Genomic DNA, 60,948 nt, shown 5'->3' with positions numbered 1-60,948 from the left:
AATTTCATTCTTGGCTTAAAAGTTTGCGAAAACCCTCTTTAAACCATTCACCCCCCCCCCCTTCTAGTTTAAAGCGATACATTCTTACATGGTATACATGACACCCCCACTTGGCCTCTCTCTTCCTTCTCCCCAGCATGTTTGCAAGCTTCAACGGTCTTTGTATGGCCTTCGTCAAGCTGGTCGCCAATGGTACGCTAAGCTTTCTACTTTTCTTTTATCAAATAATTACTCTATTTCTGTTGTTGATCACTCTCTTTTTCTTATATATAATAACGATAAACTCACTGTTATTCTTGTTTATGTTGATGATTTGGTCTTAATTGGCGATGACACTGAGGAAATCAATACAATTACTGCATCCCTTCACTATCACTTCAAGATAAAAAAATTTAGGTAATCTCACTTACTTTTTGGGACTGGAAATTGCTCGCAACAGTTCTGGTCTTCATTTAAGTCAACGCAAATATAATCTTGATCTTTTTCACGAAACTGGCATGCTTGACTCTGCACCTGTGGTCACTCCTATGACTCATACCTTCCGTCTCTCTCCCAATCAAGGCTCCCCTCTTGATGCTGATGCAACTTCCCAATACAAAAGACTCCTTGGGCGTCTAATCTACTTAACCAACACGCGATGCTATCCACAATTTAAGCCAATTCATTCCTGCACCCACAACTCATCATCAACAAGTTGTCTCACGTCTTTTGCGTTACCTCAAGGGCACCCCTGGTGAAGGACTATATTTTTCTCATACTAGCTCACTTCACCTCAGTTTTAGTGACTCTGACTGGGCAACATGTCCTACCACACACAAATCTGTCACTGGTTATTCCATCTACTTAGGAGACTCTCTAATATCATGGAAATCAAAGAAAAGCCAACTATCTCCCGCAGCTCCTCCGAAGCCGAGTATAGAGCGTTTGCCACCACCACATGTGAGCTACAATGGTTGTCTTACCTCCTTCAGGATTTGCATCTTCCTCTCTCCCAGCCTGCAACCCTATACTGTGACAACAAATCTACCCTTCAAATAGCATCCAATCAAGTCTTTCATGAACGCACCAAGCACATCGAAATTGATAGTCACCTAGTTCGTGAAAAACTTAACTCTGGTCTCCTCAAACTGTTGCCCATTACTTCTTCCATGCAAGTTGCTAACATATTCACCAAGCCCCTTGCTTCCGCACAGTTCTCTACTCTCAAATCCAAGTTGGGCCTGACAAATATCTACTCCCCAGCTTGAGGGGGGGTGTTAACATATTTAGTTTTTATGTTTTAAGTTGTTGGGCTTTGTTTGTTTGAACCAACTTTCCTTTTCTGTTTCAGTTATGTCTTAGTCTTTTTCTTATATATACACCATATATTTTACTCTCTAATACACAAGTAAATAAGAATTTCTTTTGTATTTTCTTTTCTATACTTTTCTCCCTTTTATGCTTAAGTCATTGTCTCTTTTTTATTTGCAATTAGGTTCATCAGAACCTCCCTTTCTCTATTGCGATTTCGTGTGATTACATGCACTTCATTTGATACACCACATCAGACAAAGAATATTCATCTTCATTAACTGTAATAGAAATAAGTCTTATTTTAAAATACTACTTCCAGTCTTTCAAACAATAGAAATCTTGATTCATTAACGATTTTACTATTAAATAAATTTTTATTAAAAACTTAGAAATTGTTCATCACTAATTAGTACTTACTTGTGCTTTTTTCTTGTATTAATGTTATTGGAATTTGTTAAGTTTATTCCTCTTATTCCTTTTGTAATTAAAAAGGAGAATCTTCTTATTAATTTTATAGATAAATATAATTAAAAAGTTAAATACTATAATAATCGTTTAAAAGTATTATAGTAAAAAGTGTTTGAGGATAATTATTATTTATTATATGTAGTTTTTTAAAAATAAAGTTAATAAAATGAATTAACACATCCATCGTTGTGGATGAGGCATCTGCTGATGACACCATAAGAAGGAAAAGGATTAGGGTTTGCAGGATTCTTGTTTTGGTTTGGAAGCTGGATTGGCCAATCAGAACTGGTGGGATGAGGCCACCACCCATTTGCTTTGACATCATCAAACATCTTCAATAACTCACCTTTCGAATGCTTTGAAGGCTTCTCAATCTCAACGCTGAAGCCTCCATCATCGCTAGTACTGCACATCTTGGCCATAAGAGAGACACCGTGAGAATAATCTGTAGAGAAAACATAGTGTTTTACAGTTGTCATGTAAGGAAGCACTTTATCATCATCGTGTGTCCTTGCTCTTGACAACACCACAAGACCCTTTCGGTCAGTGTGAGTTCCGTATAAGTAGGATGAGGCCTTGAGGACCCCACCTTGCGCCATAGGAGTTTTGCACACCGGAAGACGCAGCATGCTTGCACTTCCGGTAACATGAGCATCTCCTAAGAGAAGACCTTCTTTAACACTCACGTCTAACTTAAATTTAAAGTAGTCGTTTGGGTAGGTTAATGCGTGGTCGTGGATTGAGATGGTTAACTCTTGATTCTGGTTGTAATCGGCGTTGGTTTTCAACAACTGGAGTTCACAGGTGCTTCTGAAGGAGTTGTACTGAGCAGTCCAAATGTTGAAAGCTTCAGGGCCTCTTCCGAACTTGGTCTTGTGAAGGAAAACCAGAGGAATAAAACATATCACTGTCCTTAGAAGGTAGCGTCTATCTTCCGTTGTGGTTACTTTTGGATAAGGTTTGTTTTGACTACACATTAATTAAAAAAGCTCCCCCTCCCTAATGGAGAGGAGAGGCCGCACGGAGAGAGGACGAAGAAACGGTACTGCACAAGACTACATAACTTTCTTCTTCTCGAATTTCCCAAGTGAGCTTGGAGAACTCGATATGTTCAAGATCTTTCAGAAATGGGCCAGAGTGAAAGAGGTCTTTATCCCACGAAGACTTAACAAATGGGGACGGAGGTTTGGGTTTGTGAGCTTCTTTGGTGTTAGAAATGCAGGGCAGTTGGAGAAAGAGCTGGATCAGGTGTACATAGGGAGTAGGAAACTCTACATTAACACTCCAAAATATAAGAGAACTTACTCTGAATCACGCAGACTGGACACGAAGGTCTCGAGGGTTATCCACGCAGAAAAACAATCGGAACAAAGGAAGCGATATCAGAATGTAGTTGAGCCTAGCAGAAAACAGAGTAGTCAGGAGACCTGGGTGGAGAAGAAGGGGAGAAGATCCTATGTTGAAGCTGTGACGGGAGAACACTCGGAACAATGGAAGGGTCCGAGCATCAAAACCCATTTCTCTGTTTTTCCGTGGATGGAAAGAAGTGCTATTGGGAAGCTCCGAGACGCTATGGATAATGACAGATTGGGGGAGGAAGTAGTGAAAGGGGGAATGAGTATGCTTACATTGAGGGCCATGGGGGACAACCTCATAATGCTTACCCCGAGAGAAAGGGAGAGTATGGAGGAGATTATTAAACAAAATGGTGAATGGTTTGACAATGTTTTTGCCAGCATAATGCCTTGGACGGTATCTAGCAGATCGAGTCATAGAATAGTATGGATAAGATGTTATGGTCTACCGCTGCATATTGGAATAGGGACTGCTTTGCCAAGTTGATCGGAATTGTGAACCCTTCGGCTTCACTTATATCCATTGACAAGGTGACTGAATCGTGGGAGATGTTGGCATATGCACGGCTCCAAGTTCGTATTTTGAAAGTTGATAGTACGAGATTAGCAAAATGTGTGCAAATTAATAAGCAGCTATGCAATATTCTTATTGAGGAGGAGATACCAATGTGTTGTGAAGATAGTTATAAGTTTAAAAGTGCCCAGTCAGAATCATCAGACAGCGTTTCCTCCTCAGAAACTTATGTAGAAGAAACAGATTTTACAGCCAATAATGGTTTGGAGGAGCACCGGCCGTGGGAGGGGGAGAACCACTGGTCAATCGGGGCGAAAGAAGGATGGGAGACAAAGGAAGAAGATGAACAGTGTTCGCAAACGACAAAGCCGCTAACGCCAATCACTAGGGGCTACACTGAGGAAAATATCACATGTCAGGGGAAAAGTTACACAGCTATAATGAATGTAGCAAGGAAGGAGCAAAAGGTGTCTGAAGATGTTGACTTCTACCTTTCTGAAGGTGTCTGTGGCGCCGTCCTACGTAGTGCCCCTACAAAAGCTGAGGTGGCAAGACTTGAGATTGACATAGAATGTGGTACTAACTTAAAAGAAGCCAACGTAGGGTTGGGCTGTGCAAGGGAGATGAAGGCCCATTGTATCCCAACCCAAATAGAAGCGGAACAGAGTGGGTCTGCGAAATGGTCAATAGAAGTGGCTAGTGGTGGTAGGGGTGCCAACGGTAATATAGGTAAAACTGGGGAAAGCCTTGTAAGAGGCCCGATGAGTAAGGAAAATCATGGTTCAAGTCAGCATCTTTATGGAGGTAGCCCAATGGGAGCAGCCATGCTTGAGAATGGATCGCCGAAAATCATGAAGAAAGGGAAAGGTGTGGAGCAAGAGGAAGGGACTCAAGAAGATGACGGAACAGAAGGAGATACATGGTTGTGTGCATCCGCTATAAAATTTACAGGAAAGGGGGGACTAAAGGCAAGAAGTATGTCTAATTCTCCTTTACGAAGGAGAAAGAAGAAAATTTTGTTTAAACTAGGGGATTCGGTACCCAATCTGAGACGGTCAACAAGGATTAATGCGAGACTTCAGAAGGCTGGTGCAAAACTGGTTCGTGGGAACCGTGTTTCGATGGAATCAATCTCTGATAAGGACATCAATCTGTGCAACTCCCGTTGGTGCTCCTATCGTGCTGCGGATGATCCTATCAACCTGTGGGAATCTGGAAAGCGGTGTGGGATAGCATGCCGAGGAGATGAAGATGAAGTCATTAATGAATATGAGAGAATGGAAGCAAGGGATGAAGAGGTGGTGAACTGCAACAAGAAGGGGATGTAAAAGGTGATTAATGTTAATTGTGAATTTCAATATTAGAGGTATGGGGGGGAGCATCAAAACAAGTTATTTGAGACGTATCATACGGTGTTGATGACTTTTTACGGCAAGTGCACCGCGTTTGTCAAAAGTAATAATTGTCCCTAAGGACGGATATCGATCCCACAAGGAACAGTGAATTATCGAGTACAATAATCGCTAAATATAAAAACAGAACAATTAAAAGAGTTTTGAATTAATTGTGTTGGCACTAATCAATAAGAAAACAAACAAAGAATTAGTTGTTTCAATTGGAAAAATAAGGATTAGTTTCATCTCTCTCACTCCCAATTGGAAAAATAAGTTGTGGCACTAATCGATATTTTGATTAGCATGTCAATATTAAGTTCTTTGATTGAAATTGATGCCCGTATAAAAATCATTTATATCGATTCCTCGCATATAAAATCCTTAAGAATGTCCCCTAATTATCGATCCCTCGCATAATTATAAGAACAACTTAGAACGAAGCTCAGACGTTTAATAGCAATTAACATTTCAAGTCTATTCCTAGCACTCAAATATGTTAAGTATTGTTGTTTAGGTCTAAACCCTAAAAATACCTCCCGGTCAGATTTAAGATTCTCAATTTGTCACGGAAAATTAAAAGTAAAACAACAATACCAATAATCAATCAAGAACTGAATATTAATATATAAAATATCACCTCAATACATAAGAGTTTGAGCAGATTACTCCCAATCCCAAAGGGTAGAATTAGCCACGCATACTTCTATCACCTTCCATTCTCCCAATTGGGTTACAATTCACTCTATGGTGTTTTCCTCTCAATCTGGCACCCTAAGGTTGAGCCTCTAGCCCTCTATTTATCCTAGTTTTCTAGGGTTAGGTTGTTTATTGTGTCGTGCTAACGGGCTAAATGATAAAACATAAAAAAGGCCTAATCTTTCTTTGCATCTTTTTCCATTCTGGGACCTTCTATCTTTATCTTTTTAGCTCAAATCATTCATCTTTAATCCAAATCTTCAATCTTCCTTAGAAATCTGCAATTAACACCAAATTTGGGAATAAAATACTCTTATTCAAATAAAGATCATAAAAAATGTAAAAAGGTATAAATTCATAAATTAGGGATTATTTTATATGAAAATTAGCAATAAATCCTCATAAGTGCCTATATTTTAATATGAAATATTACTGAAATTAGACACTTATCAGGTGTGAAGGAGAAGAATTTGTCTCTATTCAAGAAACTAAATCGAAAATGTTTTCTGATGCTAAGTGCTTTTCTTTGTGGGGGAATAACAATATTGGGTGGTTACATTATGAAGGTGATAACGGAAGTGGTAGCATTCTGTCAATGTGGCATAAAGAGGCCTTCAGTTATGATAGTCATGTCAGGGGAAAGGGGTTCATTGTGGTGTTTGGTTATTATTCAAAAACCAACATAAGATGTGTAGTGGTAAATGTGTATGCTGCATGTAATCTGAGTGATAAGAGGTTACTTTGGGAGGAGTTGTCTAATATTAAAGCGTCTTCACAGGATATGGTATGGTGTATGTGTGGTGATTTTAATGCCATTAGAAGACGAGGTGAAAGGAAAGGAAGTAAGGATAGGGTTGACCAATCAAGTGAGATGGATGGGTTTAACAGGTTCATTGATACAAACCTGCTGCTTGATATACCTATTGTGGGTAAAAAATTCACATGGTTCAAATCTAATGGCTCGGCGAAAAGCAGACTGGATAGGGTGCTTGTTACGGAAGAGTGGTTGGATCATTGGCCTATGAGCAAACATTATGTTCAACAAAGGGAAGTATCTGAATATTGTGCTATTGTGGTCAAATCTATGGCTAAAGATTGGGGGCCTAAGCCTTTCCGAACAATCGATGCCTGGATGTTGGAAAAAGGTTTTAGTGAGATGTTAAAGGAAAAATGGTCCTCTTACGATGTTCAGGGGTGTGAATTCGTTAAGTGTAAAGAGAAGTTGAAGCGGATGAAGGGTGATCTAAAAGCATGGAATAAGGATGTCTTTGGTAATATTCATTCCAAGAAGAGGGAGATATTGCAGGCAATTGCGAATTTTGATAACCAAGATTGTCTCAGTAACCTTACGGAAAGTGATAGGGCTAAGAGGTGTGAGTTGATTGGTTGTCTGAGGGATATTGACAAGAAGCTGGAGTCTGTCATGTGTCTAAAGGCTAGAGTAAACTGGCTTAAGTATGGGGACTCATGTACTAAGTTCTACTACTCAACTCTGAGGTGGAGACGTTTGAGGAATGAAGTAAAAGGTGTGGAGGTAGGGGATCAATGGTGTGAAGAACCTAGTACAGTTCGCCTGGAAGCCAAGAAGATCTTTGAGAAGAGGTTTAAAGCAACTAAAGATTTTGGAGTACGTCTTGATGGGGTTGAGTTTAAATCCCTCTCAGAGGAAGACAATGCGAGTCTGATAGCTAGTTTTACTGAGGAAGAAATAAGGAATGCAGTGTGGCAGTGCGAAGGCACAAAGAGTCCAGGCCCTGATGGGTTCAATTTTAATTTCCTTAAGAAAAGTTGGGATTTCATTAAAGAAGACATTGTGGCAGCGGTGTGTCTTTTTCAGGAGAAAGGGTGTATACCGAAGGGCTGTAACGCCTCTTTCATAGCTTTTATTCCTAAAGTAAGGGATCCGTTCACTTTCGAGCAATATAGGCCAATATCTCTGGTGGGAGCTGTATATAAGATCATAGCAAAGGTGATGGCGGAAAGGATTAAGAAAGTGCTATCGGCTGTTATCGATGAAAGTCAGTCGGCTTTCTTAAAGAACAGAGGAATTCTTGACAGTGTCCTTTTGGCCAATGAAACGGTGGAGGATCTAAAGAGGGGAGGGAGGAGCGATATGTGTTTAAAAGTGGACTTTGAAAAAGCGTATGATTCAGTAAGATGGGAGTTCCTGTATGATATGCTACAGAGGTTGGGGTTCCACAAGAGGTGGATTATGTGGGTTCAGGGGTGTATGGAAAGTGCAACGGTGTCTGTACTCGTAAATGGGAGTCCTACGGAAGAATTTAAACCATCAAGGGGGCTAAGGCAGGGTGACCCTTTAGCTCCATTTCTCTTTTTAGTGGTTGCCGAAGGCATGGCAAGGCTAGTAAGGCAAGCTGTGAAGGCTGATTTATTAAAGGGCCTTAAGATCGGAGAAAGGAGGTTGAATTGAGTCTTCTCCAGTTTGCAGATGACACCTTGTTCCTATGTGAGAATTCTTATGCCAATATAGTCACTCTCAAGGCTATCCTTAGGGGATTTGAGCTGGCATCTGGCCTGAAGATCAATTTCCATAAGTCAAAGATAGCTGATATCAATGTCCCCCAGCGTGATTTGGAGTGTTACGCAAAGACTCTGAATTGTGATCAAATGGGAATCCCGTTTACTTATTTGGGATTAGAAGTGGGGGGTAATCCAAGGAAGAAGAAGCTTTGGGAGCCGGTTCTGAACAAGCTGAAATCGAGGCTTAGTGTATGAAAAGGGCGTTTTTTGTCTATGGCTGGTAGAATATGTTTAATAAAATCTGTTATCACGGCTATTCCGCTCTACTATCTGTCTCTTTTCAAAGCACCGGACTCGGTATGCAAAAGTATCATTAGCATCCAAAGAAGGTTTCTTTGGGGATGGGGCAAGGAGAAGATACCGATATCATGGGTAAGCTGGAAAATCATATGTAAACCGAAGGAGGAAGGTGGTCTAGGTATAAGAGATATTCGGAAGTTTAATGTAGCACTTCTAGCTAAGTGGAGATGGCGGTGTATTTCGAGTGAGAAAGGAAAATGGAAAGAATGCCTGGACTCTAAGTATGATCTGAAACATGGTGGTAATCATACATCTATGAGACTACAATCCTGGTGGTGGAAAGACCTTGGGAAGGTTTGTGGGGAGGGCGACGGAGATGGGTGGTTTCAAGAAGCTATGGGGTGGAAAGTAGGAAGGGGTGATAAAGCAAGGTTTTGGGAGGATGTATGGTTAGGAAATGTCAACTTAAAGACATTGTTCCCTAGATTGTATTCTGTGTCGTTGAACCAAGGTCAGAAGGTGGAGGAGGTAGGTATGTGGGACGACGCGAGGTGGAGGTGGTGTTTAAGATGGAGGCGTGCAAGATTTGAGTGGGAAATCCCGATGGAAGAGGAGCTCGGTATACTCTTAACTAGATCCATCATCATTAAGGATGTAAAGGATATACAGGTATGGTCAGGTGATGAATCTGGATGTTATAATGTCAGTTCTGCTTATGTTTGCCTTGATAAAATTGATAGGGGACCACACTATGATGCCTTTAAGTATTTATGGAAGGCTAAGGCGTTCCCTAACGTGTTAACCACAGCATGAAGGGTTTTGATGGGCAGAATGCCAACTAGGGTGTCTTTGGGTAGGAGAGGAGTTGTGTTAAGCACACTAGTGTGTCCGATGTGCCAGACAAAGGAGGAATCATGCCAGCATCTGTTCTTGGAATGTAAGATTGCAATACATGTATGGGCTTTATGCTTCAGATGGAGTGGACTAGTGTTTGTCCAACATAATGACATTATGGCCCACTTTGTGAGTTTCCATTTAATGCAGAGCAGCAAGATACAAAATGAGGTTTGGAAAGGTGTGTGGGCAGCCATAGTATGGTGCTTATGGGAGCATAGAAACCTAGTGGTGTTCAATCAAGGAGTAGCTGATGCGGAAGAAGTGTTTCACAATGCCCAACTCAAATCGTGGTTATGGCTGAAAAATAAGGCACAACATTTCAATTACTCTTTTGCTGAATGGATGATGAATCCTCTGGTGTGCATCACCAGCTGCAAATGAGTAAGGCAGAGGACATCAACGAAGGTATCAGGGGAAGGGGAAGAGCTGGCTGAATGCAGTGTTGGAGCAGGCTTTCATTCGAAGGAAGGAGGGTCTGGGATCACATTGACAGAGGAGGTGAAATGCTGGATGCAAGGAGAGAATACCTTGGCATAGGATCTCAAGCAATATGCTGCAGTTGTGGTTTTACTGCAACCTGCAGGGTTAGTGAATCATTCTAGGCGTGAGGTGGAATGGTGTTAGAGGGTCTAATGCTTACTTGTTTGTCACGCGTGCTTGGACGCCACTGCAGATCCAAAGACCCTAAACGGGTTGTGAAGTATGAGAGGTGTGCATGGTTTGGCTTTTGGCACTACATGGTTTGACTTTTAAGTGTGGAATGTTTAGTGGCTCGTCTTTTGTGGGTTGGAAAAGGAACAATTGATAACCATATAGAGTAGTATATGGCCTTCTTATATCAGATACACTCAATGTGTGCGTAGTCGGTGGTCGCCGAAGGTATCCAAAGGTCAACATGATCGCCGGTTGATGAAGCGGCGTTCTCCATGTCAACATGATCGCCGATCGATGAAGCGGCGTTCTCCATATGTGTGGAGTTAGACAAGGTCAACTTGATCGCCGGTCGATGAAACGGCGATCTCCATGCACGCGTAGTCTGTGGTCGTCGAAGTTATGCAAAGGTCAACATGATCGTCGGTCGATGAAACGGCGATTTCCATGCGTTTGTAGTCAGTGGTCGTCGAAGTTGGTCAACATGATCGTCGGTTGATGAAGCGGCGTTGTCAACATGATCGCCGATCGATGAAGCGGCGTTCTCCATATATGTGTAGTCGGTGGTCGCCGAAGTTAGACAAGGTCAACATGATCGTCGGTCGATGAAACAACGATCTCCATGCATGTGTAGTCGGTGGTCGTCGAAGTTATGCAAAGATCAACATGATCGTCGGTCGATGAAACGACGATCTCCATGTGTGCGTGTGCCGTGGTGAATGTAGGTGGCCTCGGTTCTGGGTGTTTTGGTAAAGCTGAATGATGCTATGAGGCAACCTGTTGGTTATTTTTTGGGTATGGTTCTCTCACTTTAAGGTTGTTATGATCCAACCATAAAGGAGAGTTTCTTTTGTGAATGAAATAGAAAGTCCACTTCTGGTCACTGTTTATGGGTTGGGATACCCCTGAAGTATCCCTTTAATTTTATTTATTCATTGCTGATAAAAAAAAATGATAAGGGTAATATTAAAAAAATGTGTACATTTAAAATGGTTACAAAATGATTGGGAAAAGAAATCCTCTTTATTAATTGAAAATACACATACCCTCACAATCATTTGTCACACCATTTTCTCATGATAATGAAAAATAATAATTATCAAAATTAAAATTATTATTAGATTTAAAAAAATGTTCATAAAAAATAATTCTAAAATAAATTATTTTTAAATTTTATCATAGTTAATTTTGTTGTTGTGGATAATTAATTGAGTTTAATTTTTTTATCCAAATGATAAAATATTACGGATTTATGTACACTTTAAAAGTAGTTAAAAAAGAAGAATTTCCATAAGAGTAGTTAAAAAAATATTCTCCATGTTAATGATCTACCTTATGATATCATTGATGTCACATGCAACATACAATATGAGTTTTGTCATTATCCTTGTGTTCTCATGTTTTATGCTCTTTTTTCTTTGGAAACATATGAGATTGACTAATTTATAACATCTCTAGATTGTTTAATCTAAGATAACATTATTCATCAAGCAATCCGAAACAAAAAAAAAGTTGGATTTTTGTAATTTAAATTGTTAAATTCAAAAGCCTATTCTAAATCATATAATCCAGAATGGCTTCTAGATTGTTCAATTTGAATTTTTCTATTTCACAATATTGTTCAACAATTTGAATTGTGCAATTTATAATGCATTTTCAATTTGAATAATCTAGAATGCATTTCAGGATTACATAATTTGGAATACATTTTTAAATTGTGTAATGTATAATGTATTTTTAGATTGAGAAAAATGTATTAAAGATTATGAAATGCATTTTTATGTTTATTTTATTTGAGATTGATGTCTCTGAGACAATGGGTTGTGCCTTCAAATTCATTGAGCATTAAACTTTTAAAGGAAAAAAAAATAAGGTTGTCCAATAAACTAAAGGTTTCCGCTATTGAATAATTGAATTTGAGAGTAAAACCTTCTCATGTCAAACAAATAAACAATAAATAAAAATATTAATGAGTAATAATCAAACGTGTTTTCTAAAAATTATTTAATTAAAAAGAGATGAGGTTTGTGTTTAGTAAAATAGTAATACACCATTTGAACAAAACCACACAAATGAATAATTAAAATTATAGTAAGAAGAATAATACCTTAAAAATCTAAATAAACTTTGTGAATATTGGACAAGTTAAAAGAGAAAATAAATAAAAAAATTGTGTATCAAAACAAAGAGATATTTTTCAATTAAAATGAAACTAAAGAACAACTAATCGAAAATAAAATAAAGATAAATTTTTTAAATTATTTGATAAATTATAAATAATTTAATTTAAAATAAAAACAAATACAACGATACAAAAATAGATGTAACAACACGACAAAGATAAGATAAATATATCATCATAATTAATTTAAAAAATTAAATATCATTCATAACTATATCCATAACCATTAGATAATTTTTTTTATTACACTCTAACTTTAAATTACGCATCCATCTTTATTCATATTAAAATCCCATGTGAATATAATAATAAATTAATAAATGTATTCATATATTGTATAAATAGTTTTTATTAAAATAATAAAATTTTAAAAATAGAAATTTATATTCTTTATACTACAACTTATAATCTAGTGATAATATAAATTTTAAAGTATATATTAATTAAATTATTCAAATTTGTGTTTGTAGAAAATTTTCAATTTTACATTTTAAAATTTTAACTTTCGTAATTTTTTATTTAAGTTTTAGTAAATATAATATTTTAAAATAAAATAAGTAAAAAGAATTTACTTGTTAAAATATAAAAATGATAAATATTATATATTAAGAACATAATCTAAATGAATGCTTATTTAAAAATTAAAATATGGTGTAAGTATGGTTAGTATGACCTAACAATTTCTCTAATAATTTCATTATACAGTTATAAATCACTTCATAGCAACTTTAATTTTTAAAAGCTGTTTCAAAATTATCGGCTGCCTACAGTACTGCCTTCTCCATAATAAAATATCAATGTTACATCTGAAAAATGACAATTGCTAAAAGAATCTCTTGAGAATGAAATAAATTGTATTGGTATATATATTTTTTAAAGTAATCTTCTAATATATAATTTGTGATTGATGATATGAAAAAAAATTATTTTTGTCACTGTGTAAATTGATACAAATTTTAAATAAAAAAATAAAACTGTAAATTGGTATAAATTATCAATATATTACTTTTTTTAAAATGTTATTTGGCCAGTTAAAGACATTAATTTATAAACTTTTTTTTTCTATTTTTAACTGTTGTAATATAAAATAATTTGGACTTTTTTTTTCTCAAGATAAGATCTAATTTACACGTGTCAAACAAGCGTAATTTCACATACATCAAGAAAATAGTTATACAGGTGATTTGACATACAAAACTCAGAAGAATGAGAATAATTAATCAAAAGAAATAAAAGCTGAATCCCAAGAAAGCAATATCCTTATCATTTGTGTTTCATAGTCAAAACATAAAATCAGAAGAGAGACAGTAAGAAGAAAAGCATGGAGAGAAGGAGATTGATGATGAAGGTTTTAACAGTTATAGAATTAGTACTTCTCATAGTACACCATTGTGCTCATGCCTTGAGCAGAGACCAGTTCCCTCCTGATTTTGTGTTTGGTGCATCAACCTCAGCTTATCAGGTTCTTCTCTCTGCCTTTCCCTCTTTTTTCACACTCTTCACTGCCCTAGTCTTGTGATTCTTTGCTGAATTTGTTGATATATTATGAATTATGTGAAAGATTGAAGGTGCAGCAAATGAAGATGGCAGGAAGCCAAGCATATGGGACACTTTCTCTCATTCTGGAAATGGTACTACCCTCTACTCAGTACTCTCATATATACAAGTTACAACATGCTTCATTTCTTTTGAAATACTAAATCTATCTTTTTAGGTTTATCGCTATTATTTTCTTCATACAAATTTAATGCCAACATATGTTCAGGAAATAGGTATGCAGGTGATGGAGATGTTGCATGTAATCATTATCACAAATATAAGGTTAGTGACCCTGGAGTGCAAGTGTATGCATAAAGAACCAAAAGAAATTGTTGTATTTATGCATCTTACATGCACCTTTTGCTTTAAATTCTTGTTCAACTAAAAAGACTTTATAGTTTGTTTTGAGCTAATATCCTACTTTGATTCTCCTGCAGGAAGATGTTAAGCTCATGGCCAACATGGGCTTAGAAGGCTACAGATTTTCCATATCATGGTCAAGGCTTATTCCAGGTGATCATTAAACTGTTGTCAGGGTACTCTTAAACTAATGTCTAAAATAAAATGTGAAAAAGTAAATTGTATTAGATACACGCACTTGGTTTAATTTAGGGGCAATGAGTCTCTGAGTCCAATTGAATATAGTTTCCTGCATCAAACATTATTTCCATGTTCTGACCTTGTTTGAGTGTATTACCATTACCAGATGGAAGAGGACCAGTGAATCCCAAGGGACTACTGTTTTACAACAACCTTATTAATGAATTGATCAGCAATGGTTCTTCTCAAGACTAGATTTTCCTCTTAGATTTGATTAACACGTAAGAGGTTCTTCCAAGTTATCTAATAAATATATTTTTGTTCTATGATTTCTTTTAACGTAGGAATAGAAGCACATGTTACATTAAACCATTTCGACCTACCACAATCACTTCAGGATGAATATGGAGGATGGGTTAGTCGAAGAGTTGTGTATGGTTCTCAAACTTCAAGTCTCTAGTTGTGTTACAGTCTTGTCCTAGATAGAGATTATGTAAATTAAATCTGGCATGAAATTGAGAAATGGTATAACATATTTATATATATATGTTTGTAGGAAAGACTTCACAAAATATGCAGAAGTGTGCTTTAGAGAATTTGGAGACAGAGTCAAGTATTGGACTACTCTGAATGAGGCCAATGCGAATGTAGTACTGGGCTATGATACAGGAATCATGCCACCTCAGAGGTGTTCTCCTTCCCCTTTAACGAACTGTTCCAGTGGAAATTCCTCAACTGAGCCATATTTGGCTGCCCATCATATGTTATTAGCACACGGTTCAGCTGCTAGGGTATATAGAGAGAAATACCAGGTAAAAATTATGTATCAAATGCCCATTCTAGCCACTCTACTATGCCATTCATTAGGCCTTCTATTTGCATTTTAAACCACAATCAAGAAGGATAGAATGTAAGGTGATGATCATGATGATGATTTTTGGTAAAGGTGATAAGATAGTTTAATTTATTCAATAAACCAATTTTTTTACTGGATGCAGGGCATGCAGCATGGATTAATTGGGTTTAATCTCCTTCTTCTTGGTTTTCTTCCTCAAACAAATTCTACTGAAGATATAATGGCCGTTCAGAGGGCCCAAGACTTCTCCATCGGGTGGTAAGTAACAATCTAGCCATGGTATCTCTTTCCAATGTCTGTTGACATTAATAAATTAGCATCTTGGGATTTCAAAGGAGCATCACTTCAAAATAATTTAGTAAGGGATTTTTGTAAAATCCAACATAATCTTCCTAAACAAATAAATGTTTGAATCATACATTATACAGTTGGTTTTGTAGTGCAGCTTTATGAATCCCTTTATATTTGGAGATTACCCAGATATAATGAAAAAGAATGCTGGCTCAAGGCTTCCTTCCTTCACTCAAAAGGAATCAAATCTAGTAAAGGGCTCAATCGATTTCTTAGGAATAAACTTTTACTACTCACTTTATGTTAAGGACAGTCCAGGCTACCTGCAGAAGGAGAACAGGGATTGCCTAGAAGATGTAGCAGCAAAATTTCAATGTATGTCACAAGCTGTTTCCCTGACCCATTTTTATTGCATAACCAATTCTATATCTAGGATGAACAAAAATGTTTCTTTATTGTGAGAGGTACTATCCTACAGTTTAAGAATCAAGATACTTCTTATGAATGGAATTGGACTTATTGACAAGCTATTTTATATTTTGTGCAAATGAAACAGCTGATTATTGCTCTTTCTGGTTGCAGTGTATGTTCCAAATTATACAACTATACCTGAGGTAATAACAGGAACATGGTGCTATTCCACTCTCTATGTATTCCTTTCTTTTAAAGATTTAGCAATAATACAATCCACTAACCAGCTGATGGGTTTAGGTGCCAATTACTCCCAATGTTTTCCTAAGGACGTTAGACTCACTAAGGAGCACTTATGGCAATATTCCAATTTTCATACAAGAAAATGGTATGGCAATTTTCCAACTTGGCATTCAGAAGTTCCATAATTGATGCGTTTTTCAGCACAGTCATCTGTCCTATTATGTAGTTGTATGGTAAGCCGTTTTAGCTTTGCAGGCCAACAAACAGTTCATAATTCACCATTAGATGACTGGTCCAGGGTGAATTACTTGCATGCATACGTTGGAATCATTGTTGATGCACTGAGGTACTTCTACTTTTATTTTCATTTACAAGAGGGAAAGTTAAAAAGGTGTAGAAAAGCTGATTTTTGTTTATTCTTTTTCCTTTCTTTTCGACACATTGACAGGAGTGGATTAAACGTAAAGGGTTATTTTGTATGGTCCTTCATTGATACATTCGAGATTGAGGGTGGATATGAATTAAGTTTTGGTCTATATTACATAGATATGAATGATCCAAACTTAAGGAGGCAACCTAAGCTTTCTGCAGAATGGTACTCAAATTTTCTGAAAGGGAAGCTTATGGATCCAAAGATCACCAAGGAAACTGAGAAGAATGCTAGTGTGCTTTCACACAATCCCTGGCTGCATAGTTGAACTAATCAGAACAAGTTTAGAATTCAGAGCGAATAATAAAAGGCTTATGATGTCAAAAATTATAATGTCAATAATTTTTATCAGTTGTGACTATGACTGATATTTGACTATTTTCATTGAGGACTAATGAAAAAAAAAAAGCTCAATTTATATTTCGCTTTAACTTATCTTTGAAATTTTGTTTTATTTTTCTTTTGCTTTCTCAATTTATATTTCATTTCATTATAAAGAGTTGACATTTATAGTTCTAATAATTACTAAGGATATGTGGATTATAGTAATGAAGGTTCTATTTGTTTCTATAGATTTATTGTTTACAAGTCCCTTGAAAAGAAGAGAACCAAAGGAAAATAAGCTCATATTTTTTTCCAAATTTAACTTTTTTTTATTTTAGGGTTCCATATTTTTTTACATTTTTCATTAATAAAAAGTAAAATTCATTACAAATATTAGTTATTAATTAAATTTAACTAACACAAATATTTTAATAAAATAATTATAATTATAATAAAATAAAATTTTAATATAAAAATATATGGTTATTTATAATAAACAAATTATATAAATAATTATTATTATTATAAATATAATAATACTATTTATATTTAATATAAAATGATTTTTAATTAGAATTTTTAAATTTATGAGTATTTAAATTATTTATTTCTATATAAAAATTTATAATTTTTACATATATACAAATGTTTACGTGTAAATTATTTTTCATCAAGTAATTCATATTTTTTTTTCAAAATTAATTATTCAACTATATCGGATTATACTATAATAATTTTAATTCATCCAAATTTAGACAAAAGGACTTAATACTTTTTATTATATTTTTTTAGAGATTAGGATAAATTTGTAATCTTATATTTTACACATTTAAAAAAAAATACTCTCAAAAACATCACAAACTTTAATAAATATTCATCCAAACACATATATTTTCTTTATATTTTCCTTTTAAATCCTCACATGTACACTCTTCAAATCAAATTAATCCTCACACTCTCATTCCTTAATCCAAACACAAACAGTAATGTATGTTATTCTTTAATATTGGTGGGACATGTACTACAAAGAAAATCATGAAATAGAAACCAATTTTTAGAGACCAAAATAATTAGTTGCAATAGTAACTAATTAGACCATTTTAGAAACTAAACAAAAATTGTTTCTAAATTAGTTTCTATTATTGTTAAATAGTTTCTAAATTGGTATCTAATTAGCAACCAAGGTTTTAACTATCAAGGTTTTTATTTCATGATTTTCTTGTAATAATGTGCTACTGACACGTGATCATGTATTTTAATGTAAGGGACGTAAGAGTGGGTGTTGATAACTCTTGTAATAATTTGTTTTATCATATGTAATGGATTTTTTTTATTCATGCTATGATTTTTTTTTATTTTTAATTGGTGTTAAAAATTAATATTAAAATATTTTAGATTATAGAAGTGGAATACTTTTTTTCAGATTTTGAAAAGAAATGGATGCTTGAAGTAATGAAAGAAGGAAGTCATTATAAGAGGTTTGTGTTTGATTGGAGAGGGGATGTGTGAGGATTTGAGGGAGTGGATGTGTGTGAATTTGAGAGGAAAATGTAAAGAAAGTGAAGTTGTTTGGATTAAGGTATATGTTAGAGTGGATTTGTGAGGAAAGTTTATTGAAATTTGTGAGAGATGTGATGGTTGTGAGAGATTTTTTTATTTTTTAAAAGATGTAAAATGTAAGTTTATAAATTTACCCTTGTATTTACAATTATTTGAATAATGAAATATGATGTATTTTTGTGTAGATTTGAGTTAATTAAAATTTTGTAAATTACTTTGATCTCGTTGAATAATTATGTTCTCGCCAACAAATTTGGGATGGATCTTGGAGGTCAATCTTTCAAAACTGCCACTTTGAGATACTTGAAGATCACAATGAGAGGAGTTCCACCTTTTATTTTGGGTCTTAGGCCCTTTTATAACACTCGTAGATCCCTCTTCGGGAGTTAGTAACCGCATAATAAGTTGTTAATATATCCTCTTTATTTTTGGAGTATTGATATGCAGAGTATGGTCTTACTTTGTTGATATTTGAAGTAATATATTTCAACTGATTCAGTGGTATTAGATATTTAAGTCGTTTTGTTTTTATTCATGACGAATTTAATTTATTCGCTATATGCTTAAGTCGACCTCTTTCAAGGTCATTGAACCTACCTTTATTTGGGTCAATTTCTATTTGTTGGGCTCGAGCTAAGTGGGCTGAAGAGATACTTTAAGTGATTTGATCATGACTTGATTACGACCGAACGATACACAAACCCCAGCCTTGAGTCGAGCAAAGCAACACAAAGAGGTTTATATGTGTCTGACATGAAAAGACATTGGCGCTACTTTAAGTGATCGGGTCATGACCCGATCACGACCGAATAGTACAAATTATTTTCGAAAAAAATACATTATTGATAAATAAAACATTATTAAATATTTATAATTATAAAAATTTAATCAACAAATAATTATTATATTAAATTTAAATAGTATTATTTTTTATATTCATTTTTTAAATTAATATTATTATTTTATAAATTTATTTTTATATTATAATTATATTTTATTATTGTTATTTATACTAATCACACCAGTAGTAACTACTAACCACACCACCACCAACAACTAACCACACCCCATAGCTAGGCCATAATCGATTTTCACCTAAAAAAAAGTCATAATCGATGTTTGAACTAGATAAAAGGAATGCATAATCGATTATGAACTGAAAAACCAACCATAATCGATTATGATGTCTTTAGAGAATCGATTATCCATGTTTCATTCATCATTGTGCTTCGTTCTTGGATTTTCATGGTTCCTTACCTTTTTGTAATACTCTTGAATGACAACCTGTTAAGTGTAAAGTCAGGACCAATTGGGTTGGGCTGACTAGACACCATGTTTTGGTGAGTGGGCTTAATTATTGTGTTCCCTCTATAATCTCTATTTAAGAGATCTTTGTGCTTGTAATAAAATTGTAACAAAAAAAAGAAAAACCTAATTAGTTGGTTGTGGACGTAGGTTGCAGATTGATGATTGAACCACATTAAATCCTGTGTTGTTTATTTTCTGCAGTTGATTCGTGATTGTGTGTTGCTTCCACGTGCGTTTTTTCCATCACAACCAACCACCACCAAAGGACCACAACACCAACACTGAGCAACACCACGCACAAGTGAACCACAAAAGTGGAGGGTACTACGGCAAAACCAAGCTGCCAACGTGGCTTTCCCCTTGTTTCTTCATAGATGTGCGAGGAAGCCTTCAGTCATTGCCCTTGCCTTTCCTTGCTCCCATTTCTTTGTTGATCACTGGATCCAAACAAGTGTGACACTCTCCTTTCCATCCGCATAAATAGTGTCAGCAGTGGATAATTAGATTGTATAGTTAGACCGTCTAATGAATCATATAATAACACCGTCTAATGTATTGTTTAGTAATATCATCCAATAATCAGAATTAAATTAACAACAAGAGTAAAGAGATATCAAAACAAAAAACTTATCTTGGTTTATCCAAATCCTAGTTACGTTCAGTCCCCTTAAGTAACTTCTTAAGAGCTTCAACTAACCAACTGAGTACTCTCACCTCTTCAAGTTCAACACTACAAGAAATTATTGATTTTTCGACCAAAAAATACCGACAATTTTGTGTTCGTCAGTAATTGTTTTATTATCGATAAATTTTACTAACAAATGAAATTCTCGACAGATTTGTGTCCATCACAAATTTGAAAATTTAAAACAAAAATTTGAACGTGAATCAATATCCATTTTGATCAATAATTAAGCACGAAGCATTAGTCGTCAGTAATATCCACAGTAATTGGGTGTTAATATTATTTGCCGATAAATTTCGTTAGTAAATTTTACAATATTAATAATAGTTCTAATAATATTAATAATAGTGTTAATACAAAATTAATAATAATAATAATAACATAAGTGATAATTACAATAATAATAATAATTTCACATAATGGATCATTATGAAATACATATGATTTAAGAACTTAGATGAGAAAGATACTCATATTAATTATTATTTGAAGAACTTATTGTTGATGTGATAAGTCGTCTTCACCAAAAGGTTTATTGAGTATAATGGGTAAGATTAATTATTTGTTAAAAAATAAAAATAAAAAAATATAAAATAATTATCATATAGGTTGATTTTTTATTCAGCTGTATTCTTTAAAAGTGCACTTTCATTAGAAGAATTTTTTCTAACTCGCACTAGAAGCATTCTTCCATATATAATGATACAGACATTTGCGTGCTTTTATTTTTTCACTTTTCTAGCATCTGCATATACCTTTCTAAATCTCAATGCTTTCATGAAAAACCATCATATATTACAAAGCAAGTTTGTAGCTTGCTAAGTTTTACTCAGTACACCATTACAGCACATAAAATTCACCACAAACTAGAGCAGAAATATAAGAAAAAAACACAAACCCAAACAGAACATAGTACAAGATTTATTTGCTTTAGCATCATTAGATCAACTACACTATCCAATCCACCTCAGAGATCTGTACCTTTGTCCTCTATGGTGTTCATAAGAAAAACCCAGTTGAGGAACAAGCTTGTAAAGCAGATCATCGACATGCTTCCAATACAAAAGCCTCCAACACTCAAACAAAATAAGGGGCAGGATAACAATTCCAAAGCCAAAGATAAATCCAAGTTCTACACTTAAGAAATTCCAGTCAGTTGATTCATACATTTCATGTACTGGTGTTGGAGATGAGTGTCCCCTTCTATCATTGGTGCAATCTTCTAGCGGTGGCCCACATAATCCTTCATTGCCTTCAAAAGAACTTGAACTAAATGTTTGCATTTGAGCACCTGTGGGAATTTCCCCCCACAAACGGTTAAATGAAAGATTCAAACATTCTAGAAAGTTTAGACTAGCAAGCTCAGGAGGGATTTCACCGCTCAAACTATTATTTGACAAGTCCAAGGATTCTACATTCATCAAATTTCCAATTGATGAGGGGATATGGCTTGACAGAGTATTATGTGACAGGTTAAGAACAATCAGTGCTCTCAAACTCACAAGTTCTTCAGGTATTGGACCTTCAAAATGGTTGGAGGAGAGATCCAAGGAAGTGAAGATGGTGGGAATTTTGTTAAACTTCATTTGCAAAGCCTTGTTCACAACTGTAACTGAGTCCAAGTAGCGACAACCATATTCGTTGGAAATGGCATAATAAGACAATATGTGGTCAACCACATTATAAGGTTCAGTTTCCAACAATTTGTGCAATTTTATTACTAGAAATTTGTTGAAAAATGACAACAAACTGGAGAGACTCACAGTGTCAACATTATCAAACATGTCAAAAAAATAGACTCCCGTACTTCTCATGTGATTCTGCCTCACATTGCTTCATTTGTTTAAAGCTTCTCAAAACTGGTCCAGGTAGAATACCATTGAAATTATTGGAGGCTAGATCAATAATGTGAAGCTTCTCCCAATTGCTAGTGCTACGTGGGCATGCAATAGGACCATTGAGTTTGTTTGACCTCAAAATTAGCACTCGCAGGGTGGAAATCCTTCTTAAGAAACACGGAAGTCTATCTTGGAACAAATTGTTTCCAAGATTTAAGACTTGTAGACTCTTGCAATTTGCAAGAGTGTTTGGGATAACACCTTCCAAGAGATTTCCATTGAGATTGAGGAATCGTAAACTGCATGAACTTGAAATTGTGTCAGAAACATAACCCCTGAGTTTGTTTTCAGCAAGATTTAGTACTCGGAGGGTACTATTCCTTCTCATCAAGCACTTGGGGATGAGGTCATTGAAGCTATTATAAGAAAGATCAAGCAACCGGAGAGAAGAGAAATTACAAAAGGATTCGGGGATTTTTCCTTGAAAGTTGTTCTTTGAAAGGGAGAGAAAGTATAGAAAAGGAACATACTTATACATGTCGAGTGGGGCACTGCTGAATTTATTGTTTGAGTAGTCCAAATGGGCCGCATATTTTGTGAAAATGGGAAGTGATCCAGTAAGTTCATTGGAATGAAGATCAAGGATGTATAGATTGGAATTCAGATCATCAAAGGGTCCTTCCATATTTGTGAGAAAATTGTTGGAAAGATTTAAATAAACCAGATAGTTAAATCTCCAGATCCAGTTAGGTATTTTTCCTTTAATCTGGTTGTTGGATAGGTCTAAAGCATTTATTTGGGATTGGTTTCTCAAGAACCCCGGAAATTCTCCTAAATTGCAAGAACCCAAAAGTAAATATTTCATGCTGGGAAAGGATGAAATGTCATGATCGTCAAGAGTTACATCAACTGATAATTTGTTGTGTGAAAGACCTAATGTATGCAAATTTTGAAGCCTTTGAACCATATCCAGCCGCATGGTGCCATTGAATTTATTGTGAGAAAGTTGTAGGAAACGAAGTCCTTTGATATGAAAGATAGACACCGGAATAGGACCATGCAATATATTGTTGCTCAAGTCAATCAACTCTAATTTTGAGGAAGAAGCATTTACAAATTCATCTAATAGACCATCAAGTCGATTATGAGAAAGTGTAAGCTCTTGCAAAGATAGAAGTGTAAAAAGAGACATGGGAATGTTTCCATTAAGGTAATTATCTCCTAAATTAATACTGAGGAGATTTTCAAGTCCCTCAAAATGAGTTGTAGTGATGACTCCTGTCAGATTATTGTGGAAGATTGATAAATATCTGAGATTTTTTACCATCTTGAAAGAGGGAAGGGGACCAGTAAACCTATTTAAAGACAAGTCCAAATGAACAAGTTGAGTGAGTTCTGACAAGGAAATTGGGAGAGTGTCAATAAGTTGGCAGTTAGATGCATCTAACAAAGACAACTGCTTCAGATTTGAAATAGCCCCTGGTAACTTACCAGAGAAGTTTGTATTACTAAGATTCATGGTGTGAAGAACAGCATCTGGTAAGAAGTTTGGCAAAACTCCATGAAGATCCCTGTTGTTTGATATATCAAGAACCTTTAGAGCTTGTAGTAGAAAGATGCCGTTTGGAAAATGACCTCTCAACGAACAACTGCTAATCTCTAAGACATTCAAATTGGAGAAATTTGCAAAGAATTTTGGCACCGAACTTGAGATGTTATTCAGACTCAGTCTAATTACTGAGAGCTTCACGAGTGTTGCTAGTGAAGAATCAATTGGTCCAGAGATATTGCATGATGACAGGCTCAACACTTCAAGTTTTTGAAGAGAAGATAGAGCATGACACCACTCCCTTCCCTCGGCAGATACCTTTACACCATCAAGGTATAGTTCTGTGATTTTTTCAAGATTCTGCAAAAACATTGCAAGATTTGGATTCTGGAGTTTGAGAATATGTTGTGAGGTAAGTGGTGTTGACAAGTCAAGTGTTGTCAAATTTGTCAGAAGAGAAATCTCACTTGGAATCTGGCCATGAAATCCAGCATTTGATAAATTCAAATACCTCAAACTTTTTAGCTTGCCGAACTTCAAAGGAATGGAAGAATTGAAATCATTGTAAGCCAGATTCAACCTCTGCAAATATTCCAGTTCAAAGAGGCTGGAATTATCAAGTCCTCCAAAAATAAACTCCTCACTCAAGTCAAGACCAATTACACCGCCCATGCTGCATGTTACTCCATTCCATTGACAGCAATCGCTGCTTTGGTTCCAGTAGACCAATTTTTTGGATGTGGCTGGGTTGAATACCAGGCTTTCTTTCAAGTGAAGTAATAAGAATTGTTGATGATCAAGACTGTGGCACGTTGCTACGTTGATGATGATATTCAAGAATATCATGCACAGGGGTATGAAGATATGGGAGAAGATTTGATGGATTCTCATTGTTGATGAATAATAGTGTTCTAACCAAAAAGTGTTAAAACTTTGAAGTCAGATTCAGTGTGGGATGATATTAATGGTCACAGTAGAACTTATTTATAAGCTCTAAATCAGTGATCTCTACTTCTATTTAAGGATAATGTGAACTTCATAACTTGAAGTTTGGTCAATAAGTTAGGATTTTGGGGTGGATTCCACGGTGTAGTGTATGTATCTCTTGTTCAGTTATTGTTTGTATTCATGAAATGCAAATTTCTCTTACTCTTACTTATTGGTGCATTAATCTTATAGGTGCATCAATCTGTCTCCCTATATTCTTATTGACACATTAATTTGTCTTCATGTATTCTTATTGGCACATTAATCTGTCTTCATGTTTAAATTTAATTCATTGAAGGTCTGATTTCATTATTTACATATATTTGAATGATTAATATGTGGATGTGAGGACAAACAAAAAAGACTGACTGCATGCATAAGTTGAAAAATCTCTATTTTGATGAAAGTAGATTGATAGAACAATTTGAGGACTTTTTTGTGAGTTCCATATAAACATATAGATTTTGAGGAAAAAAACACTATAATTGATACATAATGTGTTGTTTTACCATAATTAGATACAGGAATAGAAGAAATATAACTTTGGATATCAGTATCCTTAGATAGAGATTTTTTATATGGGTACTATTCCGGAATTTTCAACATTTTTGCTATTCCTTTCCCATATTAATTCCTCAAAACTTCCTAAATAATTGGGAGAATATAAAAAATCTCTTTGAACATGGCAACTTTTGAAAAATTAGGGTGAAACTCATTTTTCAGGTCATCAACAGAAGTTGATATTAAACGTTGGCATGTGCGATGTAATCGACCAACACAACATGATTCCTTGTAATAAACGTTGCTACTTTGAACACCGTTTCATGCGCTCCACATTCAGATGCTAGCTGCTAAAGATTCGTCTTCAGAAAGTTGGACAAAAACAAAACTGTAGTCATATTTTGATGTAGATTTTGACTTTTCTACAACCATTCCTTCATTTTAATCAAATTCAAGGAGATAATTATATTTAATAAAGAATTAAAATTTTCAGCCTAATTACATTTAATAAATTTAGATCATTGAAAGTTAATAATATATCTCAAACAAAAAGTATGATGATGAAAAATATAGAAATATTAGAACAAAAATTAATAATTACATTAACTATTGTAATAATAATTAAAAATAAAAAATAAATTATTATGAATATATTAGTCTCTTTTATTTTTAAATTTTTTTATCACTTTAGAATATATTACACAAAAAATAATATTAAAGACAAGAATGTCACAGATACTTACTTAACTGCGGAATAGATTATTTAAAATAATAATAAACATGTAGTTTATAAATTTAATACAATAATTAAATATATTCATTTTATAGATTTTAAATTATAGACATTGTTCTAGTCAAAAAATTTAAGATATATTTTATCTCCTTTTTTTTCGTAGTAGGGATTTATCTATTATCTCTCGTGAGGTTAATTTATTCTTATTTTTTCGGTAATAAGTATTGTTATTAGTAAAGATATATGAAATTTACTGGTTTATGTGGAAAATATTTATTTAATATTTTTTATTTAAATTAATTTTAAAGAATTTTTTATTTTTTTATAATATTTTATATAAAGAGAAAAATATATTTTAAGACTAGATATTGTTAACATTTAGTCTATACGAATAAAATAAATTATACATATAATATAATTCTTATATTTTCAAAACATATTTTCAAAAAATCAAATATTTAATATTTGTAATAATTATTTTCAAAAACTCAATATTTTTTATATTTTCAAAATATATTCACTCGAAACCCGATCATTATGTCAATCGACGCTGCAAAGACCATTATTATTGGAAATCCCACATCGACTAGAGATAAGGACATTTCATAATATATAAATGGGTGCAAACCTCACCCCTATGAGCCGGTTTTATGGGGTTGAGTTAGGCTTAAAGCCCACTTCTTAACAATTATGCTTAAGCAGGATTAGTGAGGCTAATATGCAATCAAGAGCTAGGTAATACACTTCTAAACATGACTCAGTTTCATAATCTGGCCCAATAAAAAAAGGTCCATAATAACCATATAAATAGGCACAAAATCCAAAAACCAGGTACGTCACTATATCGTGTTCAGAGTACCAAGGGTCGAATACTGAATTCTGACTTGAGCATCGGAGTGTCTTTAAATATGGATCTGCTGGTTTTTTATGCTTGTATGGGTATGGTGCGGACCTCTAATGGGCTAGGGGTTTGTGGGTTACAACAAGAGTAGGTATGCTCTAGTAGCAAGCTGTTGTTGGTTTTTGTTTTTGTTTGTATACGGATTTGGTCACTCCTGAAGTGACCCCTTTAATTCAATTAATTATTTGCTGATAAAGAAAAACAAATATGAAGACATATTTGTTACAACCAACAAATCTAAGAAAAGATTAACCTATAAATAGTGATTATACAAACACATTACTCATGATTGAAATTTTTTCAAAGATCTCAATAAATATAATATTTCTAAAGTAAAAATTAAGAAATATAATATTTCTAAAATAAAAATGGAGATTCATGTATCAAATTAATTTTGTATGTCTTATATGTTCCTGATATCAAAGTGTTACAGAAAAGTTATATAGTGTTTTTGAAAACAAACTTTGTTTAATTAAATATGCAAACAAGTTAGAAGTATTCAAAATTTATATGAAAGATAATGTTTGTTTTAGATTTGATTAAAGAGAAGTTAATTACAAATGAAAAAGATAAAAAAGAATGATCAAAATCAAAAGAAGATGAATATTTCTTAAAAAATTGAAAGAGGAAAAAGTAGATGAAAAGTCACATTTTAACATCTACCAAAAAGTTCAATATATTATCACCTTAAAATTCATATAGGCAAACATGAAATTAATAGAAAGAGTTATATTGAAAAATGTCAAATTAAATAAAGATACAATCAAAGGATAAAAAAAATTAGATAAATAAAGGCAAAAGAAATCAAATGTATAAGCAAATCTAAAATCAAACTTAATACTAACTTTATACTCTCTTCTTTATCAGAAAAATTAAATAAGGTAAAATGAAACATTTAAAGGATATTTCAATCCTTCTAAAAAAAATATCATTAGAACTGAAGTCTAATTATACATAGTACTATAAGAAAATTATAAATAGAAATCAATTTTAAATACAAAAAATAATTAATTATTATAATGATTAAAATAAAGACTATTTTATAGACTAAAAAAATTTCTGATTTCTAAATTAGTTTATATTATTGTTAAATAATTTTTAAATTGATATCTAATTAGCTACCAAGGTTTTAACTACCAATTATTTAGAAATGAAAACCAAAATTTTCATGATTAAATCTAAAAGGAAAACTTTTTCCTATCACATTAACTACACATTTTTATTCGTAATCAACATTTTTTTATCTTCAAACAACATCTGCTACCCTTTTTTTCAACAGTTGAACAAAACATCAAATATTTTGACCAATTTGTATACAATGCATGAATGGAAAATGTGTTTCCACCGTTTCATGTGCTCCACACACAAATATTATTAGTAAGTGTTCACACAAATACAAATATTAATTCATAGTTATCTAGCTATTTTTTCATAAAGGGAAGAAAGAAACATAATAGAAAGAAATTGAAGTTATGTAACATTTTTCTTTGCTGTCATAATCAAGTAAGGATTAGTTAATGTGTTATTGCTTTAAAACAAGAAGAATAACTTATCCATATTTGTAAGCATTCTGGCATAAAATTATGATTAAGGCTAAATTGTACATTTTATTGACTTTGCACATTTTATCCTTCTTTTAATTTGACTTACCCCAAAATGTCTAAAATTAATCACATTTAACAGTCTATTAGCGAACCATCAATTATTTAATGTTGTGTTGACAAGTATTACAAAAATTAATATATTCCTTTCATAAAAATTACATTGATGGTATTTAGGAGATTAGTATTCACATAAATTTTCTCTTGAAGACGTTTCCTCCACCATTCATGTGAAACCACCTGTTATGATAACCAAACAAATTCTCAAACGTTCTAACTTCAGTCCAAAAAGCAACCCAATTGCACCAACCCAATTGCACTTAAGACTACACTTTGAGGACAAAGTGTTTTCTAAGGTGGATAGTAATGTTAGGATAAACTCAATAACATACATGCTCAATCTATGTTAATCTAAATCTCACATATAAGCTATGTAACACAGACCCTGATACGGATACTGATACGACACTGACACGGATACGAAAATACGTATAATATCTAAAATATAGGACACGGGGACACGGATCTATATATTATATAATTATGAATTATATAAATTGACAATAAAGATTTATGTGCACAAATATGTTCCAGATTATTTTTTAGAGCAAAAAAATATTTTTCATGATTGACTCAAAATGATTTGTTTCTTATTTTTATAATCATAATAAAAATTTATACAATAAATTTAAGTTTTAGAAAATTAATGTATTTTTTTTTTTAAAATTGTGTTAGAACCGTACTAGAATTGTCAGAAATCCAACAAATACTATTTGAATTGGACACTTCACGGATATGTGTCATACAAGTGTCGGTGTCCAATAAGAGTATCCGACACTGACACGTCATTTAAAAAAAATCTTATAAACATAATATACACCTTATGTATGAGTTGTCTTCTATAAAGAAATCTGACTAATCATTGTATTTGATGTGTTTTCAATTAATATGTTCATGCTTTATTATTTTTACAAATGATATTCTCTTAATTTGTATCGTGTTTTAATTCAAGTCTCTTATTATTTCTAATTTTATTGTGAGAGTTCAATTATCTATTAACTTTTAGCTATAAGGTTTCTAATTAAATTTTACGTTAAGTTACAGTTCTATTTCTTTGAATTTAATTTATGTAGTCAATGTAAACTTTCTTCCAAATTAATGAATAAATATTGATGGCACTTTTCTTATGGGTTGTCTCACAAAAGAAAGTGTCATTTTGCTTCTATTTTTATAAAGAAAACTACATATAACATTAATTGTTAATTTTTTTTCATCATTTATCAACAAACTTTTGGTATCTAATTAAGGTTTAAGATTTAAGATAATCTAAAACTAATATAAACTAATTATTAATAATAGAAACTAATAATTTTATAATTTATAAAATAGTATTTAATTTAGTTAATATAGTAACTAATTTTTTTTATATAAAATTAATTTTTATTTTTTTTATAAAATTGACTGATTCAGACAAATAAGATACAAAGCTTTCACATAGGTAGAAAAGAAGACAAGAAAGGAAAATTTAATTGTAGTAGAATGTAGAACTTACATTGATAAGATTTTAGATGATCTATCTTAATTTATCTAGAGTTTAGAGAGTTGAAATTTTATTATGAATGAAGAATAAAATGTTTTAAATCTATTTATAATATTTTTCAAATGATATGTTCATTTTCCATTTAATTTAGGCAGCCAATCAAATTTTAACTAAAAATATTTTTTAATCAAATTTGTATCAAAATAACATGATTTATTTATTTTAATAATTTTTAAAATTTATTTAATTTAATAATTAAGAGATAAAATTATACTTAAAAACCTAGGATAGTCTCTACCATAATAATTGATATGAAAAACTATTGGAAAGATTAACATAACTATAACTGTTCAAAATCAGAAAAGAAAAGAAGTCCCAATTATAATCAGTAAAAGAACAAAAATGTCTTTTCATTATATCAAATTGTAAATTGTAAAATGTTTCCGCAGGAAGCGACAGCAGAAATTGATTTCTCGTTCAATTTCCGTATAAACCAAATCATTAACGTCATCAATTTTCTAACGTAACCTATACATAACCCAAAACAGATAAATAAGATACCAATATTAATGAATAAATTAAAAATATATTTGACTTGTATGATTTTATTATAATTAAGTTTAAATAAATACATGATTTAAAATAAGATTGAAAAATAATTTAATAAAATTTCATACAAATAACAAAGATAAAATAATTGTTAAATTAGCGTAATAACAAATAAAATAAAATAGAAATCATGGATAAGAAATAGAAGAATTATAAACTTAAAAAAATATTTATATATAAATAAGACGGGTAGATGAGAAAAGAAAAATATGAAGAGATATTAGCTAGAAAACTATCCAATGACACTTATAATTCATCAAATGTCATTTTTTCTAAATGGATTTATCGAAGTTTTCATTGAAGCCTCACTATATACGTAGAAATTGTGATTAAGACAAAATTTTATGCGAAAAATTACATATTTTTTTATATTAAAACGTCAATTTAGCATATTTTCGCTGTTAACATTGACAATTCGACGTTATCGTTTAGATAACAATAGGTTAATTCACATTTTTTATATAATTACATTGTAACTTTTAATATTATTATTTTTTTATATTATTTAATTTTAAATTTATATTTTTTTATATATATTTATTTTTAAACCTCATATTAAGAGTTGTATACAACTCTAAATATCGTCAAAAATATCATTTTTCAATCGTTTATACTTAACTTGAAAGTTGCTCCAATGGTTTTGGATGGAGGTACAGTTGTAGTACCATGAATTTGCTATCACTAATTTTCTATTTTGCTGAAGAATAAATGTTAGGATATTATTCTAAAGATTTTATATAGTTTTTTTTTATGACAATAAATATTATATCTCCTATAATATTAATTACTTTCATATATTTTAAATAAAATTTACGAAATTAAAGTTTATTTATATTTAAGTTCTCCAAAAATATATTATCTTATCATTGGTGCAGAAAAATTGAAAAACGATAGTTATTTTAGCATTAGAACGATGGCTTTTGGATCGTTGTGTTTCAACATGTAGTCTATTCTCTTCAGACATAGACGATGACTATTTGACTATTGTGTTAATGTCACATGTAAACAGCGGTTATGGTAATAACCACCAATTGTTACCCTCCATAGGCTCCACACGAATGGTATCCTAAAATGATGATTATGATCATAATTGCCTTTTTCATGGATTTTTTTTAGTTCATTCTGTTTAATGTTATTTCTCATCTAAATTGACCTGTTCAATTAAAACTCAGTCAGCCAGATACAAAAATTTAGAGAATCAAATCATATATATTTATAAAAAATTGTATTACAAACACTAATAACATATTTCTATCTATCTATCTATCTAATTCTTACACTATTGATTAGTTATCCTAAAGTTATAGAAATTAAGGAAATATATATGATAAGTGTCAAAATTTTAGTAATATTGCATACTAAAATATAGGCACTAATGAGTATTAATTGATAAAATAAGTATAAAATAACTTTTAATTTATGAAATTATACCTTTTTACATATTTTATTATTTTAATTTAAAAAAGAACGATTTATTCTCAAATTTGTGTTAATTTCAGGTTTCTAGAGAAGAATAGAGATAATTGGGCAAAAGGAAAATATACAAAACTAAAAAGAGAAAGTTGAAATTTGTGTATATTTTTGTGTGAGTATGTTGTTGTCCCTTGCTTTGCCTCCTTAGGATATTCAACCTTAAATATTCTGTTTTCACCTCTTTAGTGATGTAGCTTACACCCAAAATTTTCAACTTCGGAGGTCACTTCCACCAAAAGAGGTCAAACAATTGCAAAACAACAAAACTCAAATTTAAAATTAAGGATTACTTCAAATGGACTTGGTATTAGACATGACTTGAAAGAGTGATCAAGAAATTGACAATCAAGAAATTAAAGTTCACTAAAAAAAAGTAGCACACAAAATGGAATCTTAGTGTGGAACTAGAATAGACGAATAAAACAAAAACAGCACTACAGAATACCAAATATATGCTGGACAAACTACTCCAAATTTGAATTTGAAATTTTAGCCACAAAAAGTTCAATGTTTAAGCTCAACGTAGGCATTTAAATATCACAAAAATAGTGTGCTAAATAATTGCAATAATTTTTTCAAATTCACACTGCCAATTCAAATTTTCAAGAGTCGTGTTTTTTTGCATTCTGTCCATTTTTCATTTACCATTTTTTTCTATTTTGAATTTGGATATACTTCTTTTTTTTCACTTTTTTCTTAACACATCAAACTGCTCAAATCCAGAATTTCAAAAATTTTCACCAACACAATTAATTTTAACTCTAACTAGACCTATTTTACTATTGGTCCAAATAAAAGCCCAAAAACCTATGCTACTTGGCCCAAATATTTGGTCCAATTATTTTATGCTACTATGTCAATACATGACCCATGAAATCCTAAACAACTTTATACAATTTACACTAGGTTATGACATTTTTTAACATATATAGAAGGGTGTCTTTGCCATTAGTAGTGGAGTCCTAGTATTCTTGTATCTTTCTTGCCATGGACCTAGTAATTGGGCCCGAGCTTGGCCTTCTTCCATCATCCCCTCCCTCTTAAAGAGGATTTGTCCTAAAATCGCATGTGTTCTGCCTATTCATCTTCACTACCTGCAAAAGGGGTTATATCCATAACATTGAAGGTAGTATGTACTCCATATTTCTCAGGCATGTCAATTTGATATGCATTATTATTGATTTTCTTGAGGAGTTGGAAAGGACCATCTTCCCGGGGACTAAGCTTAGACTTTCTTTGATTATGAAATCTATCCTTTCTAAGGTGAAGCCAAACCCAATCTCCCTCTTCAAAAACCATCTCTTTCTTCCCATTATTGTTATGTTTCATGTGTTTCTATATTTGTTTCTGTATTTGGTTTTTAATCCTTTCATGCATTTTCTTTACAAATTCGGCTTTTGTTACTCCTTCCTTGTGCACAAATTCTTGTGGATTAGGTAGAGGTAACCAATCCAAAGGAGTAAGAGGATTAAATCCATACACAATCTCAAATGGAGAAATATTAGTAGTTTTATGAACTACTCTATTATATACAAACTCAATATGAGGAAGGTACTCATCCCAAGATTTGTGGTTTCCCTTCATGATTGACCTAAGCATAGTGGAAAGATATCTATTTACAACTTCAGTTTGTCCATCCGTTTGAGGATGACAAGAAGTTGAGAAGTTCAACTTAGTTCCTAGCCTTTCCCATAGAGTTCTTCAGAAATGGCCAATAAATTTAGGATCTCTATCCGACACTATGGTCTTAGGCAAACCATGTAGTCTTACATCATTTCTCTGAAGAAGAGCCTAGAGATGTTGTTATCATCATCCACTTTATGACAGGATATAAAATGAGTTATCTTGCTAAACCTATCCACTTCCACAAAGATGGAATCAAAACCTCTTTGTGTCCTAGGAAGTCCTAATATGAAATCCATGCTTATATTTTCGCAAAAGGTAAAGGAGTGTAGACTCCATGAGGCATTGTCTTAGACTTAGCTTTTAAACATGAAATGCATATATGACAATATCTTTGAACATCTTTCCTCATGTGTGGCCAAAAAAAATTTCCTTTTAAAAGCTCAATAGTTTTATCAACTCCAAAATGGCCCATGAGTCCTCCTTCATGTGATTCTTTTACAATGAGTTTTCTATGTGTTCCTCGAGGTATGCAAAGTTTTCCTTCTTTAAATAAGTACCCCTCCGAAACATAAAAACCTCTTTGTGCTCTATGTTGGCACTTAGCAAAAGTGGGAGCGAAATCCTGATCTTCTTTATAAAGTTCAGGTATGTTTTCAAATCCAAGGATTTGGGTTCCAAGTTTAGAAAAGAGGGCATGTCTCATTGATAGAACATCTGCCATATTTGATAACATATGGAAAATGCTCAAGAAATTCCATCCACTTTGCATGTCTTTTGTTCAACTTGTGTTGATCCTCCAAATATTTCAAAGACTCATGATCACTATGTATGACCAATTCTTTTGAGACTAGATAGTGTTCCCAAGTCTACAGGACCCTCTGAAGTGCATAAAGCTCTGTCTTAAGTGGGGTATTTGAGGGCTGCACCATGAAGTTTTTCACTAAAATATGCAATTGGGTGCCCATCCTACAACAACACAACACCTATTCCTACTCCTGATGCATCACTTTCTAGCTCAACAGTTTTTGGAAAGTTTGGTAAAGCTAGAATGGGCGCATTAGTGAGTTGAGCTTTTAACCTTTGAAAGGCTTGTTCATGCTTCTCAGTTTGACAAAATGGAGTTTCTTTCTTCACTGACTCATTGAGTGGTGAAGCTAGAATTGAGAAATTAGGAACAAATCTTCTATAAAAACTTGTTAAGCCATAGAAGCTCCTAACATCTCCTACATTTGTGGTGTTGGCCATTCTTGGATGGCTTTGATTTTCTTGGAGTCAACATGAACCCCCTTTTTGTTGACTATAAATCCTAAAAACACTACACTATCTACATAAAAAAGTGCATTTATCTACATTAGCAAACAAATTATTATTCCTAAGAACTAATAGAACCTCCATAAGGTGACTTAGGTGGGACTCTAGGCTTTGACTATATACTAATATATCATCAAAATAAACTACTACAAATTTACCTATGCAATCCCTAAGGACATGATTCATAAGCCTCATGAAAGTTATAGGTGCATTAGTGAGTCCAAAAGGCATCACTAACCAGTCCAAACTTGGTCTTAAAAGCAGTTTTCCATTCATCACCCTCTTTAATTCTTATTTGGTGATATCCGTTTTTGAGATCAATCTTGTAAAATATAGTGGACCCATGCAATTCATCAAGAATATCATCAAGTCTAGGAATTGGATGCCTATATTTGATGGTGATGTTATTGATGGTTCTATAACCACAACACATTCTCCATTTGTCATCTTTCTTAGGCACCAACAAAACAGGTACAACACAAGGGCTTAGACTCTTTTGAACCCAGCCCTTCTCCAACAATGTTTGAACTTGTGATTTTATCTCCTTAGTCTCCTCAGGATTAGTTTTATAAGCCGATTTATTTGGTAGACTAGCTCCTGGAACTAAATCTATTTGGTGTTCTATACCCCTAAAAGGTGGGAGTCCAATGGGTCCTTCCTTAGGGAATACATCACCAATTTTTTTTAAAAGCCTTTTGACTTGAGGAGGTAGATCACTAAATTCAGCAAGTGTGGCAGTGCATATAGGTGCTCCTTTACACAGAAGGAGGCCTAAAGGTTGTTCAGATAGAAGTATCTTTTCAACTTTATTTTTTTCAAATTTTTCTTCCATCCGAATGACCTTGTGGGAAGGAGCACTCTTCTCCCACGCCTCAGCATAGCCCCTAAGAACTTTCTCTTGATTTTCTTTTTTTTTTCTTTTTCTCATTTTTTTTTTGTTTCATTTGTACTTGGTCCTTTATTACTTTTGAGGTGTTAAAGGATAAAGTACAATTTTTTTTTATGAGTAAAAATAATCTCGTTGGTAAGATCATTATGGATAGTTTTCTGATCAAATTATCATGATTTTCCCAATAAAATGTGGTAGGCTTCACGTGTTATATAGTAAAATTACAGTAATCAATATGAGATCTAATCAAATTTAACATAGTTATATTGAATAAAAATAAATTTATCTATACTAATTATAAAATTAAGGTAATTTAAGTTTGTTTATTATAGTATCTTTAAGTTGATAATATTTATTTCGAAACCTAAAAGTGATAGTAAAACATATGTGTGTGTAAATATAAAATAATAGCATTTATTGTTTTACTAATACATACACTCAAGATTAATTTTAAATTATTTAATTAAAAGTATATTTAGGATACTGACTTTATTAATTAATTAGATATTAAATTAAAAACTATTTATTAATAATAGAAACTATTTATTTACCAATAATTATATATAGTTAAAATGTTATTTTTCTTTAAATAACAACTAGAAATAGAAATTAAGAAATAACCTTTTTATGTATCAGATTATAAGTGTACTTAATATATTAAGCTAACTATATTTCATGAGTTTTTTTAAAAAAATATATAGTAAATTTAAATTTTTATATGGTATATTTTTTTAATAATTAATTAACTATAATAAGATATATCATTACAATGAAATCATTAAATAGTAATCAATTTTAGGATAAAAATAATTAACTGTTATAATTTTTTTTTATGTAAATTAGTCAATATAAAAACTAAATTATTGATAAATAGTTTTTAAATTGATATTTAATTAGAATAATAGAAACTAATTTAGATATAATAAATTTTTTAGTTTCTAAAATAATATCTGATTTAATCAATATTAAAATTAATAAATTTTTTTCTCTGAAATTAATTTTTATTTAATGATTTTCTTGTAGTATATATTATTAATATGTACTACAAGAAAATTATTAATAAAAATAATTTTAAAGATAAAAATAATTATTTATTATATTAAATAAATTATATATTATTTTATAGATTAAAAAATTATTAATATCTAAATAGTTTCTATTATTACGTAATTATAAAAATTAAAAATAGTGTAAAAAATTTGTGTTTTATATTTGTATCATGTGACATAAATTATTTAAATTTAAAATACTAAATATGTTTCTTTTATAGTATTTGTAATTAAATTGTCCAAAAAATATTTGTTATTGATTTAAAAACATTTTAAGGGAATTGAGTTTATATTTACTTTGAATTTAAATAATAAAAAAATATCATAAAATTAATATTAGAAGTAAATATAATAAAAAAATGTGACACATAAAAATATATTTTGGTATAATGCTTCTACACTTCTAATTTAAACTGATCTTACAACTTTTAATTACTCTAATTTTTTTATTTGAATTGAAACAAAATTAAGTTTAATTAAATATTAATTTGATAATACTAATTATTTTTTTGTTTTCATGTAAAATAAATATTGACAAAAAAATTAAAAGTTTAACTATTCTTTAAATTCACATAAATTTTATAAATGAATTCTTTTATAAAATTAATCATTTTTAAATTTCAGTTCATATCCATTCTTATTAAAATTAAATGAAGAATATTTTTATAATTTATTATATTATTTAATTAATTTAATATTTTCTATCACATTAATTAAATGTATTATAAATTATTTTTTCTTAACCTCACATTTTACTTTTTCTTTTCTTCTCATTTCCTTCGTTTTCCACCTACACCTCCATCTATACACCGCTCCTTAAGGTTGAAGATTTCCCATATCTCTATTTGAAGATTCTGAGATAAACTAGGCTGTTTCTTCCTGCACCTCCATATATTCACCTCCATACATTTTCATATTTCCAAAAATAATTCTTTTGGAAGTCTTTTTTCAAATTCGTAATTAGCTTCCGGATTACATAATCCAGAAATCTTTTTTCAAAATTCGTAATTAGCTTTCGTATTACATAATCTGGAAGTCTTTTTTCAAGTGCGTGTCTGGATTACAGAATCCAAAAACTACTTTATGGAGGTGACACAAGAAGGTTAAAAAGGTATTTTCACGTTGTGTATGGGGTGCCAATAAACTATTGCAAGGAATTGAGGTATAAAACTTGGTCTTTTAAGGAGTCTTGTAGAGTTAAGTCTATAAAACTTGGTCTTTTTCATTTCTCAAAAAATGCATGCAAAATTAATATACAATAATATTTAGTAAATTTTAATATTTTTTGGTATGAGTTAAGAGGTGAAGGTTTGAGTGAGCTGAAGAGGTACTGAGTGAGACAGATATGGTGTGGTTATCTTTCTTTCTTTTTTCATGTGTTATGTTGTGGACTCAGAAAAAATATTCGGATTTGAACCATACTTATGAATTGTATTTAAAAGTTTTTTCTATACAAGAAAATGACTTTTTGAATTATTCAAAAGTGTGTTTTAAATTAAAGTTTTTTTATTAAAAAAATATTTTTTGGATTTTATCCAAGAGTTACTTTAAAAGTTAAAAATATATTTTTAATTATATAATTCAAAAATCACGTTTTTGGTATAAGAAAAAAGAACTTCCAGATTTTCTTTTCTGGATTACCAAATTTAGAAGTGAAAATTAACTTAACTTGGATTGTGAAATTTGGTATATTTTTTCTAAGTTTTGGATTGTAGGTTTCCGTATGGTCAATTCCAGGACGAACTTTTAAACAAAGGGCAATATAGGGATTTTAGTATTTATGAGCTGCAGAAGAAAATAATGGGGTGCAAAAAGAAGAGAACAAAAGGTGACAATTCAATGCTTCTGAACTGGACAAAAATAAGGCTTTGGTTGGCAATTACTTTCTGCACCAAATTTCAGTATGAAAAGACGAAGATACCCTTAAATAAATAGGATTATACATTATGGATCCTTTTTTCATAATGTTTCTGGATTTTTTTTTATCGAGAATGAGATTTTGAATTTTAAATTCTGAATATACTTTTCTATAATGTATTATTTTTAATTTTGGATTTTTATTTTCAGAATGAAGGGCATTTTTGGAAATAAAAAGTTATGTTGGGTGCAAGTTAAAAATGATTGGGTGTAAGAAGAAGTTGTCCTTTTGTTTCCACCATCAAATAAATCTGAACCTGCACCTTATCATTGTTGTGAAATGAAAAAAAGTGTCCTCTTTTGTTTTTAAGTAGGAGGGAATGTAAGTCAAATGTATGTATTTCATAATATAATTTTGAATTTGCGTTTCTAGAACACTTTTATGGATCAGGTTTTTTGAAATAGCTTTTTGGAATAATTTTTCATAATAGTCTTCTTAAAATATGTTTCTGGATTTTTGTTTTCTAAATTTTTTTTCCAAAATATGTTTTCAGATTTGATTTTGTAGAATTTATTTTGGAATGTATTATTTGTATTTCAGATTTATCTTTTTAGAATGAGATTTTGGTTTTTTAATAATATTAGAAAATTTATTTTTGGAACATAAAAAATCTATTATGCATCTCGTTTTTCATAATGTAATTTTTAATTACGGAATAAAGGACAATTCTGAAATTTAAAAATTAATAGGACACACGTTAGAATTTAGGGAGTTTCATTCATTTTTTGAATTATGGATTTGTAATTCCGGATACATTTTTTTATTATAGATTATGAAATCGGAAAACATACTACAAATCCACAAATCTTGAAGATTATCAGACTCACCAATCTGAAAAATTTACAGATGCACCAATTTAAGAGTTTTGCGGATTCAATATTCTGAACCAATTTAAGAGTTTTGCGGATTCAATATTTTGGGTAGACAAAAAAAAACAAAGTGCAGATTTCCCGTTCCATAAACCTAGCGAATTGCAGGAATCACAACATATGTACTATGAAAACGAAAATCCATGATAAAAACAAAACTATAAATATGTAAACCAAAACAAAATTATTTACCTTCTTCTTCGAATAGAGAACCGTCAAGAGAAGCCACCACCAATTCGTTAGAGACACCATCAATCTCTACCAAGATAAACGTCTTCCTATGCCAAGAGATGGAGTCACGCCGCAGTTGAGAGAGCAATGTAGTCTGTTTGTTTCCAAAGGAAGAAGAAAGACTAGAGTTTGGATGTTGTGTGCATTTTTAGGGGTTTTAGAAAATATTAGAAATAAGTTTGTCTTTACATAATATTGTGAGGGTGCTGGAAGAAAAATGTAGAGATGCAAAAAGAAACTCCCAGAATTTATTGGATGCAGAAATCAAAAGCCCAAAACTAAATGTTGACTAAAAGAAAACTCACTATTTCAACCCTCTTAGTTGACCAAAAAGTATATATATTTATATTTTTTTATGCCTTGTAAATAAGATAAAGATTGTATGCAAGGAAAGTTAGAGGGAAATTTGTGTTACCTACAATTAGAAAATTGATGTAATGGGTTTAGGTCAAATCCATTTTTCAAGCAACAGACTAATCAAAATTCCCTGAAATTGCAAGTGGTGGATTTGTTTATTCATTATACCCAATTTTAGCAATGAGTTTGATGTTGATGCTGGATTACAGTGGAGGTTTCTATTGCCTAATGATTATCAGTGATTGGCTGGTGTATTTTGAGCCTCAATGCTGTAGGGTCACCCCTTCAGGATTTGTTGAGTTGATTAAGGATATTGTGTAATTCAACACTTTGATTCTCATTAATTTAAGGATGTCGATTTTGAGTACGGTCTGGTTAGTGCAACCACTGTGTGTATTATAGGTTGTAATGTCAATTTCTTAATTGCAAACTTTTTCAAAGCCAAGATCATGGGTGGCTTTCACCATGAAATTAATTTCAAAGCTGTTAGAGCCTCCAATATTATTCATTGCTGCTTTGCTACTTCTCTGGAAGTTTTTCTCATCTTCTGCTCTCCAACTTCCCCACAAAAACAGCTCACCCTTCACACTCCTCACACCCCACTTTGTTAAACAATGATCTTCATAATTACCTTCTCTTCAAAATGAATAATAACTTTTTATGTCACTAGTTGCTAGCATGCATGTTACTACTCATTTTTCTTCTCAATGACTTCACCAATCTTCAATGGATTTTGCACATGTTGAAATTGCCAAGATCACCACAAGGAAATAAATGGTGGGGTATGGAGTATTATTATAATTTGTGTTACTTATAACCCAGAAGATGCACTGAAATTTATAAACAGAAATTTTGTAAGGCAATTGATTATTCATTTCAGTTATGCCAAAATAATTCAGTCATCCCTCAGTTTCAAAGTGAAATTTTTTTTTTTTTAAAAAGAATCATTTTGCAAATCACGAACAACCACTATCCATCGAATAGAGAGGCGATAACTTTTAAGTCTAACGAATAGAGAAACGATAACTTTTAAGTCTAACTCAATTTTATCGAATAGAGAAGCGATAACTTTTAAGTCTAACTCAATTTTATCGATCAAATTTTTTCTATATGAATAACACAATACTATCAAATTTAGAAGGGTTTTGCTCTCATGCTAAGTTTCAAGGACATTCAAACTGTGTATTCTCGCCTACTTTCAGTCTGGTACGCAATTCAACCCTTAAGCATAGATTTATTTCTTTTTAAGAACTTTACTTAATCAATTCCGACTTTGTTTCTTTTCTTTACTTTCACACCCTTTTCTTTGTGTTGATTCATTTTAAATTGGACCAATTTAGTCACTCTTGGTAACTACGTGCATTTGAATAATCTCTTCTCACTCGTTTGTATAAAAGTAAAATTTCTTGAGAAATCAAACAACACTACAAGAGTAGCATAAATAGCAACTTCTACTAAAAAAACATGGCCTTTTCTATCCAAAATTTCAAGCATTAATATATTGATGTCCAAAAAGAATGGCAAACAGGTGAGAAGGAACAATTTTTCAAGATTCCTCCAAAAACAGAAAAGGCCAAATGTACAGGGTGAAAAGAAAGAAAGTTGTCCATGCAACCAATAGTTGCTATAGAAAAGGAAAGGATAAGCTGAGTATTGAAATAAGAACAAATTGGAAGCTATCATGTCCCACTCAATACTGGGACAACCTTGCATAAATTAAATAGCTCAATATATACTATATAGTTGAAGAGCAATATTGCTGAACTTATTCTATGCAATAGAGAAAGTCATGTTTAGGGAATGAGGAATATATTCAAAACATGGTTTCTGATCTTAATATTCTTTGTTTGGTAGCTGTTTGAGTAGAGAACAGCATTCAATGGCTGAACATGATTCCTCCTTTTAAATGGAGAATAATAGAATCATGATTAAGTTAGGTGTATAATAATTACTCAAATACCTTAACGACTTGATTTAATGTCATTAGTGATATAAAAAATTTTAGACAATGACCTTTTATAAAATATCCATATAATTTGAAAGGGTCCCTTTTTTTAATGCTTAAACAACTTCAATTTTTCAAAAGAAGTTATTTATTTAGTCTGAGTCAAATTTTCACTTACATGAATTCTGATATTCCACTGCAATATTTTAGTACAAACTGAGGACAATACAAAGGCTACTAAGGAATTCATCAACTGCTACACAATGGATGTGTGTGTGAATCATTCATAATGCTTATGCCGTACATAAAAAAGTAATGTATTAAAATGGAGTAAGACACAATTTAGTATAGTAATCATTTGGGACCATCATCTACTTGCTGGTGAGAACAGATCTATTGAATATTGAAATAGTCATTTGAGAGATAGAAACTTGACAAGAATAGTATATTTCCCACCCAATGAATATTCTACTGGGTCTACTTAATGATGTAGAAACTAGAAAGCATGATGTGTGGCTACATGCATAGCTTCCTCTACATGGCCAAAGTATGAGGTGCCAAGATGTTAGCCTTTCAACCCATTCCTTAACCTCCAGTATCATTTAGCATTTTTTAGTGTGGCAAAGTATACTATGCTTTAACTTCACTCCTACTCAAAAATGCATAAAACCTCCCCCTCTAAACCCTTTGTACAATGTCCTCATCATTCTGTTGTGTTGAGCACCAATTCATTAACTCTTTCTTCCCACCGTTAAGCTCCACTAATCCCCATGATCCCTTCAGGAATAATGAAGCCTTCCAGAGGAAAGCTTCCTCTTCCCATCATTATCATCACAACCTGTGTTCTTGTTTTTGTGGCTATCTTGTATGCAGAGAGACTCAGTTTCCTCTCTTCCAAGTCCATTTTCAAGTTCAAACCATGTCCTAGACAAATCACCAAACCAAAGTCGAGTAAGTCAGCTTCTCATATGCCACAACTATATACCTCACCTCATCTTTGCCTTCTTATGTTTTTATCTATTATGAGTTTGATTCTAATGCAATTATATCTCATCATACCATGACAGTCCTAGCAGGTGACAAAAAGGCAGATGAAGAGGTTGTGATTGTGAATGCATCATCATGGATTGATGACAGGTTTGATTTTGACCCTGAGGAGTGCAATGTTGCCAATGGGAAATGGGTGTTTAACTCTTCAGTAACGCCTCTCTACTCTGACATAAGCTGCCCATATATAGATAGACAGTTTTCTTGTGTCAAGAATGGGAGGAATGATTCTGACTATCGTCACTGGGAGTGGCAGCCAGAAGATTGCACCTTGCCACGGTAAGTTCCTCACTCCAACTTGCCAATTGTAATTGTAGAAGTTGCTTTATGTATATAAACTTTTTTATCATATACATGTATGATTAGTTTATGTAAACTACATTCCAAAATGACTATATTTTGCAGTTTCAACCCAGAGCTAGCCCTCAGAAAGCTTCAAGGGAAAAGACTGCTATTTGTTGGGGATTCACTGCAAAGAAACCAGTGGGAGTCTTTTGTCTGCTTGGTAGAATGGGTCATACCTCATAAGCATAAATCTATGAGACTAGGGAGAGTTCATTCGGTCTTCACTGCCAAGGTATTGATATATTGATTGAAATGATGGTCAAATATGTTTACTCAACTCAAACAGCTATTAACTAGAACAAAACTTAGATGCAGTTTTACATATGCTTTTGCTGTTGTTTTCCAATCAGAATTGGAGTTTCACTTCAATAAAACATTTTATCAAATGTTAACTTGAGTTATAAAGGTCAAAATCCAATTCTAATCAGAAAACAATACCTAAAGCATATTTGAAAGAACATATATGTTTTGTCCTTAATCAGATTCTCTTCTGGCTCTGAATTGTCTAATTGACACAAACACAATAAGCACACTAACTCTCAGACATCATGCTTCTTTTCTGAAAACTCAGGCTCATTCTTTTTGTATCTGTGCTTTCACAGGCATACAATGCCACCATAGAATTCTATTGGGCCCCTTACCTTGTGGAGTCCAACAGTGACATAGACATCATAGATATAAGGAAAAGGATAATAAAAGTGGATGCTATAGCTGAAAGAGCAAAAAACTGGACAGGAGTGGACATCCTTGTATTCAACACCTACGTATGGTGGATGAGTGGTATAAGGATAAAAACAATGTTAGCTTTCTTTGATACTCACTACTAAATCAGCATAATATTTCTGTTATTCTTCTTCTGTTTTTCATGGCTACCATTCAACAGTCTCTTTCAGCATTTGATCTTTAACAAAAAGCTGGAAAACAGTGTCTAACCTCTAGTTTACAAATTTTCAGATGGGGTTCCTTTGCCAATGGACAAGAAGGGTATGAAGAATTTGACACCCCAATTGCTTACAAGTTAGCTTTGAAAACGTGGGCCAACTGGATCGACTCAACCATCAATCCAAACAAAACCCGGGTCTTTTTCACCACTATGTCACCAACACACACAAGGTCTCTTTCTTAAGAAAACTTACTTCAACTTATTATTATAGCAACAACTTAAGCTATAAGCTAAACGCATGTTTGGATTCACAGTAAATCCTCTACAACCATGTTGAAATCATAGTTAGGTAAATATTCACATCCTTTAGTATCGTGTTAAGAAATTTATTCTAAATCCAAACAGATCAAGTTGAAGCACTTCAAGTAGTTTTGGTATTGGATAAAAAAAAATTACACTAAAGTTATTTCTATTTTACATTTAGATTAATCTATTCTCAAACATAAATCACCTCAAAATAAATTTTAATCAAAATCAAACAAAAATCAGTTTCATCCAAAAACAACTTATAACTCAAGTAGTTATTTGCTTCCTTTATATTTTTCTCAGTAAAACTATCAATATTGTAACAAGTCAAGTGTGTTGTTTCTCAGAAGCCAAGACTGGGGCAACATGGAAGGTGTGAAATGCTTCAATGAGACAAAGCCAGTGAGGAAAAAGCAGCACTGGGGAACTGGTTCTGACAAGAGAATAATGAGTGTGGTGTCCAAAGTAGTGAAGAAAATGAAAGTTCCAGTGACATTCATCAACATAACACAGCTATCAGAGTACAGAATTGATGGTCATTCCTCGGTTTACACTGAAACTGGAGGGAAACTGTTGACTGAAGAGGAAAGGGCTGATCCACAAAACGCAGATTGCATACACTGGTGTTTGCCTGGAGTTCCTGATACGTGGAATCAAATACTTTTGGCTATGTTGTAACAAATATATATCTTGCACAAAGATCCATGCCTTTTTTCTTTACTCTTGTGACATGAAGATGTCAATTATTTTGTTTGTTTGTGTACATTATTCATGTCGAAATGCCACCTGTGTGGTACAAATATACATGTGTCACGAATAGTTCCCATTATAGCACATTGTTGAACCAAATTGGGTGTCACGTTAAAAAAAATTGAGTTCCACTTCACATTCAAAACAAAGAAACTAATTATTGCTTCAACTTTTTCAATTTTTACCATGATTTTGGGGAGTGAATCGTTTGTGGAAGATATCCAAACACACAGCAGGCATTTGACATAGGCAAGCTCTGTTATCTCAGCAATGAAAGTGAAAGGAAGATACTTTATGGCTTATGACCAAATGTCACAATTTGTTGTCCCCTGTCAAGAACAAGCAATTGAAATTTATGAAATAAATAATAAAGAAAATCTTCGGGTTAAAATGTCCGAATTAAAATGTCATGCAGAAACCAAAAAATTCTTTCATACTAAATGCAATCAGTTTAATTGGACACTATTTAAAATGATAGAATGATGAAACCTCTTTTTCTTTAATTGAATGAAATTTCATTTTTTAAAAGGAAAACTCTAACATTGGATATTGTTTGTCTTGTGATTTATTTATAATAATTACAAAACTTAGTTTTATGGGAAATTAATTACAAAACTTAGTTTTATGGGAAATTGTTTTCTAAGAAGCACAAAAGGGAGATTCGTACTTTCTATTGTTTTACCTTTAATTTTTGTTAAGAAATATTTTTTCAGCATGATGACCTATCAAGATTTCAACAACCAACGTGTTGATATAACAATGAAGTGTAAGTGCTCTTGTTAGTATTGTAAGAAATTATGTAAATTAATTTCTATAAAGTGACTCACATGACTTACAGTTTGGGTTTTGGTCCCGAATATGATTTAATAATAATAGAATTAAAGGGTCCGTTGGTTAACGTGAAAAATATATATATGATGATACCTAATGAAAACCTATATGTAATGGAGATTGGGAATTAAGAGCAATAGGTTCTATCTCTGCAAATAAACGGTGTCCTCAGTTTTAGCCATCAATAACGTGTGTGACAATAACGTAATTGCCAAGAGATAGATTGGGACAAAGGAGATAAAGTAATTGTTCAAGTAGGATCACTCATGGATCAAGGTAAGTGCCTATTCTTTCGTGATTGTATGAATATGTGTGAGAATCATGATATGATAAGATCTATATGTGAACATGAATGCATGCGTTCATAATCATGTCTAATTTTTACATGTGGTATCAGAGCCCCCCATTGCTCATTTTTTGTGATTCTCCATTAATGCTTTTCCAAAATCAAAGAACCCTAATTTTAAAATATTCCCAATTTAAAATTAGGGTTTATAGATTAAGGTTTCCATTCCTCCATAACAGAACCCTAATTGTCCTAAACCATAAAAAAATCAAAGAACCCTAATTTTAAAATATTCCCAATTTAAGAATCCTAATTTAAAATTAGGGTTTATAGATTAAGGTTTTCATTCCTCAATAGCAGAACCATAATCTGCACCCAATGCCATTAACGGCGTCAACACCTTGTGAACCCAAAACGCGTCACCGCCGCAAGCCTCCACCGCTGTCAGCCCAAGCTTCTCCGTCACCACCCTTTTCTGTTGCCGACGACGCGATTGGTTGTGCCCAGATTTGGCGTTAAGATCCAGATCGAAATCAGGGTGCGGCGGCTTGTGGCTGGCATTCGAGCAATGCGATGAGTCTTCTCCACGCGGTGGTTCGCGCGACCATTCGCGTAGTAGGTCTTCGCGCCCGGTGGTTCATGGCTGCGACACGGAGGTTCCTGAACCCTTTAGCGGTGCGGTGGTTCGCGTGGTGGATTGGTTGGCGGCACGCGGTGATCCGTGGCTAACAACTGCCGTATGGTGCAAGGTGGCAGTGGTGGCTTGAATTAATGATTTAGGATTTTAGCAAAAGGGAAAAAAAATTGTGTGTGAATTAATTTACTGCACATTAAGATTCAAGTTGATTTAATTTACAGTAAATTAAAATATAATGTTATAATATAATTGTATGTGTGAATTCCTGCACGGTTTTTTGACCATGATGGGGTTTTTTTTTTTTGGTTTTTACCAAAATGGGGTTCGTTTAAAAAAAATTACAAATTTAGGCAAGTCGTGCCAATTCAGTACGACTTCATATGCAGAAGTCGTCCCAATTAGGCACGACTTCTACCATGTCATACTAAAGTCATGCCAACTTGGCACGACTTCAACTCTGTCATATTGAAGTCGTGCCAACTTGGCACGACTTCTGCCCTGTCATACAGAAGTCGTGCCAACTTGGCACGACTTCTGCCCTGTCATACAGAAGTCGTGCCAACTTGGCACGACTTCTGCCACATCATAATATTTTTTTTTAATTTTATTGTTTATATATTGGGTAGTAAGTTATGTAATGTTAAAAATTAATTTGATACATAATTTTCTAAGAGTGTTAGTTTTAAGGAACAAAAAATTGGATAATCGTGTATGGATCATGTTTGACGGTAATGTAATACAATAACTTGATTATTTGATTAATTAAAAAATGAAGAAAATTGTTATTGAATTTGGAAATATACATAAATGAAAATTTATTGTATTTGAAAAATAAATAGAGAATTATTGTTGTGAACTTGCAAAATAAATAGCTTGAGAAGTAATGATTTTACAGAACACGTAATAATGAGAAGAGATTAATTAGAACTAAACAAATTAGTAATATTCATTACAAGATATAAAATAAAACTATAAAGTTGAACTAGAAGTAAATTATTTAGGGGAAGACGTGACACAATGTGGTCTTCGTGTTTGTCGTCGAGGTCTTCGTCGAAGAGGATCATCAACAACATGTTCATCATCGTTATTATTGGCTTCATTATGAGATGCTGGTGAGAGCATTATGGGTCGATAGTGCATGGATGATGTTGGATTATATGCAGAAAGAGGGGTGAATGCCGAAATTCCAAATATATTTGGTGGAGTGGAAAAAGTACCTGAAAGAGAAAGTAAAAAGTTATACGTGTAAGGAATCTGATGGTGTGGAGAATGAAGTGACAGGGCAGAAGTCGTGCCAAGTTGGCACGACTTCAATATGACAGGGCTGAAGTTGTGCCAAGTTGGCACGACTTCAGTATGACAAGACAGAAGTCGTGCCAAGTTGGCACGACTTTAGTATGACATGGCAAAAGTCGTGCCTAATTGGGACGACTTCTGCATATGAAGTCGTGCCTGGCACGACTTCCCTAAATTTGTAATTTTTTTTAAACGGACCCCATTTTGGTAAAAACCAAAAAAAATAACCTCATCATGATCAAAAAACTTTCTTGCACCTTACGTCATTAATTTGTGCACCTTACACTATCAATTTCATTAATAATTTTATTAAAATTTAATTAAAAAATTTAATACAATTTTATTATGTTATATTTTAATTTAATTTACATTAAATTAAAGTTTAATTAAAATTTTAATGAAATTTTATTATGTTATATTGAAAGTTTAATTTACATTATAACATAATAAAATTTCATTAAAACTTTAATTTAATACAAATTAAATTACATCATAACATAATAAAATTTTATTAAAAAAATTTAATAAAATTATTAATGAAACTGATAGCGTAAGGTGCACAAATTGTGCAGTAAATTAATTCACACATAGTTTCTTTTCCTTTTTGCTAAAATTTTAAAACATTAATTACAGCCACCACCGCCACCTTGCACCATGCGGCAGCTGCCAGCCACAAACAACCACGTGAGCCACTGCGTGAACCACTGCGTTGCTAAAGGGTACAGGAACCTTCGCGTCGTAGGCACGAACCACCGCACGCCAAGATCCATTACGCGATTGCTCGCGCGAACGCCAACCACAAGCTGTCGCACCCTGGTTTCGATTTGGATCTTAACGCTGAATCTAAGCGCGGCCAACTGCGTCGTCGACAGTAGAAAATGGTGGTGACGCCGTTAATGACATTGGGTGTGGATTAGGGTTCTGTTATTGAGGAATGAAAACTTTAATATATAAACCCTAATTTTAAATTAGGATTCTTAAATTGAGAATATTTTAAAATTAAGGTCTTTGATTTTTGATGGTTTAAGACAATTAAGGTTATGTTATAAAGGAATGGGTATTGTTCTTACCGGCTCGAAGTCGGTCGGAATCTGAATGAGCTCCTGATGGCCTCCCTTCAAGCTTTAGTATATCAGTTTCTAGAGAACAAATGGGGGCTCCTCTACACTCCAACGCTCAAGTCAGTAAGAGTATAAATTTTTTTATATCTAGTGAGTATAATGTAAAAAAGCAAGTTGAGATACTCCTTGGGGGTGGTCGTCTATTTATAAGGCTTCATGGGCTTGACCTTTGGACCCTAGCTTTCTCGGGCATTAATGTGTCATATTATGGTAACCTTTCCTAAAATCTGAATTTATCGGAACATTTTTTGTCATATAATCAAAGCAGTTATGCAACATAATCAGGAACATTTGTGCAAGCAAATCAACGTATTTAGGTGATATAATTAGGGATATTGTGCAAGTAAATCAGAGTATTTAAGCGATATAATCAGGGATATTGTGCAAGTAAATCAGAGTATTTAAGTGATATAATAAGGGATATTGTGCAAGTAAATCAGAGTATTCAAGCGATATAATCAGGTATATTGCGCCAACGAATCAAAGTATTTATTAGATTTGGCGAAGCCGTTTTACGATGTTTATTTCGCTAAGACTTTCGGATTGGGCTTAGACTTGCCTTTCCTTTCCTTCCTATCAAGCCTCCTCGGCCTGATTCCTATTAGGCCCAATCGACCCAATACCTGGCAAACCTAATCGGTCAAATTCTTGGCAGTATCAGGACAGTACACAGCCCCCCAGCCTTGAGCAGAGTTCGCGAGGCGTAAAGGCTTGGAGCATCTGGACAGGTCATCACCATCGGCCCAAAGTCTAACGAGTCCAATCGGTCCCATTCCCGACAGTATCGGGACGGTACACAACGCCCCAGCCTTGAGCAGAGTTCGCGAGGCGTAAAGGCTTGGAGCATCTGGAAAGGTCATCACCATCGGCCTAATGCCTAGCAAGCTTCGTCAACCCAATACCTAGCATACTTTAATGACTTGAGCTCCAACCTCTATGGGCTAGTTTCTGTTCAGTACCTTTCTTTTCATATATTTGGGCGTGAAATTTCGGCATTTCAAGCACTGTGACGCCTGGGTGGAGATGTTGAGGGTCTTCTTGCCCGAGCCACTACATTGGTGAGTATGGAAAATGTTAAGACTCAGAAAAATCTGGAGTAGATCGGAATGCTTCAGCGCCAAGTGGGCGAGCATTAGGCGGGGATCAACTGCTTTCAGACAGAGGTTGTGGAGATAGACCGCCTTCGGAATGAGGAGGGTCGCTGGACTCAGAAGAAGGCATATTTGTTTCTCCAGATTCATAAGCTGGAAAAGGATGTGAGGATCCGCGAGAACGATTTCCACGAGTTGAAAGGGAAGATCGTTTGCAGGGAGGCTGAGTGGGTGAATACTCTGAATCTTTGAAGAATGACATAACCAAATCGTATGCCGTTGGTTTTGAAACTGCCATGGTGCAGGCCTGCGTCATTCATCCCGGAATAGATTTTTCCGATGTGAATCCTTGTTATGCCGTCGTGGATGACAAACTTGTTAAAGATGTGTGATTTTTTGATCGTTTTCTATGTATTTTCTTTTTTAAACCGAAAGGACGTTTTGACTTGTACTCTAATTTCGCAAACTTGGGTTTCCAACCTTGCTTTAACGTTTTATATGCATATCGTGAACTTTTTCGACGTTTTGAGCCATTGCGACTCTATATATATGCGTTTCTTCTAAGTTGCTCGTTTGCGCTTTAGGTAAGGGAAGTTTGAGAGACTTAACTCGAGTGTCACCAGGTCGACCTCTTAGGTCTGATGTTGCAATTTTTTGGGTTTTGACCGTGTGATCACGACTCCCTATTCTGGGTTACTATCGATCGTATTCGATCGTGTGATAAAATCACGACTCCCTACTCTGGGTTTCTATCGATCATATTCGATCGTGTGATAAAATCACGACTCCCTATCCAGGGTTACTATTGATCGTGTGATAAAATTACGACTCCTTATTCTGGGTTACTCTTGATCGTATTCAATCGCGTGATAAAATCACGACTCCCTATTCTGGGTTACTCTTGATCGTATTCGATCGTGTGATAAAATCACGACTCCCTATTCTGGGTTACTCTTGATCGTATTCGATCGTGTAAGAGAATCACAACTCCCTTTTCTGAGTTTTTGATCGGATTCGGTCATCTAAGTATGTCACAACTCCCTGTTCTGAGTTGTTTTTTATCGGATTCGGTCATCCGAGTATGTCACAACTCCCTCTTCTGAGTTGTTTTTTATCGGATTCGGTCATCCAAGTATGTCACAACTCCCTGTTCTGAGTTGTTTTTGATCGTATTCGGTCATCTGAGTATGTGTTTTTAAGTATTTGAATCAAAAATCATAAAGCGCGTAAACTAAACAAGGTATTCAAAATTGCAGTTTTATTAAAGTGCGACCTCATTAAGAACCTCTTGAGAAAATTTTCAAAAAACTCAAGGGAAAATATTGTCGTCCTGAAAAATGGGGAACAAATTACACTTAGCTGAAGTAGAAGCGAAGCCTCAAAGCATTCTATGTTCTCGGGATGATTCACCCATCTAACGTGTTCTCGCCTGCTTAAAACCGATCGGATTACGGATGAACTCTTCTTGGTCTCCCTTCTGGTACTCAATTGGGCAACTGGATGAGCTCTTTTTGGTCTCCCTTCTGGTACTCGGTCGGCCAACTGGATGAGGCGCTGGTAGCTACCTCCAAGCTTTAGCGAACCGATCTTCTGGGACGGGGGGCTCCACCTATTATCTGACCACTTGACAGTTGTCTCGGTCGATCTCGACTGAGCTTCTCGAATCCGCTTCTGGTATCTCCCTTCGTCCTGCCGTTCGCTCGACTTCTTTCGTCGGATGGCCTCTTCGGTTATTGTGTGAACTGAGACACGTTCCCTGATTTCCGTCATTGACATCTGTCTCTCTCTGAGTAGGGAGTCGCTGAAAGGATTCGGCCGCAACCCCTTCACAAAGGCGTATATGACCATCTCGTCCTGCGGGTTCTGCACGCATACAAATATTTCACAAAAACGATTAAGATATCCTTTAAGCGACTCACCTTCCCTTTGCCTGACATCGAACAGGTCAGCCATTCGTGGTGGTTTCACCACATTGGCCGCGAATTTTTCACCGAACAACTGGGAAAACTCTTGAAATGACTGGATGGTTCCATCTGGATGCCTTGAAGCATTTTGCATCTGATGGCGTCTGAGCCGCCTGAGATCAGCATTTGGGCTTGGAAGGCCTTGAGGTGAGTCTCGGGGTCTTCCAAGCCTGAGAAAGCGAGCTTTTTGGCATCATGTAGTGCGGGGGAACTAGTTCTTCCATAATGGCCTGAGAGAAAGGACAGGGGTCCCTCCGCTATCTCCCTTCAGCTTAGTCTGCGGGTCCTGCATCTGCCCTTCCTTGGAATATCCTCCTTAGATCCTTATTAACTTTCTGCAGCTCCTTGTGTGCCCGAATGGCATCCTCCATCAATCGTCTGGAGGCTTCGGTCTTCGCCTCCCAACCTTTGTTGTTCGGCTGCAGACTCTTTCCGGAGGAGTTCCTGAGCGGCTCAGAACTCTTCAACTTGTCTTCTTGACTCGTTCTTGCGTTGTAACATGTGCATTGTCTCCATTACCTGTTGTAATGTGATCACCTCTTCGGCTTCAGGTGCTGCTATGTGTCTGGTCCTCATGACTTGTATCTTTCTGATATATTGGAAATGGTTGTGGGAACTGTTTTATCGGGCCCCACGGTGGGCGCCAAATGTTCTTGTCGGGTCGAAGTCGATCGGAATTTGGATGAGCTCCTGATGGCCTCCCTTCAAGCTTTAGTAGATCAGCTTCTAGAGAATGAATGAGGGCTCCTCTTGTGATTACACTCCGACGCTCAAGTCAGTAAGAGCATAAAATTTTGTATATCTAGTGAGTATAATGTAAAAAAGCAAGTTGAGATACTCCCTGGGGGTGGTCGTTTATTTATAAGGCTTCATGGGCTTGACCTTTGGACCCTAGCTTTCTCGGGAATTAATGTGTCATATTATGGTAACCTTTCCTAAAATCTGAATATATCGGAACATTTTCTGTCATATAATCAAAGCAGTTATGCAACATAATCAGGAACATTTGTGCAAGCAAATCAGGGTATTTAGGTGATATAATTAGGGATATTGTGCAAGTAAATCAGAGTATTTAAGCGATATAATCAGGGATATTGTGCAAGTAAATCAGAGTATTTAAGTGATATAATAAGGGATATTGTGCAAGTAAATCAGAGTATTCAAGCGATATAATCAGGTATATTGCGCCAACGAATCAGAGTATTTATTAGATTTGGCGAAGCCGTTTTACGATGTTTATTTCGCTAAGACTTTCGGATTGGGCTTAGGCTTGCCTTACCTTCCTATCAAGCCTTCTCGGCCTGATTCCTATTAGGCCCAATTGGCCCAATACCTGGCAAACCTAATAGGCCCAATTCCTGACAGTATCAGGACAGTACACAGCCCCCCAGCCTTAAGCAGAGTTCACGAGGCGTAAAGGCTTGGAGCATCTGGACAGGTCATCACCATCGGCCCAATGCCTAACGAGTCTAATCGGTCCAATTCCCGGCAGTACCAGGATGGTACAGGTACCTTAATTTATAAACCCTAATTTTAAATTGGGAATATTTTAAAATTAGGGTTCTTTGATTTTGGAAAAACATTAATGGAGAATCACAAAAAATAGCAACGAGGCTTTGATACCACATGTAAAAATTAGACATGAGTATGAACGCATACATTCATGTTCACATATAGATCTTATCATATCATGATTCTCACACATATTCATACAATCATGAAAGAATAGGCACTTACATTGATCCATGAGTGATCCTACTTGAGCAATTATTTTATCTCCTTTGTCCCAATCTATCTCTTGGCAATCACGTTATTGTCACACACGTTCTTGATGGCTAAAAGTGAGAGAGTGTTTATTTGCATAGATAGAACTAATTGCTCTTAATTTCCAATCTCCATCAGATGTAGGTTTTCATTAGGCATCATCAGATATATATTTTTCACGTTAACCAACAGACCCTTTAATTTTATTATTATTATTAAATCATATTCGGGACCAAAACTTAAACTCAGTCATGTGAGTCACTTTACATAAATTAATTTACATAATTTCTTACATTTTAATACATAAAGCGGAAAAAAATTAATTTAATTTGCATTAAATTAAAGTTTAATTCAAGTTTTAATGAAATTTTATTATGTTGTAATGTAATTTAATTTGTATTAAATTAAAATTTAATTTGTATTAAATTAAAATTTAATTAATTGATTGAAAGTGAGGAATGGAAAAATGATTTTTTTCCGCTTTATGTATTAATTTTTTAAATTAAAATTTTGGAATTATTTGTATGATAGATTTGTAATCAGCAAAGTGATCAAATCTTTATGTTTTATTTAATTCCAAATTATTGATGAATTTTATTTCAATTAATGATATAGTTTGTGGAATTATTTGTATGATAGATTTATTAATCACCAAAGTGATCAAATCTTTAAATTTTATTTAATTCCAGATTACTGATAAATTTTATTTCAATTACCTATAGAATGGATGCTAAATTATTTAAATATGGATAAATGAAAATTCATTATTATAAGACATTTTTGGATCATCCAAAGGTTGATCAGTTGTCCTTATAATTAATGGATATGATTGTTGGTAGTGAGTGTGTGTTATTAGTCTTTGCTTGTATATTCAAAGATAACAAGTGTTTCTAGTTAATGCATATATCTTGCCAAATAAAGTTAATACTATTAGCATCATTATGTTTTGTTTATTAATGAATCTCCCAAATGAGAACATTAGTATACATAGAATGTTTTTTGAATCTGTATTGTATGTTTAGTTTATGTCTCTAAGTATTAATGTTAAGCATGTGTGATTGCAGTATTTGTTCTCGTAGCCTTACATTCGCAAGCTACGTCTGTTCCAGTCTTTAATGGTCTAAATTTTTCTGACTAAAGTGAAAAAGTCCAATTTCACTTAGGTGTATTGGATCTTGATTTGGCCATTCGAATCGAGAAACCTGCTGATATTACTGATGATAGTAGCAATTAGGGGAAAGCTCATTATATGGCTTGGGAAAAGTCAAACAAACTTAGCTTGATGTTTATGCGAATGAGCATAGCAAGCAATATCAAGTCTATTATTCCAAAAACCGAGAATGCAAAAGAATTCATGAAGTCTGTGGAAGAGCGCTCCTAAACAGCTGATAAGTCTCTTGTTGGGACATTAATGAGTACATTAATCACCATGAAATTTGATGGTTCTCATACTATGCACGAACATGTCATTGAAATGACTAATATTGCGGCAAGACTTATTTCTCGTGCAGTTCATTTTGAACTCTTTGTCGTCTGAGTATGGTCCTTTCCAGATAAACTATAACACTATGAAAGATAAGTGGAATATGCATGAATTTCATAGCATGTTAGTTTAGGAAGAGACTAGATTGAAGAATCGAGGAAACCACTCCATACATTATGTGAATAATCAGGGAGCTGGAAAGGAAGTCTTCAAGAAACATGAAAAAGGTAAAGGACCACTGAAGATAAATGAGTCCTCTACTAAGCTCCAGAAGAAGAATGACAAATGTCATTTTTGTAAGAAATCTGGACATTTCTAAAAGGCTTGTTTGAAACGTAAGGCTTTGTTCGAAAAAAAGGGTAAACATAATGCTTATTATGTATGTTTTGAATCAAACTTAACTGAAGTTCCATATAATTCTTGGTGGATTGATTCTAGATGCACAACTCATGTTTCTAATATGATGTAGGGATTCTTTTAAACCCGAACCATAAAGCCAAATGAAAAGTTTGTCTTCATGGGGAATAGAGAGAAAGTTCCAGTGGAAACAGTCGGGACTTATCGTTAATCCTCGACACTGGATTTTGTTTAGACTTGATGGATATTTTTTATGTACCTAGTATATTTAGGAATTTAGTTTCATTGTCTAAACTTGATGTTATCGGATACTAATTTAAATTTGGGAATGTTTGTTTCAGTTTATATCAGCGTACCTATTTGATTGGATCCAGTACTCTTTATGATGGATTATATAGATTGAATCTTGATAATTTATATGCTAAAACTCTTATGACCTTGCATCATAATGTTGGCACTGAACGTAGTTTAGTGAATGAATGTTCTGTTTTCTTGTGGCACAAACGTTTGGGACATATTTCCAAAGAAAGAATGAGAGTTTGGTAAAGAATGAAATACTTCCAAGTTTAGATTTTACTGATCTGAATGTATGTGTGGATTGTATTAAAGGCAAACAAACAAAACACACAAAGAAGGGAGCCACAAGAAGTACTCAGCTTCTTGAAATTATACACACTGATATATGTGGACCTTTTGATGTAAGTTCTTTCAATAAAGAAAGGTATTTTATCACCTTTATTGATTATTTTTCACGTTATGGTTATGTCTATTTACTGCATGAAAAATCGAAAGTAGTGAATGCCTTGAAAATTTATATAAATGAAGTGGAAAGGCAATTAGTCAGAAAGGTGAAAATTGTCAGGTCAGATAGAGGTGGTGAATATTATGGAAAGTATGATGAAAGTGGACAACACCCTGGTCCGTTTGCTAAGTTCCTTGAGAAACGTGGTATTTGTGCTCAATACACAATGTCAGGTACACCACAACAAAATGGTGTTTCAGAAAGGCATAATCGAACCTTAATGGATATGGTTAGGAGCATGTTAAGTAAGTCAATTGTACCTGTTTCATTGTGGATGTATGATTTAAAAATTGTCATGTATCTGTTGAACAGGGTTCCTAGTAAGGCAGTTCAAACCTTTTGAATTGTGGACAGGAAGGAAACCCAGTTTGAGACACTTGCATGTTTGGGGATGTTAGGCAGAAGTTAGAATATATAATCCGCAAGAAAAGAAATTGGATGCAAGAACAATTATTGGATATTTCATTGGTTATCCAGCAAAGTCAAAAGGTTATATGTTTTATTGTCCTGCCCATAGCATAAGAATTGTTGAATCTGGAAATGCACGGTTCATTGAAAATGGTGAAACCAGTGGGATTGATACTTCACAAAATGTGGAGATTAAGGAAGTCAGAGTACAAGTTCCTTTAACTAGTACTTCAACTTCAAGTATTGTTGTTCCTAATGTAGTTGAACACTCAACGATGAAGAACAACAAATTAATGATCACGAGGTTAACAATGAACCTGTAGTAGAACAACCACAAGAAATATTATTAAGAAGATCTCAAAGAGATAGAAGGTTTGCTATTTCGAATGATTATGTGTTTATCTACAAGAGTCAGAAAATGATTTAAGTATTGATAATGATCCAGTTTCATTTTTAGACGCCATAAATGATGATAATTCTGATAAGTGGTTAGATGCCATGAAAGATGAGCTTAAATCAATGGCACAGAATGATGTATGAGTTCTTATAGAATTGTCAGAAGGATGTAAGAGAGTAGGGTGTAAATGGGTCTTTAAGACTAAATGTGACTCTCATGGCAATATCGAACGTTACAAGGCCCGACTTGTTGCCAAAGGTTTTACTCAAAAGGATGACATTGATTATAAGGAAACATTTTCACCTGTTTCTAAGAAAGATTCCTTTAGAATTATCATGGCGTTAGTAGTTCATTATGATCTTGAGTTGCATCAGATGGATTTCAAAACTGCCTTTTTGAATGTGAATTTAGAAAAGAATGTTTATATGGATCAACCAGTGGGGTTCATTGAAGAAGGAAAGGAACACATGGTGTGTAAACTTAAGAAATCAATATACGGGCTTAAACAAGCTTCTAGACAATGGTATCTTAAGTTTAATGATACTATTGTGTCCTTTGTATATATCTAAAGGTCAGTGGGAGCAAGTTTATATTCCTGATTCTGTACGTTGAAGATATCTTGCTTGCAACTAATGATCTTGGTCTATTAAGTGAGACTAAGAAGTTTCTCTCTAATAACTTTGAGATGAAAGATATGGGTGAGACATACTATGTGATAGGAATTGAAATATTTTGTGATAGATCACAAAGACTGTTAGGTTTGTCTCAGAAAGCATATATTAATAAAGTTTTAGAGAGATTCAGAATGGATAAATGTTCAACATCTCCTGTTCCAATACAAAAAGGAGACAAATTTAGTCTCATGCAATGTCCAAAGAATAATTTGGAATGGAAAAAGATTGAGAATATACCTTATGCATCCATTGTTGGGAGTTTAATGTATGCTCAAACTTGTACACGACCAAATATTAGTTTTGTAGTTGGTATGCTTGGTAGATACCAGAGTAATCCAGGATTGGATCATTGGAAAGTTGCAAAGAAAGTTTTAAGATACTTACAAGGAACGAAGGATCACATGCTTACTTATAAAAGAAGATATGATCATCTTGAAGTGATTGGATATACAGATTTAGATTTTGCTGGCTGCGTGGATACACGAAAGTCTACATTTTTTATTATGTGTATCTTTTAGCCGGAGGAGCGATTTCATGGAAAAGTGTGAAACATATGGAATTGAAATACTTTGCCATTAAAGAAGAAGTTCAGAAACATAGAGTGTCAATAGAACATATTAGCACTGATCTTATGATTGCTGACCCTTTAACAAAAGGGTTACCACATTATGTTTGAACCTATTATGAATTTCTCATTATAAAGTCATATTAAGGAGAAATGATGATATAGTAGTACATGGAAGGAAATGTGTCCGTTAGTCCTGAATCTGATGATCTGTCCGTTGGGCAACATCGCTAGGGTGGATCACCGCATCCAAGGTATTGGCTTCGGAGGTCGGTGCTCCGTCACGATTTTGTCTTGAAAAGGCGCCTCAGTGGGTTGAGGGAGGAGAGAGTACATAAACTGCCATTGGTCTCGACTCCTGAGCGATGTGAGACTATATTGACATACATGAACAAGCACCCCAGTTGAGGTCTAAGGGGAGTGGATCCCCTAGCTGAGGGGCTAAGGAGCCTTTTCGGACCCCACGGTGGACGTCAATGTTCCGACCTCAAGTTGGTCGTTGAGCAGCATCGCTAGAGTCAATCACCGCATCCGAGGTATTATCCGCTTTGAAGGTCGGTGCTCCATCATGATTTTGTCCTGAAAAAGCGCCTCGGTAGGTTGAGGGAGAAACGAGTATATAAATTGCCTTTTGCCTGAATAATGTGTGACTATATGGACATAGATGAACATAATTAAAAAGTTTTTTTTTTTTTATAAATGACACTATTTTAATACGATAGTCGTGCATATATACTCTTACCTATTTATATATTTATATATTGTTAAAGATAAAATTACATAAATAAGTCTATTTAAGATAAATATATTGAAACGTGTGTAGCAAGAAGGTGATATAAAACGAAACTCAAGGCTGAGTTTTTACCCTTCGCCGCCTTTTTCTGATCGAAGAAACATCTTCCATCTCGATCCTATAGCAATCTCTCAGATCAAGGTTTGCAATTAATACCAATTTTTGTTACCTTTTCTGTTCTCGGCTTTCGATTTCGATTTTGAAACCCTATTTTTGGTTATTGTTCTCTAGTATGTTCACTTTTCGCCGGAAAAAAGACATAAGATTGGGAGAGAAAACATAGGGATTGTCATCTGATAAGCTTTAATTTGGGAGCGGTTTTGCTTCTTTTAGATTTTGGGTAATGATTTTGAATCTTTTGCAGTTTTAAGCTGAGAAATAAACATGGCCGGTGGTGCGAATTTCGTGCAAAGGGTTGTCTCTTACGTGGTGAACGAGGTGGTTGTCAATGGCCTTGCCAACAGGTGCGTATTTTTGCCACTTTTTTAATTTGTTTTTCTGTAATTCTTTTATTGATCCATGCGTGTATTTTTTTAGCCTGTAAGCTTCCTTCTCTGGCCATTGGGAGAATGTCTGTTATGTTGATCGAAGAGAGTGAGATAGAGCCTCAAGATTTTGTTCTTTTTTTTTAAACTCAGTCTCTAGGGCAAACATTGTTTCACTGAAATTTTAAGGGGTTTGAGTGGTTGCTGCGTGGGCACATATATGCCATGATAGTCGGTGCTATTGTTTTTGTTGTATTAGTTTCTCCTGTGTTGTTTTTTAGAAATTTTAGTAATATTATAATGTGGATTGTGCATAAA

At 33.5% G+C, this 60,948-nt stretch overlaps 4 protein-coding genes across 11 annotated transcripts in view; 3 read left to right on the top strand and 1 right to left on the bottom strand.

Moving 5' to 3' along the window:
- Positions 1-13,431: 13,431 nt before the first annotated feature.
- Positions 13,432-16,972, top strand: LOC137825495 (beta-glucosidase 11). 8 transcript variants are annotated; one of them, XR_016514844.1, is made up of 13 exons: positions 13,432-13,693; positions 13,793-13,862; positions 13,997-14,052; positions 14,208-14,283; positions 14,477-14,548; positions 14,655-14,742; positions 14,867-15,122; positions 15,309-15,424; positions 15,647-15,832; positions 16,040-16,071; positions 16,169-16,256; positions 16,367-16,457; positions 16,560-16,972. XR_016514844.1 is itself a non-coding variant. In XM_068631165.2 (13 exons), the coding sequence occupies exons 1-13, from the start codon at positions 13,553-13,555 to the stop codon at positions 16,807-16,809; spliced, it is 1,557 nt and encodes a 518-aa protein (XP_068487266.2). In that variant the 5' UTR covers positions 13,432-13,552; the 3' UTR covers positions 16,810-16,972. The 8 variants fall into 8 exon arrangements, 2 of the variants coding, with proteins under 2 accessions (XP_068487266.2, XP_090150028.1); XR_011083305.2 differs by having other exon boundaries at positions 15,612-15,832; positions 16,359-16,457; XR_016514840.1 differs by having other exon boundaries at positions 15,612-15,832; positions 16,014-16,071.
- A 4,349-nt stretch (positions 16,973-21,321) lies between these two features.
- On the bottom strand, positions 21,322-24,763 carry LOC137825919 (uncharacterized). The gene is given in 2 exon segments (XM_068631729.2): positions 21,322-22,211; positions 22,213-24,763. Coding segments are annotated over 2 exon segments (3,324 nt in total). The 5' UTR covers positions 24,697-24,763; the 3' UTR covers positions 21,322-21,371.
- An 18,065-nt stretch (positions 24,764-42,828) lies between these two features.
- LOC137826462 (protein trichome birefringence-like 3) lies at positions 42,829-45,755 on the top strand. Its single transcript, XM_068632431.2, has 6 exons — positions 42,829-43,296; positions 43,413-43,671; positions 43,798-43,969; positions 44,340-44,536; positions 44,692-44,850; positions 45,274-45,755. The coding sequence occupies exons 1-6, from the start codon at positions 43,116-43,118 to the stop codon at positions 45,602-45,604; spliced, it is 1,299 nt and encodes a 432-aa protein (XP_068488532.1). The 5' UTR covers positions 42,829-43,115; the 3' UTR covers positions 45,605-45,755.
- Positions 45,756-60,116: 14,361 nt separating this feature from the next.
- The window catches only part of LOC137824300 (UvrABC system C protein), a 3,235-nt gene continuing 2,403 nt past the window's right edge, over positions 60,117-60,948 (top strand). The window contains exons 1-2 of the mRNA XM_068629875.1: positions 60,117-60,286; positions 60,510-60,609. Of these exons, the coding sequence (XP_068485976.1) occupies positions 60,530-60,609 (80 nt within the window). The 5' untranslated portion in view covers positions 60,117-60,286; positions 60,510-60,529. The remainder of the gene's footprint in view (positions 60,287-60,509; positions 60,610-60,948) is intronic.

The sequence above is a fragment of the Phaseolus vulgaris genome, chromosome 8 (genome assembly GCF_051622355.1).
Source record: "Phaseolus vulgaris cultivar YP4 chromosome 8, ASM5162235v1, whole genome shotgun sequence".
Taxonomy (NCBI): domain Eukaryota; kingdom Viridiplantae; phylum Streptophyta; class Magnoliopsida; order Fabales; family Fabaceae; genus Phaseolus; species Phaseolus vulgaris.
Note: the sequence above shows the minus strand (reverse complement) of the source record. Positions and strands in the feature narration are given on the sequence as shown.

Bases quoted from the DNA above. Each gene is read 5' to 3' on its own strand.
- LOC137825495 (XM_068631165.2), top strand. From the start codon at position 13,553: ATGGAGAGAAGGAGATTGATGATGAAGGTTTTAACAGTTATAGAATTA. The intron at 14,053-14,207 runs GTTAGTGACCCT...ATTCTCCTGCAG, and splicing joins ATCATTATCACAAATATAAG to GAAGATGTTAAGCTCATGGC. The intron at 16,072-16,168 runs GTAATAACAGGA...TGATGGGTTTAG, and splicing joins ATTATACAACTATACCTGAG to GTGCCAATTACTCCCAATGT.
- LOC137826462 (XM_068632431.2), top strand. From the start codon at position 43,116: ATGATCCCTTCAGGAATAATGAAGCCTTCCAGAGGAAAGCTTCCTCTT. The intron at 44,537-44,691 runs GTTAGCTTTCTT...ACAAATTTTCAG, and splicing joins GGTATAAGGATAAAAACAAT to ATGGGGTTCCTTTGCCAATG. The intron at 44,851-45,273 runs GTCTCTTTCTTA...GTTGTTTCTCAG, and splicing joins ATGTCACCAACACACACAAG to AAGCCAAGACTGGGGCAACA.